Here is a 72089-nt window from a genome sequence, read left to right as displayed (position 1 = left end):
CATATGAGTTAAGCCATAAGAAGATGGACAGATTTAGTAAGCCCAGATACAGGGGCAGGGACCTACATAGACAGACACACACAATCTCTAACACACATCTTATGTAGGAGTTGGAGTCAGTAGACATAAAGCTGAACTCAGAATGAAGATTCTTCTCATCTTCACACTGCATCTGATCTCAGACATGAAAATCAATATTTAATCATTAAACTTTAAACCTTTCAGCAAATAGGTGTTGAGAGGTTTATGAGTATAAGCAAAGTTGTAGTAAAATTCTTACTGTCATGAAGAGATGTAGACCAGGATGAGTTCTCCATCCCATACACCCTGCACTCTACCCTTCTCTACTTTACCAAGACAGTAGAGACAGTCTGGGCTTGACTTCATTTATGTATCTGAGTCTTGTGTTCAAGCCTTTTCTGTGGTACTAGGTGTGACAGTGATTATTTGCTTATATTTGTGTATTTCTAGAATGCTAAAATACATTTATATTATAGATAAGCAGAGGAGGAAGAAGAATTGAAATTTCATTGGCCTCATCTCCCATTTTAACCATTTTAACCAATAACCAAGAAATGATGGTTTGTTCCACACCACCATGTTTACATTAATCTAGTATCTTATTTGTTTATATGATGCTAAGTCTAAGTGATCATAGGCTGTTAGGGGATGCTGTCCAAACAGTAGTTTCAGCCCTGTAGACAATGCCTGGCACTCTGCCCCCTGCTGCTGGGTGAGAGACCTGCCCCTAATCCTCCTTCTCTCCATTAGTGTCAGCTATTCAGCACCCACCTCTTTGAACCACTAGTAGAATAACTATGTAGTGATCACTATACCTTGGGCAGTGGTAGCTTGATGATTAAGGTACTTGCAGTGTAATTGGAAGGGTGCTGGTTCAAGCTCTGCCATTGCTGGACCGCTGAACATGGCCCTTAACTCTCAAGTTGTACTCAAACATAATTGCAAGTTGCTTTGGATAAAAGAGTCAGCTTAGCAGCATCTGCAGTTCCTAAATAACTGTTGAATGTGTTTAACCAATTAGATCTTCTATTTAAATATGGTCCACTGTATCCCAAGCCAGTATTTATTATGAACACACATGATTGCTACTAGCTCTGTAATCCTGGAACTCAAAACTGCCTGCCACATGACTATATCAGACAACTAGATTAGCTAGTTTATTCTGCTAATAACATACAATAACATGCCGAAACTGTCTCTTACATTTCAATGTACAGGCCCTACTGTTTAAAACGCAGTTATTGTGACATAGAGGAAGTAGCTTCACTATAGCTTTGGATCTCATACCTTGTATTAATAACACATAAAGTAAAAAGTTCTTAACCACTTCCTGTGTACATCATTATTTCAGTATGTGCTAAAGCCTTTTAGTCTACTGCCCTGGAAACTTGAACAAACATTGTAACTGTATTATGTATTGTAACTGCATCTACTTCTTTGGATGCAGTGACTGTGAGCTGTTCACTTACTTTTAATACTTATCTCTTTTATACAGAAACCCAATAGAGCCAATAGAGCCACTGAGGGTTTAGTCCCGCCCACTGCTGCTGCCAATACGGTACAACATTCTAAGCACATTATTTACATTGTAATGCATTATTTCCATTATTTACATCAAATATGGCCATCAGAATTGAGATCTAGATACTGAATGACTTCAGCTACAAAGATAAAACACTGGCTCAAACACAAACAAAGCTGTAAACCTTGCACACATTTTAGTTAAATCAAATATCCATGATCAGATTATCTGTCTGATTCAGCTCACCAGTACTCACCAGAACAAAGCAAATCTTCACAGTGACCATCAGATATGTAGCAAATCAGGACTCTATCATCATATAGAGACATGAGTCACTCATTTATCCATCTCACACTCTTTAACACATATTTTATAAGACACGTTAATATTAGAATAGTAAAATATCTCATGTAGGTCCCTTTTATTGGCATATTAAGTGCCAGGATATGCAGTGATTATTAATAATTGTTATTTGATTAGAATATTTATCAGATTGTTCATAATTGACCTTCATGCTGTGGAAAGTCCATTACAAAGTCTGGCATGTAAGAAGAGCCATAAACCTCAGCTGCAGTTATTCCAAAGAAAAGACCTCAAGTGGACACTGCATACAATTATAGATTGGGAGCTCAGACATCAGCTTTATGTGATATTCTCAGTCATTCTCACAGTTTTATGTGCTCAGATGTTTGTAGTGATATACTAGTTTCTCAGGAGGAAATTTACAGTCTTCTTTATTTAACAGTCATGCTCTGTTTAGGTGGGCTTTAAGTAGATCAGAAGTTTGTCTCTGAAAAAATGTTAAAACCGTAGAAGGCATATGGTTTAAACATAATATATTAACAATGAAAATAAAGCAATCGTCCCTTCACTCATGAATTATACGATCCACTTTCTCTCTCTTACTCTTCCCCCACCCTGTTCTCCCAGAAGCCGTGCAGTAGCTGCACTGATCACATGCGCTCATGCACACAGCAGTACCAGTTACAGTCTGTGTGTCTGTGGTGTGGTGGCTGTACAGAACATCCAAAAAGTCAGATGTTCTTCCTTCACAGGTGAGGGAATGATGTACAGGTGTGTGTGTGTGTGTGTATCTGTGTGTGTGTGTGTGTGTGTGTGTGTGTGTGTGTGTAAGATGGGGGTGCTGGTCTCATTGAGTGCTTTGCACCCCTAAATCTCTAATCCTAGAATCACCTCTGCTTCTAATAAATCATGTATTTCTACTTACTCGCTTTGTGCTCTAAATGGCAGTACAGACTTTCTTGCTCAGAAAAGCACAGGCTCCTTGACAAACACAGGCTGGCTGGCCTTATCTTCTTGTAAATAATTGATTGGTTGATTGAATGTATAGTGGTTCCTGGAAGCATTGAAATGATCCAGGCAGAATCCACACAAACATGCTGCTGTTTCTCTGCCCCCGTACCACTGACAGTGCTGCAGCTAACAGACAGGGCAGCACACTGGTGACTTGTACTTCCAGCTCTCATCCCCAGCGCCTCTTTTATTTCTTTTTTTGAGGGCGTTGAGAAATAGAATGGCATTGATAGAATTGCATTAAGCCTCCTACTTCTGAGAGAGAAACAAGCAAAAGCTTGTCTCTCTCCTACCTCTCTCGCCTCCCAAATGACATGGTGGACAAAGGCACAAGTCCTTGGACACCTTCACACCCTTCATGAAGGGTTGTTTCTTGTGTAAAGCTCAGTTGGCAAGGAGAATGGCATAAAGAGACATTTTCATGGTTTTAACCTCTTTAACTTAACATATTTAATTATCTCTTGTATTAAGAATATACAGCATAGTTGCTCTTAACTACTACCTTGTGTCTGATACATTTCCACAGTCACTACAGCCAAAGAAGTACATACAGTCACAACATAGTTTTTTGTACAACAACATGATCTTGTGTGTCACCTACCCTGCTGCCATACCAACAGTGCCACAAATAAAGTTTTTATCAGTGTCGCACAATTTTTTTAACGGTAATAAAATGTTTATATTAATAATTTCAATATGTTCACAGTAAGTGGTGAGCTGCTCACTTACTTTGTATTGGCTTATTCATTTCTACAGTGTGACGGTGGCAACACAGATGGAGCGAGAGACGAGGCTGCTAGGAAGTGCTCTTTATTGTCCATAGCGTATACACGTAGTGTAGAACAAAAACAAGAATATAACCTATGAGGCAACGTGAAGCTCCGTCGTATACGTCAGTCATAGGACCATTAATGTGCAGCGGTGCCTTCCGGGACCTGTGGGTTTAAACATCGAGGGTTCGGAATGTGAAACAGGTGAGTATGACTAATATGAAGGCGATTGGGAGCGGAGCAGCTGTGTGCTGTGATCCTGAGCTGAAGTGGGCGTGTCCTTCCTGCTGGATGGCCAGCCACCTGTGTCATACAGAAACCAAAAGTGGTCACTTCTCTGCTCTGCTTCTGGGTCTCAGAGTTCCCTCAGAGTAAGGATAATCTTTAATAGTTATGCACTTCAAGTTAGAATCTATAATATCCTGACTAAAAAATTAGAGATCATTTCTGATATTCCGTTGTGTGCATAGTCTGTTGATCTGTTCCTGCTCAAACATTCTGAACTGTATTGTCTGTATGTGACTGGTGATTTCAGGCTGCACTGTATTTTCTTCAGGTCAGTTTTCTTCACATCACTGTTCACTTTACTGTTTTTTATTCAGGTCAGTTTTCTTCACATCACTGTTCACTTTACTGTATTTTCTTCAGGTTAGTTTTCTTCATGTCACTTATTTCTTCTGTCATTTTCTTCTGTTTTTCTTCTACTGTTTTCTACATTACAGTAGAAGGCACCACTGAAGTTCTACTGTAATGTATGTGATGCCACAATCTTCTGTCACATGGGTCTCATTCAGACAGCAGGTGTGAATACTGCTGAAATGAGAATTCAGGTTATCGGCTACTGTATTACAAAATATATTAATCTTCATGAGCATTACTTTAAAGTCCTAGCCCAAATTTAATGTGCACAAAACTCAAACTTTCATTGTTTTAAAATTTTTAAATAGATTTAAAAACATTTTTCTGTTAGTTATGTTTCTCATTTTCTTTTCACTGGCTGTTGATTTTGTGTTTTCTACCCATGGTGTGCAACTTCCTGACTTTATTTTTCCAAGTAGAAGAACCTACAGGTGTCCGTCCCAGTGGAGAAGTGAACTGCTTTAAAATCAGTGTGGCACCCTGGTTTGAAACCAAGTTTAACTGTGATGTACAGATTTCTACCACTCATTAGCATCAGTGTATTTGTCTTTAGTTCTCATTAAAGTCTGTCCATCACAGTACAGAGAAAAAAGGAAATGTAACACTATGAATGAGGGACTTATCACTTCAGTATTGGCCTCCATTGCACTTGGTGGAATTGACTCTGCTGGGACAGCAAAACATTCAATGGAGTTCTCTCTGTCTGTCTGTGTGTGTGTGCGTCCGTGTGTGTGCGTGTGTGCGCGTGCGTGCGTGTGCACTTATATTTGCTATTTGATTGTGTGGAAGGGGTGTGAGGGCTTGTCTACCCACTAAGACACTATTAAAGACTAATAGTAAAATATTAAAGACACTATTAAGAATTTTGTACGCTATTAAAGACACTATGTGTAACCAGGTTGTAACCAGGCTGAGGCCCCCTCCGGCCACCAGATGGAGGCCTCAAGTCAGACACACGCCTAATCAGGCTTGATGCCCAACAGATGGGCTAGATCTTTGTAAGCCCAGTATTGCAATCACTCTGTGTTGGGTCTTTGCTAAAGTTGTGAGCCAAGCGCCTAGCTGGTAACTCTGGGTATTGAGGTCTGTGAGCCCTTGTGCTACATCCCTTTTCTGCTCTGCGAAGGGGTCTGTGTTTTTACACGTCCCCTCCCTTCTCCAGTTTTCCCCTCTCGAGTCTGGTTCTCTCCCAAGGCTCCCCTTAGCCACTAAAGTTCCTCCTTGTTTTCTGGTTTTGTTTGGGAAGTTTCAGAGTTTGGTTTTCCCCAGTGCATCAGGGCTGCCATTCTTCCCGCGGCATCCTTTTTTTTTTGCACTCAGTATGGTGTTTAGTTTTTCCTCCCATTTTGTTGTCTTCCATTCCTCTGAAGTGCGATATACGGGCAGGTTATTTTATGGCTGCCATAGTCTAGCGGGAGCTTGTTGCATCGCAACAAAATGGCTGGGATTTGATTATTTCTCTTGTTTAACCTATTCTAAGATCTAACTGTTTTCACATTGGCTCACCGTCATTAAAGTGTGGTAGCTCACCCAGCACAGTGTGGGGGTCATCACCTATGTGTCCTGGGTTTAAGCCACATTACACTAAAATACTATTGTACTATTAAAGACACTAAATCACTATAATATGAAATATACACATATAATAAGATATGTAACAATTAAATGTGACTTTCTTTTACAGACATTTTGCATATGGAGCTGGAGAGATGTCATCACGACATCACTGAGCTCAGCCTATAGACTCAACTGGTCATTCATCAAGATTGACTGTCACATAGTCTGTTCTTAGAACTGCACTGTTTCTGGCTGCAAGTCTCTACCATGTGGGAACAGCTGAGGAGATCAACAGGGTTTATCTAACCATCATTAATACCACCTAGCACAAGCACCACATACTGTGTGGATGATGACCCCTCCCCCTAAGGGGCTTAGGAGGTCCCGCTGGCTCCACGCGACCGCCCTCTTTCTGGTCGTCGTGGTGCCCCTCGATCCTCCTCGGCCCAGGCTCCACAGCCTTAGCCCCTCCCCCCAAGAAATTCCTGGGGGTGTTCCACTCTGCCTCCGGAGAAGACACGGACAGCGATCATGGTCCTCTCCCCAATATCCTGGGATCCAGGCGGCAGTGCAGGGGGTGTCCACACACCTCCTGCTAGGAAGTCCGTTCTTCGCCAAGGGAGTAGGCGTCCTGTGGTGGTTGGTCATTGTAGATTTAATGTCTGAATGTAACGTATTTATGTTTTTGTTTAATGTCAATCGTTTCTTGTTCATGTCTATCGTTTGTAATACGTGAGTGCCGCTGTCGTTTATGTTATTAAATGTTCGTCCCTGTCGAGGAAGTCTCACGCCCTGCTGCACTCGGACCGACACACGTTAGATCACCACACCAAGTCACTTCGTACACATGTCAGAGCTCCTGGAGCTTACTGCATTTCTCTGTCTCCATTTATCTCTATGCTTTGTCTATATTTTAATGTAATGAACCAGCAAAAAAAAAAGTCCAAATTTTATTGAGAGAGAGAGAGAGAGAGAGAGAGAGAGAGAGAGAGAGAGAGAGAGAGATTCAAACCTCTCAGTAAAGAGATGTTGAGAGGTTTCAGTATAAGCAAAGTTGTAGTAAAATACTCTCAAGTAAACTGAACATGTAAATTTTACATTTACGGCTTTTGGCATCTAGAGCAACTTACACAAGTGCTTTGACATTTATTCATAGAATGAACACAAGAAAACAAAAGAGGTTTTGTTAGAACACAATAAAACAAAGGTTTGCCTTCTGTTCCATGTAAAATCAGCATGTAAAATCCCTCTATTTAAGGAACACCACCATTTTTATCTGTCAATTTTTACATTTTGAAGTAAGCTATGGCAACCTTTGGTCTTTCACCCACCAGCCTGAACATGAGAAAACAAAACACCTGTGCAAATGAACATATACAAGTGGAAGATCCTTTGAGAGAAAGGGAAAGTTATACAATCTATGTTTGGTAAAATGGATGTAAATAAAAGCATAAACTGCTAAACTAGCCTGATCAAGTGACATGTTTGACAGAAGCATAGTCACATGTGTCCTCCTCCTTCTTGAAGGTCTCCTTGGTAACAGCATCATTAGAACTGTTTGCATTCTTATAAAACTTCACTGTTGTATAAATTAGAGCTTCATCAGACGTCCTTGCTGACTGTTGTGTGTCACACACTGAGGAATTCTCAGAGAGAATTATAGCATTAGCCCAAACAGTGTGTGTAAAATCACAGGGGTTTGTGGGTAACTGGGTTTGGGCATAAACAGCTAGGGAGGGATCAGAGGGGTTTGTGGGTAGATTGACAGTAGAGTGGACTGTAGGAGCTCCAGTGTCTGAGACAAAATGGCTTCTGGTGTCTTTGATCTCACTGTCACAGTCAGAAAGTGGAACCTGAGTAAAGACAAAAAAATGTTGTGACCTTAACAGCAGTGTCTATGAATGAGATTGAATGTTTTTTTTTTTTTGTTTGTCTACAACTCTTTGCATTCAAGTGAGGTACAAAAATGTATTTTGGGGTCATATTAATGGAATATTTGTCTATAGTTTCCCTGGACTGCCCAGTTTGAACATTGGGTGGTGTCATGAGTAGCAGGTGTAAACATTATGGTGGTTCCAGAGGGCTGCATCCCAAGTGTATTATAATTTTACTACATGTGTAGAGTATTATAATTCTATTACAGATGTAGTGCACCTGTTCCAGTAGTGGCCTGCTAATGACCTACAATCATGACTCACCTTATGGATGTGTAATACACTCATGACTGACCCCATAGATGTTTGATAAACTCATGACTCACCCAGTGGTCGTGTGAGGAGTCTTGGAGGGACTGACACTTGGATGATGCTGATTCTTGACATTAATCACAAATGAATAAATTGTAATCACATACTAAACGGATACATGGTATTGTTCACATTTAACAGTTAAATACTCACAGATATTCACATTAATCTGAGTAGGTACTCTTCAAATGCAAATAAACAGTAGACTACTTAGGCATTAGTTTATTGTCTTTAGTCCATATTCTAACAGTGCTCATGCATGTCCATTTCTAGCCAGCAGAGGGCAGCAGCAGGCAGCTCTGGGGTCTAGTCAGTTCTGTTCATGACTAATAAATGTGTTTAATCTACAATGCTTACGGCACAGATACATGCTGCACTCACATCTGCACATACAGATCTGAATGTGTTATCCTCATGACAATGTTGATTGATAAGTATTGTTTTATGTGATCATTTTTGAAGGGTGTGTGTGTGTGTGTGTGTGTGTGCGCGTGTGTGGTAATACCCTGCCCCTTTCTGCTTCTCTTTCTGAGAGTCACTATGAGGAATGAGGTTCCCATTAGAAGCAGCACCAGACTCACACACGCAACACTGATCATAGTGGAATATGGAAATCCTGGAGAGGACACAGAGTAATAATTACTGAACCAATCAAAGTTAACCTTTATCCTGATCATTCAGAAGTGTGTGATGAAGCTGACAGTGTGTGAGTAGTTTCACTCCATGCTGTACAGTCCACTGTGTGTCAGCACCTGTATCAGGAGAGGAAGCTCCTGAGGATATGGTTGGTTTGGTGAACTGTGGACTGATGTGTGATGATGAATGTGGTGATGAGGCTGAAACTGGACTCTCTGGTTAAATAGAAAAATAAACACAGGGGTGACAGATTATTATAATGTTATTGATATAGACTGTTGACAGTGACACGTGTCCAGTGTGTCTGTGGCATGTTTTAATTTCATACATGGCAAAGAAATCCACAGTTGCTTCAGATATTGTGGATGTGGTTGCTTTTAAACTCTGCATTTTGGTGCTAATGGTTGTAAATTTGAAAACAAATTTAGTGCTGTAAATTAGATGGGAAGTGTAACAATGTTCAACAGCTAATTCAGACTCTACTAATTTAGACAGTTATAATATTGTTGATCAGTCATATGGGTTGGGAGGGCAGTGAACAAATAAAACACACAAAAGACACTTGGCTACAAACAGACACTAGTCAAATTTACAGCCTTGTCTACCTATAGACACTAGACTATTTTACAGTCTCCAGGTAACCTACAGACACTAGACTACTTTACAGCCTTTACTACCCAAGGATAAAAACATTTGTTTAGTTCCTGTCATCTAAACAGCATCAACTGATTCTGGACTCTCTAGGATTTGCTAAAATAGTTTTTTAATTAAGTAATTTAGAATGATGTATAGATGTTGCCTCTGCATTGTCAAAACAATAAAGCATTACACAGTTCTTGTTATTTACTCACCTATAATTCTCAGGTAGATCTGTGTACTATAAATCTTGAATCCACGATCAGTTGTCCAGTCTGATGTAGTTCCACACCAGTATTCACCAGAGTCCTGAACCGTGACATATCTGATAGTCACAGTCAGGTTTTGCTTTTCTCTGTCATAATACAGTGAGATGTTTTTTTTAGTTTCTGGTTTTCCTGTTTTGCTGACCGATCCTATATAATTACAGCCACCAGTGTCCACTCTCTTGCAGAAAAGCTTGGGTTCACTCCTGTGGGATTCTGGGTAATGGCAGCTGACGTTCACAGTTTCTCCTACATAGGCATTGATGGTCTTACCACAGCATGAGTCTGTCAATCATACACATTCAGGTCAAAACGTTTGCATTCATTAATAGTTCTTAATGTTTCTTTTGTTCTAGAATTTGCTATGTTAATAAAAGGGAAATATGCCACTTTAGGAACGCTTCAGAGATCAGATCTGCATCAGCCTCACTTCCCTTACAGCTACAAATGTATGAAAGTATCAAGTTTATCTTAACCTGTATACATTTATATTTTCAGCATTTAGCAGATGCCCTTATCGAGGGTGATTTACAAAAGTACAGTTTGGCAAAATTGTTATTATTTCTGAAAGCTTTAATTGATGAAGTGATTTTGGCAAAACTGTATGTTACATGCTACTAACCTGCTGTTACATTGAGCTTCACTTCAGTGTAGGCGTGCAGTTGATCATATACATTAACAGCACACTGGTATGTTCCAGTGTCATTTACATTCAGCTCTCTGATAAACACACTGAAGAATCCTGCACTTCTATTATCATGAATTGAGAATCTGTCTTTATGAGTCCACGTACTGTTTTGATTTGTTGTTATTTGATCTAAACATGACTGATCTGTTACATTCTTACAGAAAGATTTCAGTTTGGTTTTGTATTCATCCTCATATCTGCACTTGATGGTGACTCCTCCTTCCGCACATGCAGTCACTGATCTAGAGACCACATCCTTGGACTGTCCTGTATCTGAAAGACATGACAAACATCCATGTCAGCAACAGCTTCATATTGAAGTTGTTCATTTTGTTTCAATTCATCCTTCCCTTTTTCTCTACTGTGTTTTAGTCTTGGTTTGGTTTGTTCTGCATGTCACTGTATGAAATTCCCTGGGAGATGTTATAACACCATTGTAGCACTGATCATCAGTACTGCAACATGTGTTTGAGGGGTGTGATCTTAAATGGGATGATTACAATGTCACTGTAATGGGGCTCAAACCCAGGACAGAGAGGTGATGACCCTGACACTGCTGGGTGAGTTACCACACTTCAATGAAGGTGGGCCCGTGTGCAAAACAGTTAGATCTTAGAACAGGTAAAACAAGAGAAGTAAAAAAAAAACAACAGTAGGGAATCTAACCCCGACCACTTTGTTGCAAAGCAAACGAGCTCCTGCTAGACTAAAACAACCTGCGCGTATATATCGCACTTCACAGGAATGGAGGATGACAAAACAGGAGGAAACACTAAACACCACGCTGATTGTAGAAAACGGGAAAACAAAGGCCGCTATGGGAAGAATGGTAGCACCGATGCACTGAGGAAAACCAAATTCTGAAACTTCCCAAACAAAAACAGAAAACAGGGAGGGACATTAGTGTCTAAGGGGAGCCTTGGGAGAGAGCCAGACTCTAGAAGGGAAAACTGGAGAAGGGCGGGGACGTGTAAAAACACAAACACCCTCACAGCACAGAAGAGAGGTGTAGCACAAGGGCTCACAGACCTCGATACACAGAGTTACCAGCTAGGAGCTTGGATCAAAACTTTAGCAAAGACCCAACACTGAGTGACTGTGTCACTGGGCTGATATAGATCTACCCCAGCTGTTGGGCATCAAGCCTGATTAGTAGTGTGCCTGGTGCCAACCCTTACAGTCACACTGTCATAAGGACACTCAGGACTTCTGTGGTTCAGAAACTCCAGTGGCTCAGAGACTTCCAAGTAAAAGTGGAAAAAAATATATATATATATTTTTATTTCTATGAGGTCTTTGTGGTTACCCATATTTAAAATTAATTCTGTCACTGTTCTATTGCTTCATCTTCAGAAACTGTACTGCTGTAGTGTCACCCATGCGTCTGTTGTTGCTAACACAAGGATTGCTCTTTCCTGTAGATGTTACTCACAGGTATCAAGAGGAAGTGATCTCCAGCTGCTGCTGGATTCAGCACTTACTCGTTTTTGTTGTCCTGTAGTAAACTACAGCTGTTTGGCAACATACCAATATCATATTTCTAAGAAGGTGAAAGGCTAGAGGATCTTCCCATTTGGGTTTTATTTAGTAATATGCTGGTTATAATTTAAATGTGTGCTTCACTTTAGAACAAATGTGACTACGAGTATACATCAGCTCCACACTGGTACCTTTTCTTGACTTCCACAGTGAGGCCTCTGATCTTCCTGTTTTACACATTTCAAAATGCATTTCTGATTCAGTCAACACACAGTGGCAATGAACTGCTAATCAAACTATCTTTGAGTTTGTGTTAACTCTTTAAGTCTCATCTTTGCACTTCATGGTGACTCCCAAATATCCAGTTACGTTTGTTGAGACCCCAGTAAGATCTAAAAATTCACCAAAAGTGACCATCTAAACAAAGACTATATTTGACCCTGCTGATAATAATGATTAAAGGTTGATTTTCATACCTGAGATCACGTGCAGTGTGAAGATGAGAAGAATCTTCATTCTGAGTTCAGCTTTATGTTTACTGCCTCCAACTCCTAGATTAGATGTGTGTTAGAGATTGTGTGTGTCTGTCTATGTAGGTCCCTGCCCCTGTATCTGGGCTTACTAACTCTGTTCATCTTCTTATGGCTTAACTCATATGAAAAACACCCCTCATTTCTATTTTTGAGGGCGGTGAAAGCCTCCTACTATGGAAAGAGAAACATGCATCTAAAACTACTTTTTTTTCTTTCTCTCTCTCTCTCTCTCTCTCTCTCTCTCTCTCTCTCTCTCTCAGCTCGGCAATGAAGGGGACTTGTCCCTCCACACTTGCACACCCTGTCATGAAGAGATGTAGACCAGGATGAGTTCTCCATCCCATACACCCTGCACTCCACCCTTCTCTACTTTACCAAGACAGTAGAGACAGTCTGGGTTTGACTGCCTTTATGTATCTGAGTCTTGTGTTCATGCCTTTTCTGTGGTTCTGGGTGTGACAGTGATTATTTACTTATATTTTTGTATTTCTAGAATGCTAGAATACATTTATATTATAAATAAGCAGAGGAGGAAGAAGAACTGGAATTTCATTGGCCTCATCCCCCATTTTAACCATTTTAACCAATAACAGTTTTAATCATAGAAATGATGGTTTGTTCCACACCACCATGTTTACACTAATCTAGTGTCTTATTTGAATATATGATGCTAAGTCTAAGTGATCATAGGCTGTTAGTGGATGCTGTCCAAACAGTAGTTTCAGCCCTGTAGACAGTGCCTGGCACTCTGCCCACTGCTGCTGGGTGAGAGACCTCAGTGGTAGCTTTCTGGTTAAGGTACTTGATGTTTAATTGGAAGGTTGCTGATTCAAGCCCTGACATTGTTGGGCCTCTGATCAAGGCCCTTAACTCTCAATTGCTCAAGTTGTACTCAGTCATAACTGTAAATTTCTTTGGATAAAAGAGTCAGTTCAATGCTATAAATATACAGTAGTGTCTGAAGTTCCTAAGTGAATGTTGAATGTATTTAACCAAATAGATCTTCTATATAAATATGGTCCACTGTATCCCAAGCCAGTATTTATTATGAACACACGATTGCTACTAGCTCTGTAAGCCTAGACCTCAAAACTGCCTGCCACACCACTATTTCAGACACCTAGACTAGCTAGTTAATTGTGCTAACCCTCAATGTGTAGGCCCTACTGTTATTGCGACATAGAGGAAGTAGCTTCGCTATAGCTTTGGATCTCATACCTTTTATTAATAACACATACAGTAAAAAGTTCTTAACCACTTCCTGTGTAAATCATTATTTCATATGTGCTGCAGCCCTTTAGTCTACTGCCCTGGAAACTTGAACAAACATTGTACTCATTAATATTATGATGTATTGTAACTGCATCTACTTCTTTGGATGCTGTGAGCTGCTCACTTACTTTTAATACCTATCTCCTTCATACAGAAACCCAAAAAGCCATTTCAATTCTCTGCTCTGATTCTGCAGAATGGAGATAATTTTTAATAGTTGTGTACTTCAAGTTAAATTTCTGTAATAGCCTGACTTACAAGTTACTGATAATTTTTTTGATATTCCTTTGAGTGCAATATCCATCCCTGCTCAAATGTTCTGAACTGTATCTTCTGTATGTAATTGGTGATTTCATGCTGCACTGTATTTTCTTCAGGTCAGCTTCCTTCACAGAACTTGCTCACTGTACTATATTTCTTCTGTTGTTTCATGCATTTTCTACATGATGTCACCACCTTTCGGCGTACTGCTGAAATAAGAATATTTACTGTTTTATAGAACATTTTAATCTTCTTGAGAACCACTTTAAGAGCTCATCCCAAATTTGATGTTTGGAAAGCTCATGTCTTTACAGACATTTTTAAAGTTTTTATTTTATTTCTTATTTTTGCTCATGAGTTGTTCACTATGTGGTTTGTAACAATTGTGTCACTTCCTGACAACTATTTCCCAGAGTGCTTTGTGTGTATTGCAAGTTTGAGGTAGTCTGATCTCTGATCTCATGCAACAACAGCTGTTTGAGATCATATAATTTCCTGGAATGAGGGTTAAGTTTAGAATTATTGATAACAAAACAGATGTTGGATCAGTGAAAACCTCACAGTGACACTGGTGGGAGCTGGTAAATAACCTCTAAAACTCACACCCTTCCTCTGGTTAACCTGTAAACATAAAGGCCTAGAAAATGTTTCAGTCTCAAATAAAATAATGTAATTTTCTTATTTCTGTTGTGTACATATTTAATCCCTTCAAATTTTACCAATAAAAAGAGCAGAGACTATTTAAAAGAGCAGAGAGTTTATTTAAGCTGAAATCTCCAATTTCTTTTTATGAAAAATATGAAAGCTGCCTTTGTGTATCACATAGAAATTATGAACTAAGGAAGTAAAAGACTCATTTCAATAAAGAAATGTGTTCCGCCATCTAGTGGGGAACAATGGAACTCCTGGATGTTTTGTGCTACTGAGCCACGATGGTGTGGACATCACGTGACCTCAGAGCCCTTTGCACATAATTGATGGTTCAATAGAGCCACTGAGGGTTTAGTCCCGCCCACTGCTGCAGCCAATACGGTACAACATTCTAAGCACATTATTTACATTGTAGTGCATTATTTACATTATTTACATCAAATATGGCCATCACAATTCAGATCTAGATACTGAATGACTCCAACTACAAAGATAAAACACTGGCTCAAACACAAACAAAGCTGTAAACTTTGCACACATTTTAATTAAATCAAATATCCATGATCAGGTTATCAGTCTGATTCAGCTCACCAGTACTGACCAGAACAAAGCAAATCTTCACAGTGACCATCAGATATGTAGCAGATCAGGACTCTATCATCATATAGATACATGTGTCACTCATTTATCCATCTCACACTCTCTTTAACTGATGTTTTATAAGACAGGCTAATATTAGAATAGCAAAATATCTCATGTAGGTCCCTTTGATTGGCATATTAAGTGCCAGGATATGCAGTGATTATTAATAATTGTTATTTGATTAGAATATTTATCAGATTGTTCATAATTGACCCTCATGCTGTGGAAAGTCCATTAGAAAATCTGGCATGTAAGAAGAGCCGTAAGCCTCAGCTGCAGTTATTCCAAAGAAAAGACCCTAAGTGGACACTGCATACAATTATAGATTGGGAGCTCAGACATCAGCTTTATGTGATATTCTCAGTCATTCTCACAGTTTTATATGTTGAGATGTTTACAGTGACATACTAGTTTCTCAGGAGGAAATTTACAGTCTTCTTTACTTAACAGTCATGCTCCACTTAGGTGGGCTTTAAGTAGATCAGAAGTTTGTCTCTGGAAAAAATGTTAAAACCATAGAAGGTATATGGTTTAAACATAATATATTAACAATGAAAATAAAGCAATCGTCCCTTCACTCGTGAATTATATGATCCACTTTATCTCTCCTACTCTTCCCCCGCCCTGTTCTCCCAGAAGCCGTGCAGTAGCTGCACTGATCACATGCGCTCATGCACACAGCAGTGCCAGTTACAGTCTGTGTGTCTGTGCTGTGGTAGCTGTACAGAACATCCAAAAAGTCAGATGTTCTTCCTTCAAAGGTGAGAGAATGATGTACAGGTGTGTGTGTGTGTGTGTGTGTGTGTGTGTGTGTGTGTGTGTGTGTGTGTGTGAGTGTGTGTGTGTGTGATGTGTGTGTGTGTGTGTGTGTGTGTGTGTGTGTGTGTGTGTGTGTGTGTGTGTGTGTGTGTGTGTGTGAGATGGGGGTGCTGGTCTCATTGTGTGCTTTGCATCACTAAAGCTCTAATCCTAGAATCACCCCTGCTTGTAACTGAATCATTTATTCTACCACGGTGATCATTGTAACTTACTAACTTTGTGCTCTAGATGGCAGTACAGACTTTCTTGCTCAGAACAGCACAGGCTTCGTGACAAACACAGGCCAGCTGGCCTTATATTCTTTTAAATAAAATGTATGATTCTTATTGTGGCTTTGGGAAGCATTCAAACGATCCAGGCAGAATCCAAACACGAGTCCTCCTTGAAGGTCTCCCTGGTCACAGCATCATTAAAACTGTCTGCATTCTCAAAACTTCACTGATGTATTAGTTGGAGCTTCTGCAGACAACCCTTCTGACTGATGTGTATCACCCACTGAGGAATCAGAGAGAAGTGTGGGTAATTGAGCCGTACAATAAGTGTCCTGATGAGGAGAGTTTGATGGTAGTGAAACAGTATAAGAAACAGTATGTGTAAGATCACAGAGGTTTGTGGGTAATTGGACTTGGTCATAAACAGCTTGAAAGGGACCAGAAGGGTTTGTGGGTAGACTGACAGTAGAGTAGACTGTAGCAGCTCTAGTGTCTGAGACAGAATGTCTTCTGGTGTCTTACACACTAGTTCGGTGATGTGATGCATATGGTGTGAACTGCTATGATGAGTTTACTAAATAAATAGATTCGGAAGGTTTATATTATGGAGACAAAGAAGACTCCACTAAAACCTATAAAATGGATACAAAGGGAATGCCTTTTGAAAAGAAAATTGAAATTCAGTAAATGCAAAAGAATGAAGATAGTCCCTCATCATTGCATATATGCTTACATAATGGTAAGTAAACTTGAACTTATTTTGGAAATACTAATTTAGCATATAAGTTCATCTTATAAGTATTGCAGTTGAAACCAGTATTATTTACAGTATTATACATTTAGTGGTCACTTTATTAGACACATAACCATGTTGATGGGCTTATCACCTCCATTTGACTGCACTCTAGGGCATTTATTATTATTATTATTATTATTATTATTACATATATGGCATTTAGCAGACTTTCATATCCAGAGCAACTTACAAAAGTGCTTTGTCATTTACTCAGAGAATGAATGCTAGTACTGTACAGCAGGTTATTGTTACAGGTTATTATTATTATTATTATTATATTTATTTTAATTTGTGGGTGGTGGGGTAACTACAATCTGTGTAGCTCTTACTCTGGTACTAGGTCTATCTTGGTATAAAGGCTACAGTTCTATTAAGGATGATCAGTGGAAACTGGATGCACCTGATCTCAGTTTTGAGTGTCATGGCAAAGGCTGTGAATACTTATGTACATGTGATTTTTAAAAAAAAATAAATTTGCAAAAATTCCGAACTAACTTTTTTTCACTTTGTCATTATGGGGTATTGTGTGTAGAATTATGAGGGAAAAAATGAATTTAATCCATTTCGGAATAATGCTGTAACATAACAAAATCTGGCAAAAGGCAAGTGCTGTGAATACTTTCCAGATGCACTCTATATTCTCTATGAAAACAGCTGGGTTGAGAATCAAGATTTAAATCCAGATTGGTCCTTGGGCAATTTTTCAGTACTGATGATAACAATTTGACCTTAGAATGCTTCAATAACCTCTGGTGCAATTAGAAACAACTGAGAAACAATTTGTCCTTCTTCTAAGCCAAACTACTAGCAGCATCATTCAGTGAATGGAGGTCTTTAATAATGATCAACATCAGCTGTCAGCCATTACAAGAAGTCAACCATTACCACTAAAATAATAATAATAAGTCTTGCAGATGATTTATAAAAAACAAGCTACACAAATGACAACATGTATTTAAATACATGCGTAAAGAAGATGTTTGTGTGTACTAAATGTTTCTCATTTTTAAAGCTCAGTGGATCCAGGAAGATCAACTTAAACAGGGTTTTCTGGGTTTTATCAATTTTGCATGTGTTTTTACACACATAAAACTTTTAGAAACCAAGACCTCCAGACTAAGGATGCATGGTGCCATTTTAGTTAAATAAATGGCCTTATAACAAACACTTAAAAATACAATAAAGATTTACACACACACACACACACACACACACACACACACTTACACTCACACACACTTACACACACACACACACACACACACACACACACATATTCACACACACACACACACACACACACACACACACACACACACACACACACACACACACACAGAAAAATACACTCTGTACATTGCTATCTGATAATAATATAACTTCTCTTGTTGTTTTGCAGGCATGACAGAGCTGATCCTTGTAGGTTCAATGCCAATCAGCACTAGACAGGTATCAGGCCTTGATCTAAACCACATGCCATCCAGTGGACAGGGACAGTACTGAGGACAAAGTGAAATGTGATGCTAATACTGTTGTATACCTACTCTCTCGCAGAATTTTGTTAATGTTTCTGAAGGACACTCAATCTATTAAGGAGACTAGATATGCTACAATATTTGTGCTATAACAATTCCACAGTAATGTGCAAAGTTTCAACATACTTTAGCTTGACTGTCTTGATTAACGCAGATAGAACCTTTATACAAATTGTTCTTCTGCAGAATGAGTGCATCTATCAGGAGATTGAAGATCAGGAGCTGAGTACTGCAGTAACGTCCACACTCACCACTGTCTACACCACAGTGGGGTCTTCACACACTGTAATCTACTCCAGTGTAGATGAACCGTCTGACTCCATCACATACTGCACTGTAAATGTGTCTCAGCAAAGCACAACCCACGCACTAAACTCCAATGAAGCTGAGGACTCTGTGATTTACTCCAAAATGACCTTCTAAGTGTAACCAAAAAACCCAGTCTGTCCACAGTCATCAACAGAGCAACACATAAGACTGAACAACGGCTCATTTAATCATCCATTTAAAGGCTGCAAACAGTTGACAACTCAGAAAAACTTTTTCCTTGGAAACTTCATATCTATCATAACAGTCTATGCATGGCTGATCTGGGGAGGTGCAAGCCACAGAGTAATTGTGAGCAGAAGACACTCAGAGTAATTGTGAGCAGAAGACACTCAGATTAAGTGTGGGGAGAAGAAGACACTCAGGGTAAGTGTGAGGAGGAGAAGAGTAAATATTTGTAGGTATTCGGATCTCCTTACTCAACTTGTGGAGCTGGCAGTACTGGACTGTTTAAAACTCTCAAAGGAACTTTTGCCAGTGAGCTGATTCTGCACACAGGACTCTCAGTATTAATATGATAATATACATGTATCATGTATGTAAATGTTATTCTATTTGTTCTGTTTTTGTGGCAGTGGAATTTGCCTGATGAGTTCAGGAGGAAACAGTGCCATCTGGTGGAAATAATATGCTTTTTATATTAATATGCTTTCTGATATATTAAAGGTTTTTGTGTGTAAAAAACCTTTTACAAGTTAAAATAAATTGTCCAAGTGGATCTAATAACAGGGTGCCTAAGACAGACTCTAACAAGAAATGATGTGAAATGTATGCCTACTGTATGTGTATGTGTGTGCATGCGCATATGTGTGTGTGTGTGTGTGTGTGTGTGTGTGTGTGTGTGTGTGTGTGTGTCTGTGTGTGTGTGTGTGTGTGTGTGTGTGTGTGTGTGTGTGTGTGTGTGTGTGTGTGTGTGTGCTTGTGAAATAAAGAAAAATGACAAAGTGAGGGAAAATAGGAGAAGGTGACTGTATATTTTAAACTCTGTATAACACAAAACATTTCCCTCAGTACTTAGTTATTCCAAAATCACAGACAGACACACCCAGTTCAGCACATATGGCAGCCACACCCTACTCCTGCTGAACTGACCAGAGTATGTTTACAAGGGAGTCTATTGTAACAGGTACCACCTTAGGCCTTTTAAAAAGCAACATCACTGGTGTCAATAAACTACAGGTTTATTAATGCAATTTAACAACCATAAATGTACATACATACATATACACACACTCACTCATTGTTCTGCATCGGACTAGTGCTGAAGTCAAACCTCACACAAATAAACTATGCACTCCTGTTGCAGTCTTGCACATTATCCTACTTGCTGTACTAAACCAGCACTGTACTTTGAACTGTTCTGGCTGCTACCGGTGACTGCTATGTTCAGGGTAGTATGTCACTGATTCCTATGCACAACTGGCTTTACATATGCCCAGTACTGTGTACTGGACTAAATAATTGCATTGTCTACTCATTTTGTATTTGTCCTGTCCTGTATTTATTGTTGTTTATTTAATGACATTTTTGCACTATATTGTACTGTTTGCACTTGTGTAGCATGTTGTCTGTTGCACTGTTGTTTTGTGTTGCACCATGGTCCTGGAGGAACATTGTCTCGTTTTTGTTGTGTACTTGTATATAGCTGAAATGACAATAAAACCTCTTTGAACTTTGAACTTTGAACTTGAATAAAGTAAAATACAAAGAGCGGAAAATCTGGTTCTGCATTACAAGCACAAAGGGCTTCACTGACATTTAACGTGGTCACCATCACATATGTGCATAAATCACTTCGTCAATACAATTCATGATATTTTAGTTTATTTCAACACCACGCCTAATAAATCCCTGCCATAAAATTAATTGCACTCACACCATTCAGATGTGGAGTAACTGAGCAAAAACACACAAGTAAAACCTCATTTTACTGTGTGATTATTTTTCCTCAGAAACACATGATAAGTTATTAGGCTATACAGTCTATGCTGACAAACCTGTTGCACTCAGAGATTAAGTGGGTAGACATACTCTACTGCAGCTGTACTCGTACTGCAGCTGCAGTGATGCTCACTGAACTCTAGATGGCAGTACTGGTATGCTGTACTGTAGCATGGACCTTTGACTAACTGGGAATATCTTAACCTCCTCCCTTCCTCTAGGGGGTACAGTCCCTGCTTCTCATAGGTGTGTGAGTGATTTGATTGTAACATGCTGGTTTCTGTATGTAAAGAGTCCTTGTGTTGAGAAAGGTACTATATAAATGTGTCAGATAAGTGAAAGTTTGAAGTTTGGATACATTAAACTCTACTGGGTAAAATTGCTACAGGGGAATGGGGACCAGACAGAGGACCCATTTAGCAATGCCAGGTTGCATAAAATGTTTTTACCACTAAATGGCACAGTGGTGCAGCAGAGTGTACAACTGTGGAACCAGCTACCAATAACTGTACAGCTCTTTGTTTGTGACAATGTGCCAAACAAAACATGAAATGTTTTTAACCTAAATGGAAACAAACAAATACATAAGATTAGTTCGTCATTATCACAGACTATTTAGGACAGACAGCATCTGAGACCTTAGTCTTTGTCATAGCAACACAGACACATACAATACAGTTGCTGCTTTGGTCTGATGTACAGTAAAGCAAAAAGTCTAAAGTAAAGGAAAGCACAACAGTATATATATGAAATAATGACACACACAGGAAAAGGTGCAGGGAGGCTTAGAAATGAGTCTGAGAAAAAGAAAAAGGAAGTGGCAGGAGCTCACTGTGGGTTTTTTGTTTTTCTGAACATGCATATTGTTTATAAAACACCTGGACAAAACATGTCCAAGACTTCCTTCACATCATTGTTTAACATCAGTGTGTTCACCACTGTGTGTGAGGTCACATTAGGACTTAGGTGATGGCTCTCCAGATATAAACTACACCTGATCTTGGACTACGTCACACTCTCAGTGAACTCAGTTCAGTCACACTCTGAAAGAAAGATAAAAAGAGAGAAAAGAGAAAGAAATGAGAAATCCAAAGACAGAGAGAAGAGCTCTGAAAAAATGAGAGAGAATAGAGGCGGTGATTGGTTACACACACCACTTTAAGCAGTGATGAGAACTGAAGGGGGACGTGTCAGACTATGAGACAGTTCTCCCAGAACTCTCACCACCCAGTTCAACATGTGGACACTTATACTCGTCTTGTCCAGTCTATTCCCAGGTGAGTTGTCCATTTACTGCTCACTATCATCAGACAGGTTCAGAACATTATTAGTTTACCTGCCACACAGAGAGGGACTTGGTAGTGAAGTGAATAGTCATAACAGTGGATCTTCTGCATGTACTGTACATTACTAACACAATGATTTATTTTACAGCTGGAACTGCTGCTGTAACTACAGTAACTGGATACAAGGGCCGTTCAGTTCAGATCAGATGCCCCTATAAGTCTGGATATGAAACCCACATGAAGTACCTCTGCAGAGGAGAGTGTTATACTTTCTGGACTAAGAACATCCCTGTTGATTCTAAAACTGCTAAAGACAAGAGATTCTCTCTGAATGATGACACAGCAGCCAGAGTCTTCACTGTTACCATCACTGATCTGAGATCTGAGGATGGAGGAAAATACTGGTGTGCGACACAGCAGAAAGGGCATGATCACTACACAGAGATTCTGTTAGTGGTTAAAGTGGGTGAGTGATGAGCAGATAACGACAGTTATGATGATGGTGATGATGATGATGATGATGATGATGATGATGATGATGATGATTAACTGAGGCAATTATGTGAAGTAGGGATTTATAATACATAAAAAACAAGATTTTTGTGTGTACTGAATATGAGAAATATTTGAAATTTAGAAGTCTGTTTCTGTCTTTCAGACACACCTATGAATGTTATTGTCTCACACTCCACCTACACCCCTCCAACACCTGATCCCAGCACATCGGTGTATACTGAGTCCACATGGTCATCTGGAGGTAGGCAGAGATAGAAGGTAGACATCTATCTATTTACATGCCTAACAAGGGGTTATGCTGTTTTAAGCCACAACATTGCTAGGTTACCACTGTTGGGCCCCTGAGCAAGGCCACTCTCATTTGCACATGTACTTGTTCACTGTTAGCTTTTCTTTTTTTGAATAAACACTAAACATTAAATGCTGTAGAAAATTCTCTCTGGATGATGTAACAGAAGGCTGAGTCTTCAATATTACCATCACTGATCTGAGATCAGAGGATGGAGGAATATACTGGTGAGTGACAGTGTAAACACTGCTTGACCAATACACAGAGTGTGATTAAAAGTGGCCAGTGTAAGACAGGGGACAATAAATTAATTCTTACTATTAGAATATATACATATTCTTAAACACTGATACTATCCTGCTAAATAGTACCTCAACAGGAATATAGAAATATAATCAAATAATCACTGTGAATATGAATAGCTTCACATGGACCAATTAGCCAAGTAGTTTAATGGTTCATATATGTTGGGCTGCTTTTATACACTTTGAGTTTGGCAGTTCTTTAACATGAGAGAGAGACAGAAATGATGAGAGAGAAAACAAGCACAGCACCACCATAGAACAGAGAGAGACACAGGAAGTGTTGCCATGGTTACATATGAGTTTGAACCATGCGACTCACCACTGCGGGTTAGAGTGTGAAGAGCTTCTATTTTCTATAACTGTCATGTCTCCTGTCCAGCTGAGACGTTTGTCCTTAGCATTTTACAGTAGCATTCACTTCTTTAAAATGAACCCTCTGTAATAATGGCTTTCTGCAGTTATCTGTGATTCATGCAGGATCATTAGCAAAATGTAATCATTGTTTTTCACTGACAAACACTTTTTTTTTTTTAATCTGGCTGCCTGAACATGGTTGTGAACTCCTGTCCAATGTCTCTAAATAAACCTTCAGTAACACAGGATTTTTGAGAAACTTAATGTTTTAGCTGTAATGTCATATTTTAATAGTTACATCTGCATCTTTATAAAATAATTAACATTAAATTCTAAGATGAATGGAATGTATTGCATATTTCCTGGAAACTGTTGTAATCTCACTAGTGTAGATTTCTGTGAGCTGTTCCTGAGCCATTTCAGTGGATCGCAAACTACACTCTATTACCTAGGAAGGATATGCTTATGTGAAACATATACAAAACTCACCACAAACTTACAGAAACTGAATTAATTATGGTAAAGAATAAAAGCTAAAAACCTCTCTGTCGGTTTAGATGGCAGGCAGGGCCGTGAACGACGTCACTACAGGGACGTGACACACCCGGCCTGGCTCAAACCACATTATTTCACTCTACCATATCACACATCCCTGTCACCTCGCCCTCACACACTCATTCCTACACACTTTACACACACAGTATACCAGCACAGCATACATGTACATCACTACCTCTGTAGCATCTGCATGTCTACAACTATAACCCCAGCCTTACTGCTAGAGGAACCCCCCCAAAAAAACGGTTTATATTATCAGCAACCGAGCTGGTCCAAAACCCGATAAAGCCCATACAGCGAGTGATCCAGTGACACATACTCAAGGTCATAAATGTATCTATAAAGGCCTGTACCCACAATGTATGTGAATAGCCTCCAGACCATGTGTACCTGTTATTTTGTGTTGTGGAATTTGAGAAGATTCTGACTTGCTATGACCACAAAACTTGACATGTAGTTACACTGAATCAGATCAGTTCTATTTTCTCTAAGGACAAAATAGCAGAAATAGCAGTATTGCATGCACATATGATTTCATATAAATTCTATATATTATATGTGGCCCCTGCTGTTCTACCAGAGACTGAGATCTGTGCTCTCATCTCTAATGCTTTACTAGGATCCTTCATTACCTTATTTGTGGTTTTGGTCATAATAACAATCATTCTTCTGATGTGTGTAATAATGCTGGGAAAGCTAAAGAAAAAGAGGAAGACATCAAAAGGTAGGAAACACACAGAGAGAGAGAGAGAGAGAGAGAGAGAGAGAGAGAGAGAAAGAGAGAGAGAGAGAGAGAAATAGTTTAAGATGCATGTTTCTCTCTCTGTAGTAGGAGGCTTAAGGCCATTCTATTAATGCCAGTCTATTTTTCACTGCCCTCAAAAACAGAAATAAGAGTTTTTTTCATATGAGTTAAGCCATAAGAAGATGAACAGGGTTAGTAAGCCCAGATACAGTGGCAGGGACCTACATAGACAGACACACCCAATCTCTAACACACATCTAATCTAGGAGTTGGAGGCAGTAAACATAAAGCTGAACTCAGAATCTTCATTCTTCTCATCTTCACACTGCATGTGATCTCAGGTATAAAAATCAATCTTTAATCATTATTATCAGCAGGGTCAAATATAGTCTTTGTTTAGATGGTCACTTTTGGTGAATTTTTAGATCTTACTGGGGTCTCAACAAACATAACTGGATATTTGGGAGTCGCCATGAAGTGCAAAGAAGAGACTTAAAGAGTTAACACAAACTCAAAGATAGTTTGATTAGCAGTTCATTGCCACTGTGTGTTGACTGAATCAGAAATGCATTTTGAAATGTGTAAAACAGGAAGATCAGAGGCCTCACTGTGGAATTCAGTAAAAGGTACCAGTGTGGAGCTGATGTATACTCGTAGTCACATTTGTTCTAAAGTGAAGCACACATTTAAATTATAACCAGCATATTACTAAATAAAATCCAAATGGGAGGATCCTCTAACCTTTCACCTTATTAGAAATATGATATTGGCATGTTGCCAAACAGCTGTAGTTTACTACAGGACAACAAAAACGAGTAAGTGCTGAATCCAGCAGCAGCTGGAGATCACTTCCTCTTGATAGCTGTGAGTAACATCTACAGGAAAGAGCAATCCTTGTGTTAGCAACAACAGACGCATGGGTGACAGTACAGCAGTACAGTTTCTGAAGATGAAGCAATAGAACAGTGACAGAATTAATTTTAAATATGGGTAACCACAAAGACCTCATAGAAATAAAAATATATATATATATATATTTTTTTTCCACTTTTACTTGGAAGTCTCTGAGCCACTGGAGTTTCTGAACCACAGAAGTCCTGAGTGTCCTTATGACAGTGTGACTGTAAGGGTTGGCACCAGGCACACTACTAATCAGGCTTGATGCCCAACAGCTGGGGTAGATCTATATAAGCCCAGTGACACAGTCACTCAGTGTTGGGTCTTTGCTAAAGTTTTGATCCAAGCTCCTAGCTGGTAACTCTGTGTATCGAGGTCTGTGAGCCCTTGTGCTACACCTCTCTTCTGCGCTGTGAGGGTGTTTGTGTTTTTACACGTCCCCGCCCTTCTCCAGTTTTCCCTTCTAGAGTCTGGCTCTCTCCCAAGGCTCCCCTTAGACACTAATGTCCCTCCCTGTTTTCTGTTTTTGTTTGGGAAGTTTCAGAATTTGGTTTTCCTCAGTGCATCGGTGCTACCATTCTTCCCATAGCGGCCTTTGTTTTCCCGTTTTCTACAATCAGCGTGGTGTTTAGTGTTTCCTCCTGTTTTGTCATCCTCCATTCCTGTGAAGTGCGATATATACACGCAGGTTGTTTTAGTCTAGCGGGAGCTCGTTTGCTTTGCAACAAAGTGGTCGGGGTTAGATTCCCTACTGTTGTTTTTTTTTTACTTCTCTTGTTTTACCTGTTCTAAGATCTAACTGTTTTGCACACGGGCCCACCTTCATTGAAGTGTGGTAACTCACCCAGCAGTGTCAGGGTCATCACCTCTCTGTCCTGGGTTTGAGCCCCATTACAGTGACATTGTAATCATCCCATTTAAGATCACACCCCTCAAACACATGTTGCAGTACTGATGATCAGTGCTACAATGGTGTTATAACATCTCCCAGGGAATTTCATACAGTGACATGCAGAACAAACCAAACCAAGACTAAAACACAGTAGAGAAAAAGGGAAGGATGAATTGAAACAAAATGAACAACTTCAATATGAAGCTGTTGCTGACATGGATGTTTGTCATGTCTTTCAGATACAGGACAGTCCAAGGATGTGGTCTCTAGATCAGTGACTGCATGTGCGGAAGGAGGAGTCACCATCAAGTGCAGATATGAGGATGAATACAAAACCAAACTGAAATCTTTCTGTAAGAATGTAACAGATCAGTCATGTTTAGATCAAATAACAACAAATCAAAACAGTACGTGGACTCATAAAGACAGATTCTCAATTCATGATAATAGAAGTGCAGGATTCTTCAGTGTGTTTATCAGAGAGCTGAGTGTAAATGACACTGGAACATACCAGTGTGCTGTTAATGTATCTGATCAACTGCACGCCTACACTGAAGTGAAGCTCAATGTAACAGCAGGTTAGTAGCATGTAACATACAGTTTTGCCAAAATCACTTCATCAATTAAAGCTTTCAGAAATAATAACAATTTTGCCAAACTGTACTTTTGTAAATCACCCTCGATAAGGGCATCTGCTAAATGCTGAAAATATAAATGTATACAGGTTAAGATAAACTTGATACTTTCATACGTTTGTAGCTGTAAGGGAAGTGAGGCTGATGCAGATCTGATCTCTGAAGCGTTCCTAAAGTGGCATATTTCCCTTTTATTAACATAGCAAATTCTAGAACAAAAGAAACATTAAGAACTATTAATGAATGCAAACGTTTTGACCTGAATGTGTATGATTGACAGACTCATGCTGTGGTAAGACCATCAATGCCTATGTAGGAGAAACTGTGAACATCAGCTGCCATTACCCAGAATCCCACAGGAGTGAACCCAAGCTTTTCTGCAAGAGAGTGGACACTGGTGGCTGTAATTATATAGGATCAGTCAGCAAAACAGGAAAACCAGAAACTAAAAAAAACATCTCACTGTATTATGACAGAGAAAAGCAAAACCTGACTGTGACTATCAGATATGTCACGGTTCAGGACTCTGGTGAATACTGGTGTGGAACTACATCAGACTGGACAACTGATCGTGGATTCAAGATTTATAGTACACAGATCTACCTGAGAGTTATAGGTGAGTAAATAACAAGAACTGTGTAATACTTTATTGTTTTGACAATGCAGAGGCAACATCTATACATCATTCTAAATTACTTAATTAAAAAACTATTTTAGCAAATCCTAGAGAGTCCAGAATCAGTTGATGCTGTTTAGATGACAGGAACTAAACAAATGTTTTTATCCTTGGGTAGTAAAGGCTGTAAAGTAGTCTAGTGCCTGTAGGTAGCCAAGGCTGTAGTCTAGTGTCTGTAGGTTACCTGGAGACTGTAAAATAGTCTAGTGTCTATAGGTAGACAAGGCTGTAAATTTGACTAGTGTCTGTTTGTAGCCAAGTGTCTTTTGTGTGTTTTATTTGTTCACTGCCCTCCCAACCCATATGACTGATCAACAATATTATAAATGTCTAAATGAGTAGAGTCTGAATTAGCTGTTGAACACTGTTACACTTCCCATCTAATTTACAGCACTAAATTTGTTTTCAAATTTACAACCACCAGCACCAAAATGCAGATTTTAAAAGCCACCACATCCACAATATCTGAAGCAACTGTGGATTTCTTTGCCATGTATGAAATTAAAGCATGCCACAGACACACTGGACACGTGTCACTGTCAACAGTCTATATCAATAACATTATAATAATCTGTCACTCCTGTGTTTATTTTTCTATTTAACCAGAGAGTCCAGTTTCAGCCTTATCACCACATTCATCATCACACATCAGTCCACAGTTCACCAAACCAACCACATCCTCAGGAGCTTCCTCTCCTGATACAGGTGCTGACACACAGTGGACTGTACAGCATGGAGTGAAACTACTCACATACTGTCAGCTTCATCACACACTTCTGAATGATCAGGATAAAGGTTAAATGTGATTGGTTCACTGATTATGACTCTGTGCCCTCTCCAGGATTTCCATATTCCACTGTGATCAGTGTTGTGTGTGTGATTCTGGTGCTGCTTCTGATGGGAACCTCATTTCTCACAGTGACTCTCAGAAAGAGAAGCAGAAAGGAGCAGGGTATTACTACACACACACACACACACACACACACACACACACACACACACACACACACACACACACACACACACACACACTAACCCTTCAAAAATGATCACACAAAGGCATACTTATCAATCAACATGAGGATAACACATTCAAATCTGTATGTCCAGATGTGAGTGCAGCATTTATCTGTTCTGTAAGCATTGTAGATTAAACACATTTATTAGTCATGAACAGAACTCATTAGACCCCAGAGCTGCCTGCTGATTCCCTCTGCTGGCTAGAAATGGACATGAACGAGCATTGTTAAAATATGGAATAAAGACAATAAACTAAAGCCTATGTATTCCACTGTTTATCTGCATTTGAATAGTATCTACAGTTGAAGTGCTTAATGTGAACAATAACATGTATTAATGTAACATTTTATTATTTAATTTATTCATTTGTGATTAATTCCTTAATTCCTTCTCAGCATCGTCCAAAGGCCAGTCCGTCCAAGACTCCTCACACAGCCATGGGGTGAGTCATGACTGTATCACACATCTATGGGATGAGTCATAACTATCACACAGCCATGGGGTGAGTCATGACTGTGGGTCATTAGCAGGCCTATACCTGTAATAGAATTACAATGCCTTTTCTAGCACAGTCACAAGGAGGCCTGATGTGTGTGAGCATGGTTACATACAGGCTACAAGAAATCTTAAAGCTGCATCTCTTTATTATTTAAATAAAAAAAATAATAAACAGATTTAGCTTTAAGATTTCAGACAAACATAAAAATGTAAAAAAAAAAAGAAGAAGAAAGAAAAACAACAGTTCCTCCAAATGTGTCTCCAGTCCAGTTTCTAGTGCATTTCTCATGACAGTGCCTGTTGCTCCCTTATACTGTATTTACACCTGCTACCTCTGGGACCACACGGTGTTCAAACTGGGCAAAGCAAGGAAACTAGTGACCTTACTATGCCTCCAAAAATGAATTTTCATACCTCACATGAATGAAAAAAACTAGAAGACAAAAAAAAATCAATATCATAGTTTAAGTTCAAGTTCACAAGATAACCTTTTTTTCTTATTTCTTTGAGGTTCGACTTTCTGTCTGTGACTATGAGGATATTAAAGACATCAGAAGCCATTCTGTCTCAGACACTGGAGCTCCTACAGTCTACTCTAATGATTGTCTACTCACAAATCCCTCTGATCCCTCGCAAACTGTTTATGCAAATACACATTTACACACAAACCAGTTAGAGCCCTCCCAAACTGTTTATGCAAATGTACAGTTACCCACAAACCCCTATGATCTCTCCCAAACTGTTTATGCAAATGCACATTTACACACAAACCAGTTAGAGCCCTCCCAAACTGTTTATGCAAATGTACAGTTACCCACAAACCCCTATGATCTCTCCCAAACTGTTTATGCAAATGTTCAGTTACCCACAAACCCCTGTGATGCTCCATGTACTGTTGACACTACTGCACAGTACCATTAAACTCTCCTGATAAGGACATTTATTTCAAGGATCAATTGCCCACAATTCTCTCTGATTCATTGGTGTATGACACTCAGCAGTTTGAAACCTAATTTCAGTAACTGTAGGCAGCATTCTGAGGCAGGAAGGCAGTAAGTCTGAACTGAAATTTGCATAACATGTTGCCTGCTAAGGTTCCTCCATGGAACCGAGTTTGGAAGGCAAAATTGATGTATCTTCTGCTGCCCAACATCTCTCATAATCCTGTGTGTCACTGCCGATTCGTCAAGAGGAAAAACATGTCAGAAGCACCAGTGATGTGGTGGACAGCATTTTGTAAATGTTTCTTGACAAATATTACTAAGTTATTTATATTTATAGAAATATTTATATATTATATTTCTGACAGGAAATAGGCAGTAATCCAAGCGAGTATAGCCAGTAAGATGTCTTGCTAACATTAGCATAGCATGTTATTTGTAATTGTTTTAAGGTAACATTTTATTTCTATTGAGAAATTCCTTGTGTAATCTCTGTATATTCATTGTTATCTTCAATGAATTATGAAGATACACTTAAATACAGTTAATGGTTATGTTAACATTCCACTGAGCCTAACATACTTTTCTGTGTTAGCGAGTTTTAACAGGGTGATTTTCCTTATCACTATTATGTTAGTCACTCCATCAGTTGATAGTCAGCTGTTGGTATTTTGGCAACTCCCTTTGAAGTGTGCCTGAACATGGTTCAGTTTGTAGGGAACTTCATACCAAAATGTTGCCACAATACAAAATATATTTTTTTCATGTTCTTTTATATCTTCTTTGTACATTCAGTGTTTATCTCCTTTTCATTCAAATGTTTGGGTTTTTTAAAAATAAAGTCTGCTTGAACTTTACGCACGTGTCATGACCAGATTGTAGCTGTTATGTTTCAGCAGAAACAGGCAAGAGGCAGAAAGCAAATGCAGGAGGTGGTTTAATAAGTGAGGGTAACAAAATATGGAGGGTAGCAAACCGAGGCAAAGGGAAACAGACAAAAATAATACACAAACGGAGCAAACAGAAAAGCAATAGCGAGCGTAATCAAGATACCACAGAACAAAAGTTTCAAAAGGCTTTTATTGTCACTTCAGCTATATACAAGTACACAGCAAAAACAAAACAATGTTCCTCCCAGGCTATGGTGCAACATAAAACAAAACAAGTGCAACAGACAACACTCTACATTAGTGCAAACAATACATTACAGTGCAATAATGTCATACAATAAATAAATACAGGACAGGACCAATACACAATGAACAGACAGTGCATTTATTTTTACCAGTATGCAGTACTGGGAATATGTAAAGTGGGTTGTGTATAGGAGTCAGTGACATGCTATACTGAACATAACAGTCACCGGTAGAAGCCAGAACAGTTCAGAGTACAGTGCTGATTTAGTACAGAGCTCTAGCAGCAAGTAGGAATAATGTGCAAGAGTGCACAGGGAGTGCATATATATGTGTGAAGTTTGACTTCAGCAACTAGTCCGATACAAAAACAGTGTATGTATGTATGTATGTGTGTGTGTGTGTGTGTGTGTGTGTGTGTGTGTGTGTGTGTGTGTGTGTGTGTGTGTGTGTGTGTGTGTGTGTGTGTGTGTGTGTGTGTGTGTGTGTGTGTGTATGTATGTATGTGTGTGCATGACTGTGTATAAGCATGTGTGTAAGTGTCCGTTTGTTGGAATTGGAAATGGAATTAGCCAGAGTTCAGGAGTCTGATGGCTCCTGGAAAGAAGCTGATGCACAATCTAGAGGTAAGGGACCAGATGGCAAAAGAGTGAACAGTTTGTGTGAGGGGTGTGTGGGATCTTCCACAATGCTGGTGGCTTATTGGATACAATGTGTTGTGTGAATGTCCGTGAGGGCGGGAAGAGAGACCTCATTGATCTTCTCAGCTGTTCTCACTATTCTCTGAAGGGTCTTGCAGTCAAAGATGGTGCAGTTCCCAAACCAGGTAGTGATGCATCTGCTCAGGATGCTCCCTCTAGTACCTCTATAGAAGGTGGTGAGGATTGGTGATGGGAGATGGGCTTTCCTCAGCTTCTGAAGGAAGTAAAGACGTTGCTGGGCTCTCTTGGTAATGGAACTGGTGTTCAGGGTCCAGGTGAGGTTCTCTGTTAAGTGAACACCAAAGAACTTGGTGTTCTTGACCATCTCCACCGAGGAGCCATTGATGGTAAGCAGGGAGTGATCTTGCCTTGCTTTCCTGAAGTCAACCACCATCTTCTTTGTTTTGTCAACATTCAGATGCAGGTTGTTGAGCTTACACCAGCTCACCAGTTCTTGCACCTCCTCTCTGTATGCTGACTCGTCGTCCTTGTTGATGAGACCCACCACATTCATGTCATCAGCGAACTTCATGTGGTTCAAGCTGTGCATTGCTGCACAGTCATGAGTCAACAGTGTGAACAGCAGAGGGCTGAGTATGCTGCCCTCGGGCACACCAGCACTCAGTGTGGTGGTGTTGGAAGTGCTGCTCCTGATCCGGACTGACTAAGGACTACCAGTCAAGAAATCTAGGATCCAGTTGCAGAGGGAGGTGTTCAAGCCCAGTAAGCCCAATGTTCCAATCAGATGCTGAGGAACGATAATGTTGAATGCTAAACTGAAGTCTATGAACAGCATTCTCATGTCTGTGCCCTTTTTGTCTATCTGGCACTTACATCTGGAGTGTGGTGGAGATGGCATCATCCGTAGACTGGTTAGAGCGGTACGAGAACTGCAGGAGCTCCAGGGAAGCAGGAAGCTGGGTCTTGATGTGTCTCATGACGAGTCTCTCGAAGCACTTCATGATGATGGATGCGAGTGTGATAGGATGGTAGTCACTGAGACACGACACCGTGGGCTTCTTAGGCACAGGGATGATGGTGGTAATCTTGAAGCATGTTGGGACAATGGTGCAGCTCAGAGAGATATTGAAGATGTCTGTCAGGACATCTGCAAGCTGGTCAGCACATTCTCTGAGCACACGACCTTTCCGTGGGTTAACTCCACGCAGAGTTTGCCAGCCACAATCAGACACAGCACCTGGTCATTTTTACGGAGGGATGGACTCTGCCGCTGCAATGTTGTTCTGTGCTTCAAACCGTGAATAGAAGTCAATCAGTGCATCTGGGAGGGAGGCATCACCATCACAGGAAAGTGATGTTTCCCTTTAGTTAGTAATGGCCTGAATACCCTCCCACATGCGCTGTGCATCACCGGTGTCTCTGAAGTGTCCATGGATCCTCTGTGTGGGTACACGCTTTGCTTCCCTGATCGCACGTGACAGTTTGGCTCTCACTTTTCTAAGAGCCTCTTTGTCAACTGCCCTGAAGGCTGAGTTGCAGGTCCTCAGCAGTCATCCATGACTTCTGGTTGGGGCGAGTGATGATGGTCTTAGAGACAGTAATATCAATGCACTTGCTGATGTAGCCAGTCACTGATGCTGTATACTGCTCCAGGTTAACAGCTTCACCGTCAGTAGCAGCCTCCTTGAATGTGATTCATGTCATCTGCTCAAAACAGTCCTGAAGAGCAAAGATGGCTCCTGCTGGCCAGGTTCTCACCTGCTTCAGAAGTGGTTTCGAGCATCTGACGATCAGTCTATATGCAGGAATCAACATTACAGGCATGTGCTCAGAGTATCTGAGGTGGGGGCGGGGCTCCGCCCAGTACGCCCTAAAGATGATGGTGTAAATGAGATCCAGCACGTTTGCTCCTCTCGTTGCAAAGTTCACATGTTGATGGAATTTAGACAGTACTGACTTGAGACTTGTGTGGTTGAAATCTCTGGCAACAATAAACAGTCCGCCTGGGTGAACGTTCTGCAGTTCACTAATCGCTCCATACAGCTCCTGGAGAGCCTCTTGTGTGCTTGAGCTGGGTGAATGTACAGCGCGATTATAAACATGGAGGTGAATTCCCGCCGTAAATAAAAAGGTCTGCATCTAACAAATTCCACCAGCAGTGAACAAAAAATGAAAATGAAAACAAGGAACGGAACAAGGAAGTAAAGCAAAACAGACATGACAGGGAAACTAAAGAAACAGTGGCACCAGGAGGGTGGCCATTTGTGACAGTAGCTTAGTAAAACTACAACACGCTAGATGGCACAAGGGTCATCTATAGTCGGATCATGTTTGATCTACTGGCTTGGCTTTTGTACTGAATCTGCAGAGGATTCTTTTGTGTTTTGACAGGGCAAAAAATATCTTTACATTTCATTCACATTGTATATGATTCACATTGTATATGTATATCACCTGTTTATTTCCTGACATTTTCCTAGACTATAGAGTATTATCATGCATGAGTTTGAATCACACTTCAGTAAATACGTTATGTAATTTCTCATTTTAAAAAAGACAATTAAAAAAGTATGTTTAGACAATAAACATTGATATACTACCGAATTTCCTGAACAAATAAAGCCCAACAATACAATGTTCAGATGCAGTGAATGAAAACAGTGCTAGTAAAAGGTTTTAGCTACATTTCTTCTTGTGTCATTTCTTTCTCATCTGTTCTAGGAGAGCATCACACAAAGTCAGTCATGTGTGTAGTCTTTTGAAGTTTGTGGTAGTGTTGAGCTCAGAGGAACACATTATAAAAGAAAAAAAATTGAAATATGTTACTCTAAAGTATTATATTTAAACATTGAGCAAATAAAAAAATAAATAAATAAATAAAAAACGCCAACCAACCAACCAAACAAACAAACTATAAGTGAACAGAAATATGAGAAAGACAAAAGAGCCAGTTTGGCTTGTCATTCTTAATGGAGAACGAACTAGGTGTGGGCCTATAATAATAATATAATATATATTCCAATATATTATATGTTTTCTATCAGGATCAAAAGTAAACTAAAGGCTTAAATACAAATGCCTAACTTTGTGGATTGTGAAAAAACTGCATTGCAAAATAACCTGATCTAATACCAGTTTTACATTTAGAAACTTATTGAACTTGATGAATAAACTTATTTTTCAGTGCAATTTAGTTAGCAATTTAGATAGATGGGTTTCAAACCCTAGCTAGATAGGCTGCCCAGACTCAAAGCTGGTGTGAAAGCAGTACACAGAGTGGAAGGAAAGGGCAATCTAGGATCTTGATCTAGAATGGTGAGAGTAAAACTTACCTAAGCTTTACACAACATAAGGGCCACCCATTTCACACCAGAAGGGGAAGAATTCAATAAAGGGTTAAAATAAACTAGTTAATTGCTGGACTTTGAAACAATAATCAAAAAAGGACACACTGTATATGTCCATTTTGTACAGAGAAGAGTAGGAATAATCTAATTAATTATATATATATATATATATATATATATATATATATATATATATATATATATATATATATATATATATATATATATATATATATATAAAACAGATTTGGGTTTTTGGGGCGATCACATGGTTGTTTTCTTCTAACTTAGCAGGATACTTTATGTTCAGAGCTCTCACATTCAATGTTTTGACATTTCTCTCCAAGTTCCTGATGAGACCATCCTCACACCAAGCTCTTGAATGCTTCCATGTGTGTGTAGGTTTTGTTCCCCTACCCTGAACACCATAAACTCCCACAGATGCATAAATTATATAAACTACAACCTTATTTAATGAAATATGAATTCTTATATGAAGAATGCTGTGTTCAATTATTCTGTAACTTTCTACCTGTCGTACCTCCTGTGCTTTAGATGGCAGTAGATACCTATGAATTCTGGAGAGGTAGAGGTGACAGTATTATGATATCAGTTATGAGTTGATCTGAGCTAGGATACTTCTACTGTCATCTAGAGGATAATATGAGCAACACAGGAACGGAAGCAACATTGTGGGGACTGTCTCTTGATACTATTTAGATGTTTACTATCGGCAGGTACAGAACTGCCAGCAAAACAGTGCACAAAAACATCAGCTACTCTTGAATACAGAAAGATGTGGGATCTGACCCCCCTATACTGTGATAATGCTGGCGCCTGCAGTTCTTTGGATGTTGTTGTGGGGTCTTTTTTGACCTCTTGGATGAGTCGTCACTGCGCTCTTGGGGTAATTTTTGTCAGCCGGCCACTCCAGGGAAGATTGATCACTGTTCCATGTTTTCACAATTTGTGGATAATGGCTCTCACTGTGGTTCGCTGGAGTCCCAAAGCTTTAAAAACAGCTCTATAACCTTTTCCAGACTGATAGATCTCAATTACTTTGTATCTCATTTGTTCCTGAATTTCTTTGGATCGTAGCATGATTTGTAGCATTTGAGGATCTTTTGGTTTACTTCACTTTGTCAGGCAGGTCCTATTTAAGTGCTTCCATGTGTGTGTAGGTTTTGTTCCCCTACCCTGATCACCATAAACTCCCACAGATGCATAAATTATATAAACTACAACCTTATTTAATGAAATATGAATTCTTATATGAAGATAAGAACATAATGAACAAGAACATAACCAGTTATGTCCAAATTTTATTTAGCGAGAGAGAGAGAGTGAGACAGAGAGAGAGAGAGAGAGAGAGAGAGAGAGAGAGAGAGAGAGAGAGAGAGAGAGAGAGAGAGGGGTGTTGAGAGGTTTATGAGTATGAGCAAAGTTGTAGGAAATACTCCCAAGTAGATTGAACACATTTACATTTACAGCATTTAGCATCCAGAGCAAGTTACACAAGTGCTTTGTGATTTACTCATAGAATAAACACAAGAAAACAAAAGAGGTGTTGCTTTCTCTTCCATTACAGCATGTAAAATCCTGCTATTGAAAGAAAACCAGCATTTTAAATTTTGAAGTAAGCTAAACATGAGAAAACAAAACACCTGCCCAAATGAACATTTACAAGTGGAAGATCCTTTGAGAGACAGGGAAAGTTATACAATCTATATTTGGTAAAATGCATGTAAATAAAAGCATAAACTGCTAAACTAGCCTGATCAAGTGACATGTTTGACAGAAGCATATTCATGTGTCCTCCTCTATCCTGAAGGTCTCCTTGGTAACAGCATCATTAGAACTGTCTGCATTCTTATAAAACTTCACTGTTGTATAAATTAGAGCTTCATCAGACGTCCTTGCTGACTGCCGTGTGTCAAACACTGAGGAATTCTCAGAGAGAATTATAGCATTAGCCGAAACAGTGTGTGTCAAATCACAGGGCTTTGTGGGTAACTGGGCTTGGGCATAAACAGTTAGGGAGGGATCAGAGGGGTTTGTGGGTAGTTTGACAGTAGAGTAGACTGTAGGAGCTCCAGTGTCTGAGACAGAATGACTTCTGGTGTCTTTAATCTCATTGTCACAGACAGAAAGTGGAACCTGAGTAAAGAGGAAAAAATGTTGCGACCTAAACAGCAGTGTCTATGAATGAGATTGAATGTTATTTTTGTTTGTCTACTACTCTTCGCATTCAAGTGAGGTACAAAAATTTATTTTTGGAGTCATATTAATGAAATATGTGTCTATAGTTTCCCTGGACTCCCCAGTTTGAACGCTGGGTGGTGTCAGGAGCAGCAGGTGTTAACAGTATAAGGGAACACACAGGTGCATTTATGTCATTTATCCAGAGCAGGAAAAGAGGTGGTGTTGGATGTGGGAAACACTTCATTTTTGACTGTCATGAGAAACTCACTAGAAACAGGACACTGCACAGAATAACAGCAGGTAAACTTGAAACGCTCAGTATTCTCAAGGAAACAGAGGCAATACTTTGCAACGAGGAAGTGTTAGAGAAACATAGGAAACATAATGAATCACAGGTGTACAAAATTAATACTCTGTTAATGATGATCTCTTTGGAGGATTCTGGGACATGTAATGTATGGTGGTTCCAGAGGGCTGCATGCCAAGTGCATTATAATTCTATTACATATGTAGTGCATTATAATTCTATTACACATGTAGTGCACCTGTTCCAGTAGTGGCCTGCTAATGACCTACAATCATGACTCACCTTATGGATGTGTAATACACTCATGACTCACCCCATAGATGTGTGATACACTCATGACTCACCCAGTGGTCGTGTGAGGAGTCTTGGAGGGACTGACGCTTGGACGATGCTGATCCTTGACATTAATCACAAATTAATAAATTGTAATCACATACTACATGAATACATGGTATTGTTCACATTTCACAGTTAGATACTCACATATATTTACATTAATCTGAGTAGGTACTGTTCAAATGCAGATAAACAGTAGAATACTTAGGCATTAGTTTCTTGTCTTTAGTCCATATTCTAACCGTGCTCATTCATGTACATTTCTAGCCAGCAGAGGGCAGCAGCAGGCAGCTCTGGGGTATAATGAGTTCTGTTCATGACTAATACATTTGTTTAATCTACAATGCTTATAGCACAGATACATGCTGCACTCACATCTGGACATACAGATTTGAATGTGTTATCCTCATGACAATGTTGATTGATAAGTATTGTTTTATGTGATCATTTTTGAAGGGTGTGTGTGTGAGTGTGTGTGTGTGTGTGTGTGTGTGTGTGTGTGTGTGTGTGTGTGTGTGTGTGTGTGTGTGTGTGGTAATGCCCTGCTCCTTCCTGCTTCTCTTTCTGAGAGCCACTATGAGGAATGAGGTTCCCATCAGAAGCAGCACCAGAATCACACACACAACACTGATCACAGTGGAAGATGGAAATCCTGGAGAGGACACAGAATCATAATCAGTGAACCAATCACATTTAACCTTTATCCTGATCATTCAGAAGTGTCTGATGAAGCTGACAGTATGTGAGTAGTTTCACTCCATGCTGTACAGTCCTGATACAGTGTGTCAGCACCTGTACCAGGAGAGGAAGCTGATGTGTGTTTAGATCCTGAGAATGTGGTTGGTGTGGTGAACTGTGGACTGATGCATGATGATGAATGTGATGATGAGGTTGAAGCGGGAATCTCTGGATGAATAGAAAAATAAACACAAGAGTGACATAATCTGAGTCCATGTTATTATTGGTATAGACTGTGGACAGTGACATGTGTCCAGTGCATCTGTAACATATTTTAATGTATTTGCTTTAGAAGAGAATGTAACAGTTGCTTCAGATGTTGTGCATGGAGTTGCTTATATATTCTGCGGTTGTAAATGATGAAGGTGTTTGTGGTTGTATTTCTGGACAAGCACTGTAAAGCTTAAAGATTACTAAAGTAAAAGGCTATGTGTGTTTTAACAGATTTCTGAACGTGTAATGAAATATGCGGTTCATTTGACTCTCACACTTATGAATGTGTTTAATGCACATCACATTTGCTTTGACATGCTGAATACCGTTAAGTGAAGATACATTTAGCAGAATAAATTAGATGGATACTAATGGTCAACTTCTAATTCAGACTCTTCTCATTTAGAGAGTATTAATTGCTGATCAGACACATGGGTCAGACAGGAGCAGTGAACAAACTGCTCACAACTGCCTACAGACACTAGACTTTACAGTCTTGCATACCTCAAGATTAGAAACATATTAGACAAGTTTAGCATGAACAATTAAACATGATTTCCTCTAGATTGTGAAAACAACAAATATTACACAGGTCATGTTATCTACTCACCTGTAACTCTCAGGTAGATCTGTATACTATAAACGGGGTATCCATGATTAGATTTTCAGTTTGATGTAGCTCCACACCAGTATGTACCAGAGTCCTGCACTGTTACATATCTAATAGTCACAGTCAGGATTTGCTTTTCTCTGTGATCATACAGTGATATGTTTCCCTTAGTTATATGTATCTCTGTCTTATTAACAAATGTTTTATCAGAACAGACAGCAGTGTTCACTCTCTTGCAGAAAAACTTGGGTTCAGTCTTGAAGGATTCTGGGTATTTGCAGCTGATGTTCACACTTCCTCCTAGATAGCAGGTCTTATTGATGGGATTTCCATAGTGCAGCCCTATCAGATCAAAACATTTGCATTTATTAACAATGTTTAATATTTATATTCTAGAACATACCATCCTAATAAAAAAGTAATAATAATAATAATAATAATAATAATAATCAGTGGCACAATGGTGTTATATATGATAACATCTCCCAGGGAATTTCATACAGTGACATACAGAAGGTGCAGAACAAATCAAACCAAGACTAAAACACAGCTGAGAAAAAGGGAAGGATGAATTGAAACAAAATGATCAACTTCAATATGAAGCCATTTCTTACATGGATGTTTGTCATGTCTTTCAGATAAAGGAGAGTCCAAGGATATGGAGTCTATATCAGTGACTGCATGTGCAGGAGGAGGAGTCACCATCAAGTGCAAATATGAGGATGAATACAAAACCAAACTGAAATCTTTCTGTAAGAATGTAACAGATCAGTCATGTTTAGATCAAATAACAACAAATCCAAACAGTACATGGACTCATAAAGACAGATTCTCAATTTGTGATAACAGAAGTGTAGGATTCTTCAGTGTGTTTATCAGAGAGCTGTGTGTAAATGACACTGGAACATACCAGTGTGCTGTTAATGTATCTGATCAACTGCACACCTACACTGAAGTGAAGCTCAATGTAACAGCAGGTTAGTAGCATGTAACATACAATTTTGCCAAAATCACTTCATCAATTAAAACTTTCAGAAATAATAACAATTTTGCCAAACTGTACTTTTGTAAATTACCCTCGATAAGGGCATCTGCTAAATTGCGAAAATATAAATGTATACAGGTTAAGCTAAACTTAATATTTTCATGGGTTTGTAGCTGTAAGGGAAGTGAGACTGATGCAGATCTGATCTCTGAAGCGTTCCTAAAGTGGCATATTTCCCTTTTATTAACATAGCAAATTCTAGAACAAAAGAAACATTAAGAACTATTAATAAATGCAAACATTTTGACCTGAATGTGTATGATTGACAGGCTCATGCTGTGGTAAGACCATCAATGCCTATGTAGGAGAAACTGTGAACATCAGCTGCCATTACCCAGAATCCCACAGGAGTGAACCCAAGCTTTTCTGCAAGAGAGTGGACACTGGTGGCTGTAATTATATAGGATCGGTCAACAAATCAGGAAAAAAAGAAAGTAAAAAAAACATATCACTGTATTATGACAGAGAAAAGCAAAACCTGACTGTGACTATCAGATATGTCATGGTACAGGACTCTGGTGAATACTGGTGTGGAACTACATCAGACTGGATAACTGATCATGGATTCAAGATTTATAGTTCACAGATCTACCTGAGAGTTATAGGTGAGTAAATAACAAGAACTGTGTAATGCTTTATTGTTTTGACAATGCAGAGGCAGCATCTATACATCATTCTAAATTACTTCATTAAAAAATTATTTTAGCAAATCCTAGAGAGTCCAGAATCAGTTGATGCTGTTTAGATGACAGGAACTAAACAAATGTTTTTATCCTTGGGTAGTAAAGGCTGTAAAGTAGTCTAGTGCCTGTAGGTAGCCAAGGCTGTAGTCTAGTGTCTGTAGGTTACCTGGAGACTGTAAAATAGTCTAGTGTCTATAGGTAGACAAGGCTGTAAATTTGACTAGTGTCTGTTTGTAGCCAAGTGTCTTTTGTGTGTTTTATTTGTTCACTGCCCTCCCAACCCATATGACTGATCAACAATATTATAAATGTCTAAATGAGTAGAGTCTGAATTAGCTGTTGAACATTGTTACACTTCCCATCTAATTTACAGTACTAAATTTGTTTTCAAATTTACAACCACCAGCACCAAAATGCAGTTTAAAAGCAACCACATCCACAATATCTGAAGCAACTGTGGATTTCTTTGCCTTGTATGAAGTGAAACTACTCACACACTGTCAGCTTCATCACACACTTCTGAATGATCAGGATAAAGGTTAACTTTGATTGGTTCAGTAATTATGACTCTGTGTCCTCTCCAGGATTTCCATATTCCACTGTGATCAGTGTTGCTTGTGTGAGTCTGGTGCTGCTTCTGATGGGAACCTCATTCCTCATAGTGACTCTCAGAAAGAGAAGCAGGAAGGGGCAGGGTATTACCACACACGCGCACACACACACACACACCCTTCAAAAATGATCACATAAAACAATACTTATCAATCAACATTGTCATGAGGATAACACATTCAGATCTGTATGTGCAGATGTGAGTGCAGCATGTATCTGTGCCGTAAGCATTGTAGATTAAACACATTTATTAGTCATGAACAGAACTGATTAGACCCCAGAGCTGCCTGCTGCTGCCCTCTGCTGGCTAGAAATGGACATGCATGAGCACTGTTAGAATATGAACTAAAGACAATTAACTAATGACTAAGTATTCTACTGTTTATTTGCATTTGAAGAGTACCTACTCAGATTAATGTGAATATCTGTGAGTATTTAACTGTTAAATGTGAACAATACCATGCATCCGTTTAGTATGTGATTACAATTTATTCATTTGTGATTAATGTCAAGAATCAGCATCATCCAAGTGTCAGTCCCTCCAAGACTCCTCACACGACCACTGGGTGAGTCATGAGTTTATCACACATCTATGGGGTGAGTCATGAATGTATTATACATCCATAAGGTAAGTCATGATTGTAGGTCATTAGCAGGCCACTACTGGAACAGGTGCGCACTACATCTGTAATAGAATTATAATACTCTACACATGTAGTAAAATTATAATACACTTGGCATGCAGCCCTCTGGAACCACCATAATGTTTACACCTGCTACTCCTGACACCACCCAATGTTCAAACTGGGGAGTCCAGGGAAACTATAGACACATATTTCATTAATATGACCAAAAATACATTTTTGTACCTCACTTGAATGCAAAGAGTTGTAGACAAAAAAAAAAAAAAAAAACATTCAATCTCATTCATAGACACTGCTGTTAAGGTCACAACATTTTTTTCTCTTTACTCAGGTTCCACTTTCTGACTGTGACAGTGAGATCAAAGACACCAGAAGCCATTTTGTCTCAGACACTGGAGCTCCTACAGTCTACTCTACTGTCAATCTACCCACAAACCCCTCTGATCTCTCCCTAGCTGTTTATGCCCAAACCCAGTTACCCACAAACCCCTGTGATTTTACACACACTGTTTCAGCTAATGCTATAATTCTCTCTGAGAATTCCTCAGTGTGTGACACACAACAGTCAGCAAGGACGTCTGATGAAGCTCTAATTTATACAACAGTGAAGTTTTATAAGAATGCAAACAGTTCTAATGATGCTGTTACCAAGGAGACCTTCAAGAAGGAGGAGGACACTTGTGACTATGCTTCTGTCAAACATGTCACTTGATCAGGTTAGTTTAGCAGTTTATGCTTTTATTTACATCCATTTTACCAAACATAGATTGTATAACTTTCCCTTTCTCTCAAAGGATCTTCCACTTGTATATGTTCATTTGCGCAGGTGTTTTGTTTTCTCATGTTCAGGCTGGTGGGTGAAAGACCAAAGGTTGCCATAGCTTACTTCAAAATGTAAAAAATGACAGATAAAAATGGTGGTGTTCCTTAAATAGAGGGATTTTACATGCTGTAATGGAACAGAAGGCAAACCTTTGTTTTATTGTGTTCTAACAAAACCTCTTTTGTTTTCTTGTGTTCATTCTATGAGTAAATGTCAAATCACTTGTGTAAGTTGCTCTAGATGCCAAAAGCCGTAAATGTAAAATTTACATGTTCAGTTTACTTGAGAGTATTTTACTACAACTTTGCTTATACTGAAACCTCTCAACATCGCTTTACTGAAAGGTTTGAATCTCTCTCTCTCTCTCTCTCTCTCTCTCTCTCTCTCTCTCTCTCTCTCTCTCTCTCTCTTTCTCTCTCAATAAAATTTGGACTTTTTTTTTTTTTTTGCTGGTTCATTAAGTTAAAATACAGACAAAGCATAGAGATAAATGGAGACAGAGAAATGCAGTAAGCTCCAGGAGCTCTGACATGTGTACGAAGTGACTTGGTGTGGTGATGTAACGTGTGACGGTCCGAGTGCCGCAGGGCGTGAGACTTCTTCGACAGGGACGAACATTTAATAACATAAACGACAGCGGCACTCACGTATTACAAACGATAGACATGAACAAGAAACGATTGACGTTAAACAAAAACATAAATACGTTACATTCAGACATTAAATCTACAATGACCAACCACCACAGGACGCCTACTCCCTTGGCGAAGAACGGACTTCCTAGCAGGAGGTGTGTGGACACCCCCTGCACTGCCGCCTGGATCCCAGGATATTGGGGAGAGGACCATGATCGCTGTCCGTGTCTTCTCCGGAGACAGAGTGGAACACCCCCAGGAATTTCTTGGGGGGAGGGGCTAAGGCTGTGGAGCCTGGGCCGAGGAGGATCGAGGGGCACCACGACGACCAGAAAGAGGGCGGTCGCGTGGAGCCAGCGGGACCTCCTAAGCCCTTTAGGGGGAGGGGTCATCCACCACACAGTATGTAGTGCTTGTGCTAGGTGGTATTAATGATGGTTAGATAAACCCTGTTGATCTCCTCAGCTGTTCCCACATGGTAGAGACTTGCAGCCAGAAACAGTGCAGTTCTAAGAACAGACTATGTGACAGTCAATCTTGATGAATGGCCAGTTGAGTCTATAGGCTGAGCTCAGTGATGTCGTGATGACATCTCTCCAGCTCCATATGCAAAATGTCTGTAAAAGAAAGTCACATTTAATTGTTACATATCTTATTATATGTGTATATTTCATATTATAGTGATTTAGTGTCTTTAATAGTACAATAGTATTTTAGTGTAATGTGGCTTAAACCCAGGACACATAGGTGATGACCCCCACACTGTGCTGGGTGAGCTACCACACTTTAATGACGGTGAGCCCATGTGAAAACAGTTAGATCTTAGAATAGGTTAAACAAGAGAAATAATCAAATCCCAGCCATTTTGTTGCGATGCAAACAAGCTCCCGCTAGACTATGGCAGCCATAAAATAACCTGCCCGTATATCGCACTTCAAAGGAATGGAAGACAACAAAATGGGAGGAAAAACTAAACACCATACTGAGTGCAAAAAAAAAAAGGATGCCGCGGGAAGAATGGCAGCCCTGATGCACTGGGGAAAACCAAACTCTGAAACTTCCCAAACAAAACCAGAAAACAAGGAGGAACTTTAGTGGCTAAGGGGAGCCTTGGGAGAGAACCAGACTCGAGAGGGGAAAACTGGAGAAGGGAGGGCACGTGTAAAAACACAGACCCCTTCGCAGAGCAGAAAAGGGATGTAGCACAAGGGCTCACAGACCTCAATACCCAGAGTTACCAGCTAGGCGCTTGGCTCACAACTTTAGCAAAGACCCAACACAGAGTGATTGCAATACTGGGCTTACAAAGATCTAGCCCATCTGTTGGGCATCAAGCCTGATTAGGCGTGTGTCTGACTTGAGACCTCCATCTGGTGGCCGGAGGGGGCCTCAGCCTGGTTACAACCTGGTTACACATAGTGTCTTTAATAGCGTACAAAATTCTTAATAGTGTCTTTAATATTTTACTATTAGTCTTTAATAGTGTCTTAGTGGGTAGACAAGCCCTCACACCCCTTCCACACAATCAAATAGCAAATATAAGTGCACACGCACGCACGCACGCGCACACACGCACACGCACGGACGCACACACACACACAGATAGACAGAAAGAACTCCATTGAATGTTTTGCTGTCCCAGCAGAGTCAATTCCACCAAGTGCAATGGAGGCCAATACTGAAGTGATAAGTCCCTCATTCATAGTGTTACATTTCCTTTTTCTCTGTACTGTGATGGACAGACTTTAATGAGAACTAAAGACAAATACACTGATGCTAATGAGCGGTAGAAATCTGTACATCACAGTTAAACTTGGTTTCAAACCAGGGTGCCACACTGATTTTAAAGCAGTTCACTTCTCCACTGGGACGGACACCTGTAGGTTCTTCTACTTGGAAAAATAAAGTCAGGAAGTTGCACACCATGGGTACAAAACACCAAATCAACAGCCAGTGAAAAGAAAATGAGAAACATAAGTAACAGAAAAATGTTTTTAAATCTATTTAAAAATTTTAAAACAATGAAAGTTTGAGTTTTGTGCACATTAAATTTGGGCTAGGATTTTAAAGTAATGCTCATGAAGATTAATATATTTTGTAATACAGTAGCCGATAACCTGAATTCTCATTTCAGCAGTATTCACACCTGCTGTCTGAATGAGACCCATGTGACAGAAGATTGTGGTATCACATACATTACAGTAGAACTTCAGTGGTGCCTTCTACTGTAATGTAGAAAACAGTAGAAGAAAAACAGAAGAAAATGACAGAAGAAATAAGTGACATGAAGAAAACTAACCTGAAGAAAATACAGTAAAGTGAACAGTGATGTGAAGAAAACTGACCTGAATAAAAAACAGTAAAGTGAACAGTGATGTGAAGAAAACTGACCTGAAGAAAATACAGTGCAGCCTGAAATCACCAGTCACATACAGACAATACAGTTCAGAATGTTTGAGCAGGGACAGATCAACAGACTATGCACACAACGGAATATCAGAAATGATCTCTAATTTTTTAGTCAGGATATTATAGATTCTAACTTGAAGTGCATAACTATTAAAGATCATCCTTACTCTGAGGGAACTTTGAGACCCAGAAGCAGAGCAGAGAAGTGACCACTTTTGGTTTCTGTATGACACAGGTGGCTGGCCATCCAGCAGGAAGGACACGCCCACTTCAGCTCAGGATCACAGCACACAGCTGCTCCGCTCCCAATCGCCTTCATATTAGTCATACTCACCTGTTTCACATTCCGAACCCTCTATGTTTAAACCCACAGGTCCCGGAAGGCACCGCTGCACATTAATGGTCCTATGACTGAAGTATACGACGGAGCTTCACGTTGCCTCATAGGTTATATTCTTGTTTTTGTTCTACACTACGTGTATACGCTATGGACAATAAAGAGCACTTCCTAGCAGCCTCGTCTCTCGCTCCATCTGTGTTGCCACCGTCACACTGTAGAAATGAATAAGCCAATACAAAGTAAGTGAGCAGCTCACCACTTACTGTGAACATATTGAAATTATTAATATAAACATTTTATTACCGTTAAAAAAATTGTGCGACAATGATCAATAAATGATTCAGTTACAAGCAGGGGTGATTCTAGGATTAGAGCTTTAGTGATGCAAAGCACACAATGAGACCAGCACCCCCATCACACACACACACACACACACACACACACACACACACACACACACACACACACACACACACACCTGTACATCATTCCCTCACCTGTGAAGGAAGAACATCTGACTTTTTGGATGTTCTGTACAGCCACCACACCACAGACAGACTGTAACTGGTGTGTGTGCATGAGCGCATGTGATCAGTGCAGCTACTGCACGGCTTCTGGGAGAACAGGGTGGGGGAAGAGTAGGAGAGAGAAAGTGGATCGTATAATTCATGAGTGAAGGGACGATTGCTTTATTTTCATTGTTAATATATTATGTTTAAACCATATGCCTTCTACGGTTTTAACATTTTTTCAGAGACAAACTTCTGATCTACTTAAAGCCCACCTAAACAGAGCATGACTGTTAAATAAAGAAGAATGTAAATTTCCTCCTGAGAAACTATTATATCACTATAAACATCTGAGCACATAAAACTGTGAGAATGACTGAGAATATCACATAAAGCTGATGTCTGAGCTCCCAATCTATAATTGTATGCAGTGTCCACTTGAGGTCTTTTCTTTGGAATAACTGCAGCTGAGGTTTATGGCTCTTCTTACATGCCAGACTTTGTAATGGACTTTCCACAGCATGAGAGTCAATTATGAACAATCTGCATATCCTGCATATCCTGGCACTTAATATGCCAATAAAAGGGACCTACATGAGATATTTTACTATTCTAATATTAATGTGTCTTATAAAATATGAGTTAAAGAGTGTGAGATGGATAAATGAGTGACTCATGTCTCTATATGATGATAAAGTCCTGATTTGCTACATATCTGATGGTCACTGTGAAGATTTGCTTTGTTCTGGTGAGTACTGGTGAGCTGAATCAGACAGATAATCTGATCATGGATATTTGATTTAACTAAAATGTGTGCAAGGTTTACAGCTTTGTTTGTGTTTGAGCCAGTGTTTTTTTCTTTGTAGCTGAAGTCATTCAGTATCTAGATCTCAATTCTGATGGCCATATTTGATGTAAATAATGGAAATAATGCATTACAATGTAAATAATGTGCTTAGAATGTTGTACCGTATTGGCAGCAGCAGTGGGCGGGACTAAACCCTCAGTGGCTCTATTGGCTCTATTGGGTTTCTGTATAAAAGAGATAAGTATTAAAAGTAAGTGAACAGCTCACAGTCACTGCATCCAAAGAAGTAGATGCAGTTACAATACATAATACAGTTACAATGTTTGTTCAAGTTTCCAGGGCAGTAGACTAAAAGGCTTTAGCACATACTGAAATAATGATGTACACAGGAAGTGGTTAAGAACTTTTTACTTTATGTGTTATTAATACAAGGTATGAGATCCAAAGCTATAGTGAAGCTACTTCCTCTATGTCACAATAACTGAGTTTTAAACAGTAGGGCCTGTACATTGAAATGTAAGAGACAGTTTCTGTATGTTATTAGCAGAATAAACTAGCTAATCTAGTTATCTGATATAGTCATGTGGCAGGCACTTTTGAGTTCCAGGCTTACAGAGCTAGTAGCAATCATGTGTGTTCATAATAAATACTGGCTTGGGATACAGTGGACCATATTTAAATAGAAGATCTAATTGGTTAAACACATTCAACAGTTATTTAGGAACTGCAGATGCTGCTAAGCTGACTCTTTTATCCAAAGCAACTTGCAATTATGTTTCAGTACAACTTGAGAGTTAAGGGCCATGTTCAGCAGCCCTGCAATGGCAGGGCTTGAACCAGCACCCTTCCAATTACACAGCAAGTACCTTAATCATCAAGCTACCACTGCCCAAGGTATAGTGATCACTACATAGTTATTCTACTAGTGGTTCAAAGAGGTGGGTGTTGAATAGCTGACACTAATGGAGAGAAGGAGGATTAGGGGCAGGTCTCTCACCCAGCAGCAGGGGGCAGAGTGCCAGGCACTGTCTACAGGGCTGAAACTACTGTTTGGTCAGCATCCCCTAACAGCCTATGATCACTTAGACTTAGCATCATATAAACAAATAAGATACTAGATTAATGTAAACATGGTGGTGTGGAACAAACCATCATTTCTTGGTTATTGGTTAAAATGGTTAAAATGGGAGATAAGGCCAGTGAAATTCCAATTCTTCTTCCTCCTCTGCTTATCTATAATATAATTGTATTTTAGCATTCTAGAAATACACAAATATAAGCAAATAATCACTGTCACACCTAGTACCACAGAAAAGGCTTGAACACAAGACTCAGATACATAAAGGAAGTCAAGCCCAGACTGTCTCTACTGTCTTGGTAAAGTAGAGAAGGGTGGAGTGCAGGGTGTATGGGATGGAGAACTCATCCTGGTCTACATCTCTTCATGACAGTAAGAATTTTACTACAACTTTGCTTATACTCATAAACCTCTCAACACCTATTTGCTGAAAGGTTTAAAGTTTAATTCTTAAATATTGATTTTCATATCTGAGATCAGATGCAGTGTGAAGATGAGAAGAATCTTCATTCTGAGTTCAGCTTTATGTCTACTGACTCCAACTCCTACATAAGATGTGTGTTAGAGATTGTGTGTGTCTGTCTATGTAGGTCCCTGCCCCTGTATCTGGGCTTACTAAATCTGTCCATCTTCTTATGGCTTAACTCATATGAAAAAAAACCTCATTTCTATTTTTGCGGGCAGTGAAAAATAGAATGGTATTAATAGAATGGCCTTTGAGGTCAAATTATTATCATCAGTACTGAAAAATTGCCCAAGGACCAATCTGGATTTAAATCTTGATTCTCAACCCAGCTGTTTTCATAGAGAATATAGAGTGCATCTGGAAAGTATTCACAGCACTTGCCTTTTGCCAGATTTTGTTATGTTACAGCATTATTCCAAAATGGATTAAATTCATTTTTTCCCTCATAATTCTACACACAATACCCCATAATGACAAAGTGAAAAAAAGTTAATTTGGAATTTTTGCAAATTTATTTTTTTTTAAAAATCACATGTACATAAGTATTCACAGCCTTAGCCATGACACCTTAATAGAAATGAAGCCTTTATACCAAGATAGAGCTAGTACCAGAGTAAGAGCTACACAGACTATAGTTACCCCACCACCCACAAATTAAAACTAATAATAATAATAATAATAATAATAACCTGTAATAATAACCTGCTGTACTGTACTAGGATTTATTCTATGAGTAAATGACAAAGCACTTTTGTAAGTCGCTCTAGATAAGAGCATCTGCTATATGCCGCAAATGTAAATGTAATAATAATAATAATAATAATAATAAATGTCCTGGAGTGCAGTCAAGTGGAGGTGATAACCCATCAACATGGTTATGTGTCTAATAAAGTGACCACTAAATGTATGTACAATGTAAATGTACAAAGATTAAAACAATGACCTTAAGCCTCCTACTATGGAGAGAGAAACATGCATCTAAAACTACTTTTGTTCTCTCTCTCTCTCTCTCAATAAAATTTGGATATTTTTTTTTGCTGGTTCATTATGTTAAAATGCAGACAAAATGTAGAGATAAATGGAGACAGAGAAATACAGTAAGCTCCAGGAGCTCTGATGTGTGTGTGAAGTGACTTGGTGTGGTGAACCCTCACTGCCTCTATGCCAAAGCTCTCCCACATTTCAACACACACACACACACACACACACACACACACACACACACACACACACACACACACGGACACTTCTAAGATTTATCAGTTGCTAAAATTTTTTATGCTAATAAAACTCTTATATTAATAATATTAATAAGTACACTGTTTGTTAAAGTTTCCAGGGCAGATGATTAAATATTTAAAGCACATACTGAAAATTACACAGAATATTACACAGTGTAAACTCTGCTTGATCAATACACAGAGAGTGATTAAAAGTGGTCAGTGTAGGATAGGGGACACTAAATGAATTCTTACTATTAGAATATATAAATATTCTAAACATTGATACTATCCTGCTAAATAATACCTCAACAAGAATATAGAAATATAAACAAATAATCACTGTGAATATAAATAGCTTCAATTGGACCAAGTAGGCAAGTAGTTTATTAATGGTTCATATACAGTGATGTGAAAAAGTGTTTGCCCCCTTCCTGATATCTTATTTTTTTGCATGTTTGTCACACTTAAATGTTTCAGATCATCAAACAAATTAAAATATTAGACAAAGATAACACAAGTAAACACAAAATGCAGTTTTTAAATTACGGTTTTTATTATTAAGGGAAGAAAATCCAAACATACATGACCGTGTGTGAAAAAGTGATTGCCCCCCTGTTAAAACATTAAACTGTGGTTTATCACGTCTTTGGAAAGCTGAGTTCAATTTCTCTAGCCACACCCAGGCCTGATTACTGTCACACCTGTTTTCAATCAAGAAATCACTTAAATAGGACCTGCCTGACAAAGTGAAATAGACCAAAAGATCCTCAAATGCTACAAATCATGCTACGATCCAAAGAAATTCAGGAACAAATAAGATACAAAGTAATTGAGATCTATCAGTCTGGAAAAGGTTATAAAGCTATTTTTAAAGCTTTGGGACTCCAGCGAACCACAGTGAGAGCCATTATCCACAAATTGCGAAAACATGGAACAGTGATGAACCTTCCCAGGAGTGGCCGGCTGACAAAAATTACCCCAAGAGCGCAGTGACGACTCATCGAAGAGGTCACAAAAGACCCCACAACAACATCCAAAGAACTGCAGGCACCAGCATTATCACAGTATAGGAGGGTCAGATCCCACATCTTTCTGTATTCAAGAGTAGCTGCTGTTTTTGTGCATTAAATAAGGTTGTAGTTTATATAATTTATGCATCTGTGGGAGTTTATGGTGTTCAGGGTAGGGGCACAAAACCTACACACACATGGAAGCATTCAAGAGCTTGGTGTGAGGATGGTCTCGTCAGGAACTTGGAGAGAAATGTCAAAACATTGAATGTGAGAGCTCTGAACATAAAGTATCCTGCTAAGTTAGAAGAAAACAACCATGTGATCACCCCAAAAACCCAAATCTGTTTATATATATACATATACTCTCATCATTCTAGAGCAAGATCCTAGTTTGCCCTTTCCCTCCACTCTGTGTACTGCTTTCACACCAGCTTTGAGTCTGGAAAGCCTATCTAGCTAGGGTTTGAAACCCAACTATCTAGATTGCATTGAAAAATAAGTTTATTCATCAAGTTCAATAAGTTTCTAAATGTGAAACAGGTATTAGATCAGGTTCTTTTGCAATGCAGTTTTTTCACAATCCACAAAGTTAGGCATTTGTATTTAAGCCTTTAGTTTACTTTTGATCCTGATAGAAAAAATATAAAATATTGGAATATTAGGCCCACACCTAGTTCATTCTCCATTAAGAATGACAAACCAAACTGGCTCTTTTGTCTTTCTCATATTTCTGTTCATTTATAGTTTGTTTGTTTGGTTGGTTGGTATTTTTTTAATTTGCTCAATGTTTAAATATAATACTTTAGAGTAACATATTTCATTTTTTTAAATATATATTTTATAATGTGTTCCTTTGAGCTCAACACTACCACAAACTTCAAAAGATTACACAGATGACTTACTGACTTTGTGTGATGCTCTCCTAGAACAGATGAGAAAGAAATGGCAGAAGATATGTAGCTAAAACCTTTTACTAGCACTGTTTTCATTCACTGCATCTGAACATTGTATTGTTGGGCTTTATTTGTTCAGGAAATTCGGTAGTCTATCAATGTTTATTGTCTAAACATACTTTTTTAATTGTCTTTTTTAAAATTAGAAATTACATAACGTATTTACTGAAGTGTGATTCAAACTCATGCATGATAATACTCTATAGTCTAGGAAAATGTCAGGAAATAAACAGGTGATATACATATACAATGTGAATCATATACAATGTGAATTAAATGTAAAGATATTTTTTGCCCTGTCAAAACACGAAAGAATCCTCTGCAGATTCAGTACAAAAGCCAAGCCAGTAGATCAAACATGATCCAACTATAGATGACCCATTGTGCCATCTAGCGTGTCGTAGTTTTACTAAGCTACTGTCACAAATGGCCACCCTCCTGGTGCCACTGTTTCTTTAGTTTCCCTGTCATGTCTGTTTTGCTTTACTTCCTTGTTCCGCTCCTTGTTTTCATTTTCATTTTTTGTTCACTGCTGGTGGAGTTTGTTAGATGCAGACCTTTTTATTTACGGCGGGAATTCACCTCCATGTTTATAATCGCGCTGTACATTCACCCAGCTCGAGCACACAAGAGGCTCTCCAGGAGCTGTATGGAGCGATTAGTGAACTGCAGAACGTTCACCCAGGCGGACTGTTTATTGTTGCCAGAGATTTCAACCACACAAGTCTCAAGTCAGTACTGTCTAAATTCCATCAACATGTGAACTTTGCAACGAGAGGAGCAAACGTGCTGGATCTCATTTACACCAACATCTTTAGGGCGTACCGGGCGGAGCCCCTCCCCCACCTCAGATACTCTGAGCACATGCCTGTAATGTTGATTCCTGCATATAGACCGATCGTCAGATGCTCGAAACCACTTCTGAAGCAGGTGAGAACCTGGTCAGCAGGAGCCATCTTTGCTCTTCAGGACTGTTTTGAGCAGATCACATGAATCACATTCAAGGAGGCTGCTACTGATGGTGACGCTGTTAACCTGGAGGAGTATACAGCATCAGTGACTGGCTACATCAGCAAGTGCATTGATATTACTGTCTCTAAGACCATCATCACTCGCCCCAACCAGAAGTCATGGATGACTGCTGAGGACCCGCAACTCAGCCTTCAGGGCAGGTGACAAAGAGGCTCTTAGAAAAGTGAGAGCCAAACTGTCACGTGCGATCAGGGAAGCAAAGCGTGTACCCACACAGAGGATCCATGGACACTTCAGAGACACTGGTGACACACAGCGCATGTGGGAGGGTATTCAGGCCATTACTAACTACAGGGAAACATCACTTTCCTCTGATGGTGATTACTCCCTCCCAGATGCACTGAATGACTTCTATGCACAGTTTGAAGCACAGAACAATGTTGCAGTGGCAAAGTCCATTCCTCCGTAAAAATGACCAGGTGCTGTGCCTGACTGTGCAAGCTACTGGACCAGACAACATCCCAGGTCGTGTGCTCAGAGAATGTGCTGACCAGCTTGCAGATGTCCTGACAGACATCTTCAATATCTCTCTGAGCTGCACTGATGTCCCAACATGCTTCAAGATTACCACCTGCTTACCATCATTGGCTCCTCAGTGGAGAAGGTCAAGAACACCAAGTTCCTTGGTGTTCACTTAGCGGAGAACCTCACCTGGACCCTGAACACCAGTTCCATTACCAAGAGAGCCCAGCCACGTCTTTACTTTCTTCGGAAGCTGAGGGAAGCCCATCTCCCATCACCCATCCTCACTACCTTCTCTAGAGGTACTATAGAGAACATCCTGAGCAGCTGCATCACTACCTGGTTTGGGAAAATTCATTTTTGGAGGCATAGTAAGGTCACTAGTGTCTGTAGTTTCCTTGCTTTGCCCAGTTTGAACACCGTGCGGTGTCAGAGGTAGCAAGTGTAAATACAGTATAAGGGAGCAACAGGCACTGTCATGAGAAATGCACTAGAAACTGGACTGGAGACACATTTGGAGGAAATGTTTTTTTTTTAATTATTATTATTTTTATTTTTTTTTACATTTTTATGTTTGTCTGAAATCTTAAAGCTAAATCTGTTTAAAATTATTATTTTTTAAATTTAAATAATAAAGACATGCAGATTTAAATTTCTTGTAGCCTGTATGTAACCATGCTCACACACATCAGGCCTCCTTGTGACTGTGCTAGAAAAGGCATTGTAATTCTATTACAGGTGTAGGCCTGCTAATGACCCACAGTCATGACTCACCCCATGGCTGTGTGATAGTTATGACTCATCCCATAGATGTGTGATACAGTCATGACTCACCCCATGGCTGTGTGAGGAGTCTTGGACGGACTGGCCTTTGGACGATGCTGAGAAGGAATTAAGGAATTAATCACAAATGAATAAATTAAATAATAAAATGTTACATGAATACATGTTATTGTTCACATTAAGCACTTCAACTGTAGATACTATTCAAATGCAGATAAACAGTGGAATACATAGGCTTTAGTTTATTGTCTTTATTCTATATTTTAACAGTGCTCGTTCATGTCCATTTCTAGCCAGCAGAGGGAAGCAGCAGGCAGCTCTGGGGTCTAATGAGTTCTGTTCATGACTAATAAATGTGTTTAATCTACAATGCTTACAGAACAGAAAAATGCTGCACTCACATCTGGACATACAGATTTGAACGTGTTATCCTCATGTTGATTGATAAGTATTATTGCTTTGTGTGATCATTTTTTAAGGGTGTGTGTGTGTGTGTGTGTGTGTGTGTGTGTGTGTGTGTGTGTGTGTGTAGTAATACCCTGCTCCTTTCTGCTTCTCTTTCTGAGAGTCACTATGAGGAATGAGGTTCCCATCAGAAGCAGCACCAGACTCACACACGCAACACTGATCACAGTGGAATATGGAAATCCTGGAGAGGACACAGAGTCATAATTACTGAACCAATCAAAGTTAACCTTTATCCTGAACATTCAGAAGTGTCTGATGAAGCTGACAGTGTGTGAGTAGTTTCACTCCATGCTGTACAGTCCACTGAGTGTCAGCACCTGTATCAGGAGAGGAAGCTCCTGAGGATGTGGTTGGTTTGGTGAACTGTGGACTGATGTGTGATGATGAATGTGGTGATGAGGCTGAAACTGGACTCTCTGGTTAAATAGAAAAATAAACACAGGGGTGACAGATTATTATAATGTTATTGATATAGATTGTTGACAGTGACACGTGTCCAGTGTGTCTGTGGCATGCTTTAATTTCATACATGGCAAAGAAATCCACAGTTGCTTCAGATAGTGTGGATGTGGTTGCTTTTAAACTCTGCATTTTGGTGCTAATGGTTGTAAATTTGAAAACAAATTTAGTGCTGTAAATTAGATGGGAAGTGTAACAATGTTCAACAGCTAATTCAGACTCTACTCATTTAGACAGTTATAATATTGTTGATCAGTCATATGGGTTGGGAGGGCAGTGAACAAATAAAACACACAAAAGACACTTGGCTACAAACAGACACTAGTCAAATTTACAGCCTTGTCTACCTATAGACACTAGACTATTTTACAGTCTCCAGGTAACCTACAGACACTAGACTACAGCCTTGGCTACCTACAGGCACTAGACTACTTTACAGCCTTTACTACCCAAGGATAAAAACATTTGTTTAGTTCCTGTCATCTAAACAGCATCAACTGATTCTGGACTCTCTAGGATTTGCTAAAATAGTTTTTTAATTAAGTAATTTAGAATGATGTATAGATGTTGCCTCTGCATTGTCAAAACAATAAAGCATTACACAGTTCTTGTTATTTACTCACCTATAACTCTCAGGTAGATCTGTGAACTATAAATCTTGAATCCACGATCAGTTATCCAGTTTGATGTAGTTCCACACCAGTATTCACCAGAGTCCTGAACCGTGACATATCTGATAGTCACAGTCAGGTTTTGCTTTTCTCTGTCATAATACAGTGATATGTTTCTTTTAGTTTCTGGTTTTCCTGATTTGTTGACCGATCCTATATAATTACAGCCACCAGTGTCCACTCTCTTGCAGAAAAGCTTGGGTTCACTCCTGTGGGATTCTGGGTAATGGCAGCTGATGTTCACAGTTTCTCCTACATAGGCATTGATGGTCTTACCACAGCATGAGTCTGTCAATCATACGCATTCAGGTCAAAACGTTTGCATTTTTTAATAGTTCTTAATTTTTCTTTTGTTCTAGGATTTGCTATGTTAATAAAAGGGAAATATGCCACTTTAGGAACACTTCAGAGATCAGATCTGCATCAGCCTCACTTCCCTTACAGCTACAAACGTATGAAAGTATCAAGTTTATCTTAACCTGTATACATTTATATTTTCAGCATTTAGCAGATGCCCTTATCGAGGGTGATTTACAAAAGTACAGTTTGGCAAAATTGTTATTATTTCTGAAAGCTTTAATTGATGAAGTGATTTTGGCAAAATTGTATGTTACATGCTACTAACCTGCTGTTACATTGAGCTTCACTTCAGTGTAGGCGTGCAGTTGATCAGATACATTAACAGCACACTGGTATGTTCCAGTGTCATTTACACTCAGCTCTCTGATAAACACATTAAAGAATCCTGCACTTCTGTTATCACGAATTGAGAATCTGTCTTTATGAGTCCACGTACTGTTTGGATTTGTTGTTATTTGATCTAAACATGACTGATCTGTTACATTCTTACAGAAAGATTTCAGTTTGGTTTTGTATTCATCCTCATATTTGCACTTGATGGTGACTCCTCCTCCTCCACATGCAGTCACTGATCTAGACACCACATCCTTGGACTCTCCTGTATCTGAAAGACATGACAAACATCCATGTAAGCAATGGCTTCATATTGAAGTTGATCATTTTGTTTCAATTCATCCTTCCCCTTTTCTCAGCTGTGTTTTAGTCTTGGTTTGATTTGTTCTGCACCTTCTGTATGTCACTGTATGAAATTCCCTGGGAGATGTTATCAGTTATAACACCATTATACCACTGATCATCAGTACTGCAACATGTGTTTGAGGGGTGTGATCTTAAATGGGATGATTACAATGTCACTGTAATGGGGCTCAAACCCAGGACAGAGAGGTGATGATCCTGACACTGCTGGGTGAGTTACCACACTTCAATGAAGGTGGGCCCGTGTTCAAAACAGTTAGATCTTAGAACAGGTAAAACAAGAGAAGTAAAAAAACAACAACAGTAGGGAATCTAACCCCGACCACTTTGTTGCAAAGCAAACGAGCTCCCGCTAGACTAAAATAACCTGCGCGTATATATCGCACTTCACAGGAATGGAGGATGACAAAACAGGAGGAAAAACTAAACACCATGCTGAGCGTGGACAAATGGAAAACAAAGGATGCCACAGGAAGAATGGTAGCCCCGATGCACTGGGGAAAACCAAATTCTGAAACTTCCCAAACAAAAAACAGAAAACAGGGAGGAATGTTAGTGGCTAAGGGGAGCCTTGGGAGAGAACCAGACTCGAGAGGGGAAAACTGGAGAAGGGAGGGGACATGTAAAAACACAGACAACCCTTACAGCGCAGAAGAGAGGTGTAGCACAAGGGCTCACAGACCTCCATACCCAGAGTTACTGGCTAGGAGCTTGGATCAAAACTTTAGCAAAGACCCAACACTGAGTGACTGTGTCACTGGGCTTATATAGATCTACCCCAGCTGTTGGGCATCAAGCCTGATTAGTAGTGTGCCTGGTGCCAACCCTTACAGTCACACTGTCATAAGGACACTCAGGACTTCTGTGGTTCAGAAACTCCAGTGGCTCAGAGACTTCCAAGTAAAAGTGGAAAAAAAAATATATATTTTTTTTATTTCTATGAGGTTTTTGTGGTTACCCATATTTAAAATTAATTCTGTCACTGTTCTATTGCTTCATCTTCAGAAACTGTACTGCTGTAGTGTCACCCATGGGTCTGTTGTTGCTAACACAAGGATTGCTCTTTCCTGTAGATGTTACTCACAGCTATCAAGAGGAAGTGAGCTCCAGCTGCTGCTGGATTCAGCACTTACTCATTTTTGTTGTCCTGTCGTAACCTACAGCTGTTTGGCAACATGCCAATATCATATTTCTAAAAAGGTGAAAGGTTAGAGGATCTTCCCATTTGAGTTTTATTTAGTAATATGCTGGTTATAATTTAAATGTGTGCTTCACTTTAGAACAAATGTGACTACGAGTATACATCAGCTCCACACTGGTACATTTTATTGACTTCCACAATGAGGCCTCTGATCTTCCTGTTTTACACATTTCAAAATGCATTTCTGATTCAGTCAACACACAGTGGCAATGAACTGCTAATCAAACTATCTTTGAGTTTGTGTTAACTCTTTAAGTCTCATCTTTGCACTTCATGGCGACTCCCAAAAATCCAGTTACGTTTGTTGAGATCCCAGTAAGATCTAAAAATTCACCAAAACTGACCATCTAAACAAAGACTATATTTGACCCTGCTGATAATAATGATTAAAGGTTGATTTTCATACCTGAGATCACATGCAGTGTGAAGATGAGAAGAATCTTCATTCTGAGTTCAGCTTTATGTTTACTGCCTCCAACTCCTAGATTAGATGTGTGATAGAGATTGTGTGTGTCTGTCTATGTAGGTCCCTGCCCCTGTATCTGGGCTTACTAACTCTGTTCATCTTCTTAACTCATATGACTCATTAACTCATATGAAAAAAAACCCTCATTTCTATTTTTGAGGGTGATGAAAATAGAATGGCCTTAAGCCTCCTACTATGGAAAGAGAAACATGCATCTAAAACTATTTTTGTTCTCTCTCTCTCTCTCTCTCTCTCTCTCTCTCTCTCTCTCTCTCTCTCTCTCTCTCTCGCAGCTCGGCAGTCAAAGGGACTTGTCCCTCCACATTTGCGCACCCTGTCATGAAGAGATGTAGACCAGGATGAGTTCTCCATCCCACACACCCTGCACTCCACCCTTCTCTACTTTACCAAGACAGTAGAGACAGTCTGGGTTTGACTGCCTTTATGTATCTGAGTCTTGTGTTCATGCCTTTTCTGTGGTTCTGGGTGTGACAGTGATTATTTACTTATATTTTTGTATTTCTAGAATGCTAGAATACATTTATATTATAAATAAGCAGAGGAGGAAGAAGAACTGGAATTTCATTGGCCTCATCCCCCATTTTAACCATTTTAACCAATAACAGTTTTAATCATAGAAATGATGGTTTGTTCCACACCACCATGTTTACACTAATCTAGTGTCTTATTTTACTATATGATGCTAAGTCTAAGTGATCATAGGCTGTTAGGGGATGCTGTCCAAACAGTAGTTTCAGCCCTGTAGACAGTGCCTGGCACTCTGCCCACTGCTGCTGGGTGAGAGACCTCAGTGGTAGCTTTCTGGTTAAGGTAATTGATGTTTCATTGGAAGGTTGCTGATTCAAGCCCTGACATTGTTGGGCCTCTGATCAAGGCCATTAACTCTCAATTGCTCAAGTTGTACTCAGTCATAACTGTAAATTGCTTTGGATAAAAGAGTCAGCTCAATGCTATTAATATACAATAGTGTCTGAAGTTCCTAAGTGAATGATGAATGTGTTTAACCAAATAGATCTTCTATATAAATATGGTCCACTGTATCCCAAGCCAGTATTTATTATGATTGCTACTAGCTCTGTAAGCCTGGACCTCAAAACTGCCTGCCACACCACTATTTCAGACAACTAGACTAGCTAGTTAATTGTGCTAATAACATGCCGAAACTGTCTCTTACATTTCAATGTATAGGCCCTACTGTTTAAAACTCAGTTATTGCGACATAGAGGAAGTAGCTTCGCTATAGCTTTGGATCTCATACCTTGTATTAATAACACATACAGTAAAAAGTTCTTAACCACTTCCTGTGTAAATCATTATTTCATATCTGCTGCAGCCCTTTAGTCTACTGCCCTGGAAACTTGAACAAACATTGTACTCATTAATATTATGATGTATTGTAACTGCATCTACTTCTTTGGATGCTGTGAGCTGCTAACTTACTTTTAATACCTATCTCCTTCATACAGAAACCCAAAAAGCCATGCAGTGATTATTAATAATTAATAATTGTTATTTGATTAGAATATTTATCAGATTGTTCATAATTGACCCTCATGCTGTGGAAAGTCCATTAGAAAGTCTGGCATGTAAGAAGAGCCGTAAGCCTCAGCTGCAGTTATTCCAAAGAAAAGACCCCAAGTGGACACTGCATACAATTATAGATTGGGAGCTCAGACATCAGCTTTACGTGATATTCTCAGTCATTCTCACAGTTTTATGTGTTCAGATGTTTGCAGTGACATACTAGTTTCTCAGGAGGAAATTTACAGTCTTCTTTACTTAACAGTCATGCTCCGCTTAGGTGGGCTTTAAGTAGATCAGAAGTTTGTCTCTGGAAAAAAATGTTAAAACCGTAGAAGGTATATGGTTTAAACATAATATATTAACAATGAAAATAAAGCAATCGTCCCTTCACTCGTGAATTATATGATCCACTTTCTCTCTCCTACTCTTCCCCCGCCCTGTTCTCCCAGAAGCCGTGCAGTAGCTGCACTGATCACATGCGCTCATGCACACAGCAGTGCCAGTTACAGTCTGTGTGTCTGTGGTGTGGTGGCTGTACAGAACATCCAAAAAGTCAGATGTTCTTCCTTCACAGGTGAGGGAATGATGTACAGGTGTGTGTGTGTGTGTGTGTGTGTGTGTGTGTGTGTGTGTGTGTGTGTGTGTGTGTGTGTGTGTGTGTGAGATGGGGGTGCTGGTCTCATTGTGTGCTTTGCATCACTAAAGCTCTAATCCTAGAATCACCCCTGCTTGTAACTGAATCATTTATTGATCATTGTAACTTACTAGCTTTGTGCTCTAGATGGCAGTATAGACTTTCTTGCTCAGAACAGCACAGGCTTCGTGACAAACACAGGCCAGCTGGCTTTATATTCTTTTAAATAAAATGTATGATTCTTATTGTGGGTTTGGGAAGCATTCAAACGATCCAGGCAGAATCCAAACACGAGTCCTCCTTGAAGGTCTCCCTGGTCACAGCATCATTAAAACTGTCTGCATTCTCAAAACTTCACTGATGTATTAGTTGGAGCTTCTGCAGACAACCCTTCTGACTGATGTGTATCACCCACTGAGGAATCAGAAAGAAGTGTGGGTAATTGAGCCCTACAATAAGTGTCCTGATCAGGAGAGTTTGATGGTAGTGAAACAGTATCAGAAACAGTATGTGTAAGATCACAGAGGTTTGTGGGTAATTGGACTTGGTCATAAACAGCTTGAAAGGGGCCAGAAGGGTTTGTGGGTAGACTGACAGTAGAGTAGACTGTAGGAGCTCTAGTGTCTGAGACAGAATGTCTTCTGGTGTCTTACACACTAGTTCGGTATATGTGATGCATATGGTGTGAACTGCTATGACGAGTTTACCAAATAAATAGATTCGGAAGGTTTATATTATGGAGACAAAGAAGACTCCACTAAAACCTATAAAATGGATAAAAAGGGAACACCTTTTGGAAAGAAAAATGAAATTCAGTAAATGCGAAAGAATGAAGATGGTCCCTCATCATTGCAAAGATCGTTACATGATGGTAAGTAAACTTGAATTTATTTTGGAAATACTAATTTAGCATACAAGTTCATAATATAAGTATTGCGGTTGAAAGCAGTATTATTTGCAGTATTATACATTTAGTGGTCACTTTATTAGACACATAACTATGTTGATGGGGTTATCCCCTCCATTTGACTGCACTCCAGGGCCTTTATTATTATTATTATTATTATTATTATTATTATATTTACATTTACGGCATTTAGCAGACGCTCTTATCCAGAGCGACTTACAAAAGTGCTTTGTCATTTACTCATAGAATATATCCTAGTACAGTAGAGCAGGTTATTATTATTATTATTATTATTATTATTATTATTATTATTATTATTATTATTATTATTATTATATTTGTTTTAATTTGTGGGTGGTGGGGTAACTATAATCTATGTAGCTCTTATTCTGGCACTAGGTCTATCTTGGTATCAAGGCTACAGTTCTATTAATATCTTGTGTCTTTCTGGGGGAATAACTGTAATATTATTTAAAATTGTTGGCTACATTTTACTATAGAGGTGGTGGGGGTACTCCTAACTTCAGGTAGGGTGTCACAGTACACTCCCCCTCCAACTGATCATGTGGAATGGCCCAGTTCACTATTGACTGTATTCATTGTGACTTGTTTGTAACCACACCCACTTGTTAGCACATTCTTTTCATTTATACATGCACTTGTGTGCATGTAGTTCACTTGGTCATTGGTACATGTTACATGTTCACACTGCACTAGTTACATGTGAGTGCTGTTAACATTTATTGTGTAATTCTTATATTTATAGCATTTAGCAGACACTTTTATCCAAAGCAACTTATAATTATGACTACAGTTTGAGGGTCAAGGGCCCAACAGTGGCAAATTGGCAGTGGTGGGGCTTGAATTGTCAACCCTCTGATTAGCCAACTACCTTAACCACTGAACCACCACTGCCCCCTCTACAATAATACACTCTGGCTGTCACACAGAGGCTACAGATTGTTCACGTGGTCTATTTATGACACTTTACTCTTTACCGTAGTTTGCCAGTGGTCACCTAACATAGTGGTAATATACAATGCTCTCATCATGCTATTACTTTGAAACAGATTCATGAATTCTAAATTGATTTTCATCCAGAAGAGCATGCCAGAGGTGATTTTGGCAACACCTGGAGGAGGAGAACATGAGTTTTTGGAGGCTTAGAGATCAATAATAATTCTAGAAGACCTGTTCTGTGACTGGGGAAAAGCAGATCTTTCTAATGGTCATAAATGAACAGCATATTGAGCGGACCTGGAAAACATTCAAACATGAGGTATGTGCAAAGATTAGGAGCATACTGTCTTCACATGATGCAGAGAACCTAGTCCATGCAGTCATCACTTCTAGATTGGACTACTGTAATGCCTCACTATCTGGTTGTACCAAGAAGTGCATAAACAAGCTGCAGAATAAGAATGTACTGCAGGGGCAGAGCCTTTTCCTATAATTCTCCCATATTATGGAATATTATTATGGCATTGGGTAATTGAGCCATACAATAAGTGTCCTGATCAGGAGAGCTTGATGGTAGTGGAGCAGTAGCAGAAACAGCATATGAAAAATTACAGGGGTTTGTGGATAAATGGGTGTTGGCATAAACAGTTTGGGAGGAATCACAGGGGTTTGTGGATAGATTGACAGTAGAGTAGGCTGTAGGAGCTCCAGCATCTGAGACAGAATGACTTCTGGTGTCTTTAATCTCCTCACTGTCACAGACAGAAAGTGGAACCTGAGTGAAGAGAAAAAGAAAACAATTTTACAACCATATATTGTTTTTTTCAGTATATCCTCTCTTATATACATGTATATCTGAAGATTCCATGGAGTAACTGCAGTGTACTATAGTAAAATATGTAGAAGTAGTCAAAATTGCAGTGAAGTACTCAAGGTTTCCAGGAAAACAGGAAGTTTCAGAGATCCTTCATCAGCTGTGCTAGAAAAGTGCTTATTTTTCTTTGAGTTTCAAAAACAGATGAAAACAGTAGAACTACTGGAACAGTTGTTCCTCCTGCCTATTTAAACCACAATTAAGTTGTCACCATCCCCAGTGTAAATGCTACAGAACTGGATATGATACATGCAGTAAAATACAAACGCAGTGGGTGTAAACAAACGAGGCCCAAAAACATGGTCACAAGACAGTCACACATCAGCAGCAGGTTGAGGGATACACAATACACAAAAGAGCAGTGACAAAAACATCAGAGAGGGAAATACTAATACAAGCGTCAAAAAACAAAAACAGGTCAGCACACGGGAAAGGCAAAAAAACAGAGAAATCAGGAGGTCCTGAACGAGGAAGTGGGTTGTGATTGGTGGAGTTGCAGGTTCGGCAGGGAGCACACAGTGATTTAGAATCAAATTGTCTTTAGAGATCTGTATTATCAGACCTAAAATTTGTACCTATAAAGCCTCCTACTAATGAATGTAAGTCCATTACTGGCATACATTTCTTGGCTATATAATCATATTTTAATAAAGACTATTTATTAATATATGCAAAAAGGTTATTGGTAACATACATTTCAATAAACCAACTAAAAGGTTAATCTACCAAAGGAGTAATACTCTGCACTTAAAAATTTAAACAAATGGAGTGATATTATTAAGTGATATGGGTATTATTGTTCAACATCTTTGGATAGCTGTGGATTTCCTAAGGGAGTCATAGATGATGCCTTTGCTTGTGATTTACCTGTTCAGAGAATGGATGCACTGACCAGTATCAGTCTACTGTTGGAGCCAAATTCAATATGTATTATAATGGTTTAGTATATATTACAAATATAAAAGTTTATCATAAGTTAGTATATATTTCAAGAAGTATTATAATGTATATATTTTTTTGTTTTCCTACTGGACCTGCAATACATTAATCAGTTTGTTTGGCCAAGATGAGATTATCTTACATCAGATCTGGCAGTGTAGTTACTTGCTATCACTAACTAGTTCACCTACACACTGGTCACTGCTTAGTCAGCCTGTGTGTCACTCTAAAGTGTAGAGTGTATATATATATATATATATATATATATATATATGAATATTATATATATATATAATATATATATATATATATATATATATATATATATATATATATATATATATATATGTGTGTGTATATATATATATATATATATATATATATATATATATATATATATATATATCCACTATTTCAGTGTAGAAGATACAGATGCTGCAGAGCATGTTTGACTGGGAGAAGATTATGTACAATATGTACCACTGGCAGGTAGTGGAAGTGTCTGATATGGAGAAATGCTGAAGTGCAGAAGAAAGAGCTGGAGGGTGAAGGCAACAGTGGTTCCCGTGGTAATCGGAGCACTAGGGGCTGTGACCCCAAAACTGCGAGACTAGCTCCAACAGATCCCAGGAACAACATCTGAGACCTCGGTCCAGAAGTGTGCAGTCCTGGGAATAGCTAAGATACTATGCAGGACTCTCAAACTACCAGGCCTCTGGCAGAGGACCCGAGCTTGAAGGAAAACCACCCAGAGGGTGAGCAGGGAATTGTGTATGAACAATGTAACACAAATAATAATAGTGTAATATACAATATTCTTTTTTTTTTTTTTTTTTTTTTTGCTGTTTTTTTAATTGCATTTGTTGTTGGCAGTGGTAGCTTAGTAATTAAGGTACTTGACTTGCAATTGGAAGGTTGCTGTTTCAAGCCCCACCACTATCAATTTGCCACTGTTGGGCCTCTGAGCAAGGCCCTTAACCCTCAATGGCTCATGTTGTGCTCAGTCAGAACCGTAAGTCGCTTTGTTTAAAAGGGTCAGCTAAATGCCGTGAAAGTTGTCTCTTCTTTCAATGCCATTCAGAGTTTGAACACTAGATAGTGTCAAGAGCAGCAGGTTTACATAGAGCAGGGGTGGGCAATAAATTTTCCCATGGGGCCACATGAGAAATTGAAATGGTTTTAGAGGGCCGGACGAATATACTTAATTCAATTCTACACAATACCTATATAGTGTATACAGTATATATACTATCCCTTCATAAAAAAAAAAAAACAGTAAATGAAACATTACAATAACATGAAAATGTGCAGCACAAAATTATAGCACAATTTAACAAACTTCGTGTACCTCCCCAAGTCAGCCATGCATTGATTTTGTGTACTTATCACAGTGTAATAGGTGTTGTAGTTACACATTTACTTTTGACTTCAAATTTTCCAACGATCTGACGCGGGCCGGTCAGAGATAGTTAGAGGGCCGGATGTGGCCCGCGGGCCGTACAATGCCCAGGTCTGACATGGAGTATAAGTTAGCACACAAGACAAGCTAATGAGAGAGATTTACTGAGATAACTTTGAAGGAACTATTTATTTAGACGTTTATATTTATAGATAATTTCTTAATAAATTCACTCAACTTCCAGAACAGAATTGTTATTAAGACGTTCCTTAATTACTTGTGGTACATATTTAAATTTGCTCACTCATATCAAGTCGCCCTCTAGGGGTGTGTCTGAGGTAGCAAATGCATCACAATCTTATACAACGTAGTGCACAATTCACTAGTGAATGTGGTGAATATCTGTTCCAAGTGTGACCAGAACTCACCCCATGGCTGTGAGAGGAGTCATGCAGACAAAGGGTTTGGGGTGAGGCTGAGAGAATGTTGACAATAAACCACAAATTAATTAATGACAAATATGTTGTAACGGTGAATCAATTTAAAGATAAACATAAGTTAATCAATGAAATGATAAATGAGTATATATCTCGTCCGTTTATTTGATATTTGAGCTATCCACATGCATGTATATTTCTAGCCAGCAGAGGGCGGCAACAGGCTGTCACTGTTAGACACACTGGGGCCTAATAAACCCCATTTCTTACTAATGAAAATGGAGCAGATGCACACTGTCTTTAGTACAAGTAGTTAAATGATAGAAAGATATTTAACATAATTAGTTCACACATTATGTGGAATCTGTGTGTGTGTGTGTGTTTCCTACCTTTTGATGTCTTCTTTTTCTTTAGCTTTCCCAGCATTATTACACACACCAGAAGAATGATTGTTATTATGACCAAAACTACAAATAAGGTAATGAAGGATCCTAGTAAAGCATTAGAGACGAGAGCACAGATCTCAGTCTCTGGTAGAACAACAGGGGCCACATATACTACATAGAATTTATATGAAATCATATGTGCATGCAATACTGCTATTTCTGCTATTTTGACATTAGAGAAAATAGAACTGATCTGATTCAGTGTAACTACATGTCAAGTTTTGTGGTCATAGCAAGTCAGAATCTTCTCTAATTCCACGACACAAAATAGCAGGTACACATGGTCTGGAAGCCTTTCACATACATTGTGGGTACAGGCCTTTATAGATACATTTATGTCTTTGGGAATGTTTCACTGGACCACTGGCTGTACAGGCTTTATCGGGTTTTGGACCAGTTCGGTTGCTGATAATATTAACCGTGTATTTATTTATTTATTTATTTTTTTGGGGGGGGTTCCTCTAACAGTAAGCCTGGGGTTATAGTTGTCGACATGCAGATGCTACAGAGGTAGTGATGTACATGTATGCTGTGCTGTTATACTGTGTGTGTAAAGTGTGTAGGAATGAGTGTGTGAGGGCGAGGTGACAGGGATGTGTGATATGGTAGAGTGAGATAATGTGGTTTGAGCCGGGCTGGGTGTGTAACGTCCCTGTAGTGATATCATTCACGGCCCTGCCTGTCATCTAAACTGACAGAGAGGTTTTTAGCTTTTACTCTTTAGAGTGTAGTTTGCTATCCACTGAAATGGCTCAGGAACAGCTCACAGGAATCTACACTAGTAAGATTACAACAGTTTCCAGGAAATATACAAGTAGATACATTCCATTCAACTTAGAATTTAATGTTAATTATTTTATATAGATGTAGCTGGAACTATTAAAGATGACATTACAGCTGAAACATTAAGTTTCTCAAAACTCCAGTGTTACTTAAATCTTACTTAGAGAAAGTGGACAGGAGTTCACAACCATGTTCAAGCAGCCAGATTTTAAAAATTTGTTTGTCAGTGGAAAACAATGATTACATTTAGCTAATGATCTTGCATGAATCACAGATAACTGCAAGCAGAAAGCCATTATTACAGAGGGTTCATTTTAAAGAAGTGAATGCTACTGTAAAATGCTAAGGACAAACATCTCAGCTGGACAGGAGACATGACAGTTATAGACAACAGAAGCTCTTCACACTCTAACCTGCAGTGGTCAGTCGCATGGCTCAAACTCATATGTAACCATGGCAACACTTCCTGTGTCTCTCTCTGTTCTATGGTGGTGCTGTGCTTGTTTTCTCTCTCATTATTTCTGTCTCTCTCTCTCATGTTAAAGAACTGCCAAACTCAAAGTGCATAAAGGCAGCCCAACATATATGAACCATTAAACTACTTGCCTACTTGGTCCATGTGAAGCTATTCATATTCACAGTTATTATTTGATTATATTTCTATATTCCTGTTAAGATATTCTAATAGTAAGAATTAATTTATTGTCCCCTATCTTACACTGACCACTTTTAATCACACTCTGTGTATTGGTCAAGCAGTGTTTACACCGTCACTCACCAGTATATCCCTCCATCCTCTGATCTCAGATCAGTGATGGTAATATTGAAGACTCAGCCTTCTGTTACATCATCCAGAGAAAATTTTCTACAGCATTTAACATTAGCGTTTATTCAAAAAAAGAAAAGCTTACAGTGAACAACTACATGTGCAAATGAGAGTGGCCTTGCTCAGGGGTCCAACAGTGGTAAGCTAGCAATGTTGGTGATTGAAACAGCAACCTTCTGCTCACTAGTCCAGTACATTAACTGCTGGATCTTAGGCGCTCTTTGCTTTTCCAGATTGAGAATTAACATGGACATCTGTAATAGGTTTCATCATTGCCTGTTTATTACTTTGTTTTCTGTAATGTCCTCCTGGTCTGTGAGCTTTTATCAGTAAATCTTTTGTTTTACTGAAACTACCCTCGACTCAACTGCAACCTGTTCAGCCTGACAATGGTACATACCATGGAGTGAGGGACTGTTGGTTTGGAGGTTCACATCATTTACTGTGTGAGCTGGAAAAAGAACAGTGGAACATTATAAACCGTATGATCAAAACATAGCAAAGGAGATGTAAAAACCCCTTGTTAGGCATGTAAATAGATAGATGTCTACCTTCTACCTCTGCCTACCTCCAGATGACCATGTGGACTCAGTATACACCGATGTGCTGGGATCAGGTGTTGGAGGGGTGTAGGTGGAGTGTGAGACAATAATATTCATAGGTGTGTCTGAAAGACAGAAACAGACTTCTAAATTTCAAATATTTCTCATATTCAGTGCACACAAAAATCTTGCCTTTTTATGTATTATAAATCCCAACTTCACATAATTGCCTCAGTTAATCATCATCATCATCATCATCATCATCATCATCATCATTGTCCGTATCTGCTCATCACTCACCCACTTTAACCACTAACAGAATCTCTATGTAGTGATCATGCACGTTCTGCTGTGTCGCACACCAGTATTTTCCTCCATCCTCTGATCTCAGATCAGTGATGGTAACAGTGAAGACTCTGGCTGCTGTGTCATCATTCAGAGAGAATCTCTCGTCTTTAGCAGTTTTAGAATCAACAGGGATGTCTTTAGTCTGGAAAGTATAACATTCTCCTCTGCAGAGGTACTTCAAGTGGGTTTCATATCCAGACTTATAGGGGCATCTGATCTGAACTGAACGGCCCTTGTATCCAGTTACTGTAGTTACAGCAGCAGTTCCAGCTGTAAAATAAATCATTGTGTTAGTAAGGTACAGTACATGCAGAAGATCCACTGTTATGACTATTCACTTCACTACCAAGTCCCTCTCTGTGTGGCAGGTAAACTAATAATGTGCTGAACCTGTCTGATGATAGTGAGCAGTAAATGGAACTCACCTGGGAATAGACTGGACAAGACGAGTATAAGTGTCCACATGTTGAACTGGGTGGTGAGAGTTCTGTGAGAACTGTCTCATAGTCTGACACTTCCCCCTTCAGTTCTCATCACTGCTTAAAGTGGTGTGTGTAACCAATCACTGCCTCTATTCTCTCACATTTTTTCAGAGCTCTTCTCTCTGTCTTTGGATTTCTCATTTTGTTCTCTTTTCTCTCTTTCTATCTTTCTTTCAGAGTGTGACTGAACTGAGTTCACTGAGAGTGTGACGTAGTCCAAGATCAGGTGTAGTATATATCTGGAGAGCCATCACCTAAGTCCTAATGTGACCTCACACACAGTGGTGAACACACTGATGTTAAACAATGATGTGAAGGAAGTCTTGGACATGTTTTGTCCAGGTGTTTTATAAACAATATGCATGTTCAGAAAAACAAAAAACCCACAGTGAGCTCCTGCCACTTCCTTTTTTTTTTTCTCAGACTCATTTCTAAGCCTCCCTGCACCTTTTCCTGTGTGTGTCATTATTTCATATATATACTGTTGTGCTTTCCTTTACTTTAGACTTTTTGCTTTACTGTACATCAGACCAAAGCAGCAACTGTATTGTATGTGTCTGTGTTGCTATGACAAAGACTAAGGTCTCAGATGCTGTCTGTCCTAAATAGTCTGTGGTAATGATGAACTAATCTTATTTATTTGTTTGTTTCCATTTAGGTTAAAAACATTTCATGTTTTGTTTGACACATTGTCACAAACAAAGAGCTGTACAGTTATTGGTAGCTGGTTCCACAGTTGTACACTCTGCTGCACCACTGTGCCATTTAGTGGTAAAAATGTTTTGTGCAAACTGGCATTGCTAAATTGGGCCCTCTGTCTGGTCCCCATTCCCCTGTAGCAATTTTACCCAGTAGAGTTTAATGTATCCAAACTTCAAACTTTCACTTATCTGACACATTTATATAGTACCTTTCTCAACACAAGGACTCTTTACAGACAGAAACCAGCATGTTACAATCAAATCACACACACACCTATGAGAAGCAGGGACTGTACCCCCTAGAGGAAGGGGAGGAGGTTAAGATATTCCCAGTTAGTCAAAGGTCCATGCCACAGTACAGCATACCAGTACTGCCATCTAGAGTTCAGTGAGCATCACTGCAGCTGCAGTACGAGTACAGCTGCAGTAGAGTATGTCTACCCACTTAATCTCTGAGTGCAACAGGTTTGTCAGCATAGACTGTATACCCTAATAACTTATCAT

The 72089-nt window shown here is 39.3% G+C and overlaps 3 protein-coding genes and 1 long non-coding RNA gene across 4 annotated transcripts; 3 read left to right on the top strand and 1 right to left on the bottom strand.

Annotated features, from left to right (window-relative positions):
• Nucleotides 1-21975: 21975 nt before the first annotated feature.
• Nucleotides 21976-27864, top strand: LOC145652100 (polymeric immunoglobulin receptor-like). Its single transcript, XM_081701569.1, has 5 exons — nucleotides 21976-22040; nucleotides 22198-22515; nucleotides 22708-22806; nucleotides 26845-27183; nucleotides 27521-27864. Exons 1-5 carry the CDS (start codon nucleotides 22001-22003, stop codon nucleotides 27862-27864), a joined length of 1140 nt encoding a protein of 379 aa, XP_081557695.1. The 5' UTR covers nucleotides 21976-22000.
• A 677-nt stretch (nucleotides 27865-28541) lies between these two features.
• Nucleotides 28542-29565, top strand: LOC118242720 (uncharacterized). Its single transcript, XR_004777002.2, has 3 exons — nucleotides 28542-28621; nucleotides 28758-28868; nucleotides 29332-29565. It is a non-coding gene; the product is annotated as an uncharacterized LOC118242720 (long non-coding RNA).
• An 11029-nt stretch (nucleotides 29566-40594) lies between these two features.
• Nucleotides 40595-44602, top strand: LOC145652044 (uncharacterized). The gene is made up of 6 exons (XM_081701267.1): nucleotides 40595-40900; nucleotides 41238-41573; nucleotides 42236-42346; nucleotides 42777-42829; nucleotides 43239-43623; nucleotides 44479-44602. Exons 2-5 carry the CDS (start codon nucleotides 41471-41473, stop codon nucleotides 43617-43619), a joined length of 648 nt encoding a protein of 215 aa, XP_081557393.1. The 5' UTR covers nucleotides 40595-40900; nucleotides 41238-41470; the 3' UTR covers nucleotides 43620-43623; nucleotides 44479-44602.
• A 10749-nt stretch (nucleotides 44603-55351) lies between these two features.
• On the bottom strand, nucleotides 55352-70897 carry LOC118242666 (polymeric immunoglobulin receptor-like). Its single transcript, XM_081701540.1, has 8 exons — nucleotides 70828-70897; nucleotides 70355-70672; nucleotides 70081-70179; nucleotides 57665-58003; nucleotides 56992-57327; nucleotides 56227-56325; nucleotides 55980-56090; nucleotides 55352-55539 (listed from the first exon to the last, which is right to left on the bottom strand). The coding sequence occupies exons 1-8, from the start codon at nucleotides 70865-70867 to the stop codon at nucleotides 55451-55453; spliced, it is 1431 nt and encodes a 476-aa protein (XP_081557666.1). The 5' UTR covers nucleotides 70868-70897; the 3' UTR covers nucleotides 55352-55450.
• Nucleotides 70898-72089: the final 1192 nt, after the last annotated feature.

This window comes from Electrophorus electricus, chromosome 18 (assembly GCF_041902795.1).
Source record: "Electrophorus electricus isolate QZ-2024a chromosome 18, ASM4190279v1, whole genome shotgun sequence".
NCBI classification, from domain to species: domain Eukaryota; kingdom Metazoa; phylum Chordata; class Actinopteri; order Gymnotiformes; family Gymnotidae; genus Electrophorus; species Electrophorus electricus.
Note: the sequence above shows the minus strand (reverse complement) of the source record. Positions and strands in the feature narration are given on the sequence as shown.

Excerpts from the sequence above, each read along its gene's own strand:
- LOC145652100 (XM_081701569.1), top strand. The coding sequence starts at position 22,001 with ATGTGGACACTTATACTCGTCTTGTCCAGTCTATTCCCAG. Across the intron at positions 22,041-22,197 it reads CTTGTCCAGTCTATTCCCAG|CTGGAACTGCTGCTGTAACT; the intron begins GTGAGTTGTCCA and ends TTTATTTTACAG. Across the intron at positions 27,184-27,520 it reads GAAGCTCAATGTAACAGCAG|ACTCATGCTGTGGTAAGACC; the intron begins GTTAGTAGCATG and ends TATGATTGACAG.
- LOC118242666 (XM_081701540.1), bottom strand. The coding sequence starts at position 70,867 with ATGTGGACACTTATACTCGTCTTGTCCAGTCTATTCCCAG. Across the intron at positions 70,673-70,827 it reads CTTGTCCAGTCTATTCCCAG|CTGGAACTGCTGCTGTAACT; the intron begins GTGAGTTCCATT and ends TTTATTTTACAG. Across the intron at positions 56,326-56,991 it reads GATCTACCTGAGAGTTATAG|AGAGTCCAGTTTCAGCCTCA; the intron begins GTGAGTAAATAA and ends CTATTTAACCAG.
- LOC145652044 (XM_081701267.1), top strand. The coding sequence starts at position 41,471 with ATGGTACAGGACTCTGGTGAATACTGGTGTGGAACTACATCAGACTGG. Across the intron at positions 42,347-42,776 it reads GAGAAGCAGGAAGGGGCAGG|AATCAGCATCATCCAAGTGT; the intron begins GTATTACCACAC and ends ATTAATGTCAAG. Across the intron at positions 42,830-43,238 it reads ACTCCTCACACGACCACTGG|GTTCCACTTTCTGACTGTGA; the intron begins GTGAGTCATGAG and ends CTCTTTACTCAG.